General features: G+C 31.8%; 1 protein-coding gene and 3 long non-coding RNA genes across 4 annotated transcripts in view; 3 read left to right on the top strand and 1 right to left on the bottom strand.

Annotated features, from left to right (window-relative positions):
* Positions 1–3808: 3808 nt before the first annotated feature.
* LOC143063300 (uncharacterized) lies at positions 3809–6945 on the top strand. Its single transcript, XR_012974989.1, has 4 exons — positions 3809–3958; positions 4350–5208; positions 5957–6019; positions 6761–6945. It is a non-coding gene; the product is annotated as an uncharacterized LOC143063300 (long non-coding RNA).
* Positions 6946–28626: 21681 nt separating this feature from the next.
* LOC143062192 (uncharacterized) lies at positions 28627–34281 on the top strand. Its single transcript, XR_012974599.1, has 4 exons — positions 28627–28673; positions 32902–33067; positions 33478–33549; positions 34189–34281. It is a non-coding gene; the product is annotated as an uncharacterized LOC143062192 (long non-coding RNA).
* A 1474-nt stretch (positions 34282–35755) lies between these two features.
* On the bottom strand, positions 35756–43638 carry LOC143063299 (uncharacterized). The gene is made up of 6 exons (XM_076235359.1): positions 43532–43638; positions 39384–39581; positions 39005–39056; positions 37768–38166; positions 36959–37060; positions 35756–36068 (listed from the first exon to the last, which is right to left on the bottom strand). The coding sequence occupies exons 1-6, from the start codon at positions 43631–43633 to the stop codon at positions 35872–35874; spliced, it is 1050 nt and encodes a 349-aa protein (XP_076091474.1). The 5' UTR covers positions 43634–43638; the 3' UTR covers positions 35756–35871.
* A 27439-nt stretch (positions 43639–71077) lies between these two features.
* The window catches only part of LOC143063298 (uncharacterized), a 10283-nt gene continuing 9271 nt past the window's right edge, over positions 71078–72089 (top strand). The window contains exon 1 of the long non-coding RNA XR_012974988.1: positions 71078–71205. This is a non-coding gene — a long non-coding RNA (uncharacterized LOC143063298). The remainder of the gene's footprint in view (positions 71206–72089) is intronic.

The following is a 72089-nucleotide window of genomic DNA, read 5'->3' as shown; positions in this document are numbered from 1 at the left end:
TGAAGGGTAAATTCAAAAAGGGGAAGTCCATATATAAATGAGAAAATCACATTGTATCGAACAACGGAACGAGTAGAAATCAATCATATTTCTGACTTAGTTGGGCATTTTCTAAAGACCATTGAGGCCATCTATTTTTGTTGCGGGGTTTCACATATTTAAATCGGAATTATAGAAAAAATGGAATGTTGTTAGCAGAATAAAAACAGAAAATAATGAACACTTGATTATTTTCAGCAATACATAAATTGGATTGAGGGGATATGTATTAACATTATTTGTAAAACTCTACTTATTCCTGTGAAGCGTGTGCTTTACATCGAGGCTTGCTATGCTTTACATCGACGCCACAGTACTTCAACCAATCAGGGAATGTTTATTTGGGGCATTCGACCTATTTTAACTCAGATTTTGGCACATTTTAATCGAAATTATAGAAAAATGGAATATTGTTAGTACATATAAAATAGAAAAAGATGAATACTTTTAGCTAAAGAAAATTTGGATGGGGTTTTGTGTATTCACATTATTTGTACAACTCTCCTTACTGATGCCATATTTTGGAATTTCCGTGACCTAAATGGTTCGCGAAAATTAATATGTTTATATATAGTATAGTAATAATCAAGAATTTTCTAAATATACTGGCGAAATTCACCAAAACGGAACACTTAAATTAATCAAATGTAAATGGTAACAACTATTCTTTCTTAAATCTAGATATTTCAGTTTTACACAGGAAACTCCAAACTAAAATTTACGACAAAAGAACATCGTTTCCTATTGTAAATTTTCCTTTTTTGGAAGTTGATGTTTCTTTGACATCATCTTACGTTGTTTATATTTTGCAAGTCGCTCGCTATACCCGTGTCTGTTGTGCCGTTTTAGATTTTTACGAACATAATCTATTTGTTACGGGTAAGTTATTAAGTCAGAGAGATCGTTACCACAAATTACTAAAATCTTTTACTATATTCTTCCATAGATATAAAGATTTGTGTTTGAAGTTTGGTTTTACCTGTAGAAAACTCATTTCCAGTTCTTAATTTTGGTGTTTAAAATTTCACCATTTATTGCCACTAAATCGTGTGTTGATCACCGCAACCTTCGCAACATTCTGTTGATAAGATCATATTACAGTTCAAACGGTTTGTGTGCATTTTTGACAAGTTACACTTGCTTTGAATGTAATGATAGAACATCAAGCATGCAAAATGGTCATATGGATATTACATAATACATATATGTATATAACTACATCTTTCGATTAACACTCTCTCTCAATGTCTTGGAATTAACACGCTAATTGATACTTTTAAAAGTTGTATTAAATTTTAAATAGAAATAGACAAACTAGCTTCATCAGGCGTGTGCATCTCTCAAGGTGAAATCTGATGGATGACAAAAAAATATATTGTAGCTTAAACTAAACAAAAACTAAGTTGAATTATAACATATTTAAAAATTTTAACATATTTATTAAAATATACGTTTGAAGCTAAAACTTTATAAAAGTTTAACATATTTATAAATGTTCGATCAATTATATGATTTTTTATAAATTGTATGGTTCAGAATTATTGTATGATTTCAAGATTATTATTTTGATTTGTTTTTAAATCTTTTTTCGTCTCTCTCATTGATTCCTTCAAGTGAAGAGTTCTTAAACAGTAATCAAAAGTACCAGGATTATGATTTAATACGACAGACGCGCGTTTCGTCTACATAAGACTCATCAGCGACGCTCAGATCAAAATATATATAAAGCCAAATAAGAACAAAGTTAAAGAGCATTGAGGACCAAAATTCCCAAAAAATGTGCCAAATACGGTTAATGTAATCCATGCCTGGGATAAGAAAATCCTTAGTATTTCGAAAAATTCAAAGTTTGTTAAACAGGTAATTTATAATTATGACCATATAATTGGTATTCATGTCAACATCAAAGTGCTGTTTACTGGGCTGGTGCATCCAACATCTTTCTCTCTCTCTCTTTTGTCTTCCTTGTGTATCCAAATTTTGGTTTTTCTCAATGGTTTTGAAATGTGACGTTTTAAAAATCATGTCCTTCTCTTAAAATATGTCTTATGATTGGGCAGTTTCTGTCTCATGTAAAAAATGACCGATGGTTATTTAGTCGGATGTTAAATGGTGTTTCTGTTTCACCAACATATTGCAACTTGCACGTTAAAATATAAATACAATTTTGCGTTTTGCAATTGGATGTTATAAATATCTTGATTTTTTTCTTGATGACTCTTCTGACGAATTGAGTGTCAATGTTGGTGACTTTGAAGCCCTTACCATTGCCCCTTCCGCGTGGTTTATAACCTCCTATTGTAGATATCTCCTGTTTATATACTTTGGATGTTACTAGAATATCTTTGAGGTTTTGGGGTCTGTGGTAAGCTATGACGGGAGGTGATGGAAAAATCTCTTCTAAGGAAGAATAATTTTCAATAAGGCACCAGTGTTTGTGGACAATAGATGAACGATTTGTGAGGTCAGGATGAAAACTGACAACAAACGGAATTTTATTTGTCTATGCCGTCTTTACTTTGTATTCAAATAGGTTTATTCGGTCTTTTTCTTCTGCCTTAACGAAAGCTTCTTATAACATCTTGAATAAATGTTCTGTCTGAGTTGTCCCAAACGGTGGTTTGTTTTTTATTCCGGAAGACAAGAGAGAGAGAGAGGGAGATATTTTGAATGCACCAGTCACGAACTCTTGAACCTGATGGACTTAATGAGAGAGACGGAAAAAGATCAAATGAAGAATCATGAAACCATACAATTTATAAAAAATCATATAATTGATCGCACATCAATAAATATGTTAAACGTTTACTCCAACTTCATGTAGTTTAAGCTACACACGTATATATTTTTTTCTACATTTTTGGAAATGAACATCAAGAAATATGTTAAACTTTTACTCCAAATTTATTTAGTTAAAGCTACAAATGTATATTTTTTTTATCTTTATCTTTTCAAATGAACATCAATAAACATGTCTAACTTTTACTGAAACTTTATGTAGTTTAAGCTACAAACGTATATTTTTATCTATGTTTTTTTAAATGAACATCATTCCATATTTTAAACTTTTACGTAATTTAATTTTAATCTACAATTTTGTTTTGGACATCCTATTTCACCCTGAGATATGCACTCGCCTGATAAAGCTAGTTTGTTTAGAGAAATTGTGCGTTTTTCACAAATTGATTCATGCCTAATTGATTGGGTATTGATTACTGCTATTTTTAGAAATCATATAGCCCATACTGAATACATAATTTTTAAATCTTACAAAAGAATAAATATAATCAGAAAAATGAAAAAAAAAAATGTTCTTGATAGGTTAACATATCATTTGTTAGTCCAATTGTCGAATATGCAATTTCAATATACATGTAAGTAAACTATATCTATTACAGAGCATGTTAGTAATTATATTTATGTATTGGTCAATAAGTACTAAGATATGATAGGAGACATTTGTAAAAGCAAATTTTCTTGTTTCTGAATTCTTAATAATTATAATTATTTCAAATATATATGATATCGCTATGTGATGATTTATCTGAATAAATATTTTGTAAACTAAGCCCATCTTCGAATATGACTGGATCCAAAAAATAATCGGTGTTTTTTTTTATAGAAAAGTCGGAAGTTTCGTTCGACGTCGGTATGATCATAAATTCAGGTAATCCAAGGTCAATGAAGATGTAACTTGTCAAATATCTTGTCCTAAAATAGTTTTGACAACTTATCAACCAATACATGGAAAATATTGTATTACTCACACCTACCCGCATTAAACCAGAGGAAACAGAAGAATGACGCATTTATTTACGTGTGTATTTCGGGAAATGACTAACAAACAGAATGGAACTTATAAAAGCTAGTTTCACTCTTCATAGTAAAATAACAACTTTGACTTTCGATAGAAACACAAGTAAGTCTTTAGGATTTTGATTTTGCATCTATACATAATATTTTTATTCCTTCGTTCACAAACTTCAAGTTGGATCAAGTACATTACGCGATGGTTTTGCTACCCGATTGAATATTGTAACAGCTACTATATTTAAAGACATATTAAAGCATTGAATCTTATTTTTGTTGAGTTTTTTGTGAACATCTTACATTTCATCATCACATAGTATTTCTTGAAGGCAATTACATTCCTTATTCTAAGTAGATTTCAAAAGGCACTGAAAAGAATGTTAAAAAAAAACCCGTACTTCAACTGATTTGCTTTCCCCCTAATAAAACAATATTGTTGAACATCAAACAAATATATATTTATACAAATTACTTACATATCAATTTTTTTATTATTGTAGATTCAAATTATGCAGAATTCACTACAGCTGATTTGGTTTTTATATGTATTGCTAATCATAAACATTTCCAGTGTGATTTCTTATACTGGTAACGTAGGCTATAACAGCAATTCTAACTACGGATCGAACATAAATAGCTACAATAGCGGATTCAACTTAAATAACTATAACAGCGGATCGAAATTGAATACCTATAATAGCGGGTATGGATCAAACTTACATAACTATAATAGCGGGTATGGATCAAACTTAAATAACTATAATAGCGGGTATGGATCAAACTTAAAAAGCTATAATAGCGGGTATGGATCAAACTACAATTCTGGATATGGAACAAGTTACAACTCGAAATATGGCACCAATTATAATTCTGGGTACGGCACCAATTATAATTCTGGATATGGAACTAACTACAATTCGGGATATGGAACAAATTACAATAAAGGATATGGAACAAATTATGGATATACGAAAGGGTACGGAAGCGGTTATGGTTCTAATTATGCGAAGAACTTCTACAACACATTTCCATTCTTCTTTATGAATCCATTCGGTTCCGGCTACAGTGGATTTCAATCAGGATTGCCATGGTCCCCTTTCAGTTCATTTCCATGGTCTTATGGTCAGCAATCAGGATTTAATCCATATGGACATAATATGTATGGAGTTCATCCATTGTTTCGATACACTGGTAATTATGGTGTGTACCAAAATTATGGTTACGGAAACCGCCACTTTCCCCAAAGGAATCACATGATGTTACCAGTACCAGTTGGGTTGCCATTTGGAGGCCAGTCAAATCAATTTATATTTCAACGAAGACCTTCATTAGGCGAAAGAATCATGAACAGTCCACTTTGTAAGTACATCTACCTCAATCACACCCAGATATGTTTTTTTCTTACTTGCTTATTATTTTGATACATAATGATTGAATACCCTCTGTCTTTATATATATATATACGTACATATATAAGCTTGGTCCAGTAACACTTTTTTTAACGAATACCTTTCTTGGCCTCTCTTTGACATCGTCTGCGGTGGCCTGATAATCATCCCGTGATTGTAGCAAAACAAACATTTTCTCGCTTTCGTTGTTCATACTCCTCATTTTGTATTTGGCACTTTCTTTTTGTTTTTATATACATAAATAATTTTTTCACAGGCAAGTTGTCTGTGTACATTTAAGCCATTCTTTTTATAAACCCTTGTATATCACTAATTATCGTGTATTTTTTTTACTTTCTAAGTATTTTTGGACTGAGACTGCTTCAATTGATTTTGCAATTCCTTGAAGACTTTTTGTCTCAAAGATTTACTGGGTCGAAACCACATGTATTGGCTTGATAGACTATACGTCCTCTTTGTTTCTCCGATTGAAGCCATATCTTGATTTTAGGGGAAAATTCTTGCGTCCGAATTAGGTGAAAACTATCTTAATTGGGCATCCCTTGAACAGGATTAGTGAAACCCAGTTTTATTTATCAAACTACGAAAGAACTCATGATAAAAAGCGCATACCTCTCATTGTATACTTTTGTTAACGCACCTTTGAACAATAATGTTGATTTAAATTAAATTATATGTTCTTAACCTTATTTTGACAGTGCCTGCAGCCTTAATAGCAGCTCCTCTTATATTACTTGCCAAAGGAAAAAAATAAAGGAAAGGTAAGTACTGTATAACAATAATGATAATGTATAGTACATGTATTAATAATTAAAGGAATAGATAAAATGAAGTGGAAAAGAATATTTTTAAGTACTGTGGTAATGTTTAAATTCTAGTATTGCAATTTTTTTTTATTAAATCTTTATAATTTTGACCAGGAACATATTGATTATACTGTTCCCAGTTTTGACGCAATATTTATTTAGTGATTGATGCTTGTCAAGTTTTGAAGTATGATATTTATATTAGATACTTCGATCCGATTTGTTTATTTCAATCACTCATATTTAAACTAGGATCGATATAGAGCTTTCTGTATTAAAGCAGACGTATAATGTTTAGGTGCATTAGTAAATTTGTTGGCGTCTACATTTAGTATGAATCAATGTGACATCAACCCAACCAAAACAATTACCGAAGACATCTCAATGGCAACATACAGTCCTCACAAATTATAGATAGCGTCAATACAACATGAAACCAAAGGGGAATATCTAATACAGAAAGAACAAACGATCTCCCATCAACACCCGATTCTCCAAATACCAAAAAAAAAAACGAACTTTAGGATACAGCATAAAACAACTATTAATGAGCTATCTGACTCTTGACAGTCACATGTATAAAATGTATCTTTTATCTCAATCCGCCTCTAAATTTTGCCAAGAAATAACACGAAGGGATAATTTTGATCTATCATTTGACCTCTTTTCAATCTAATCGATAGTCTTATCTTTCAGATGATAAACAGCATTACCAAAGCCAAGATGTCTCCAAATCACTCGTTCTGGAAACCAACATGTATCATTTTTATAAGAATTTCTGTCATTATATTGTCATTTGATTTATATTGTTTTAATTTATTTAGTCTTTTGTCGAATGGTGCAATAAAATGTAATATATAAGAAGTCTTTAAAAAATAATACTCTTATCAATTGCATATTTTGTACTGATATGAAATAAATGTTTTAGATATAAAATGACTTTTTATTCTTATTGAAGAAAAGTACTTTTCCATCAAACAAAAAATATGAAGGAAAGAAGAAAGCAGGCACAGCTTTCAAATTTATTTGAATTGTTTGTATTGATATATGTCATTACCTGTGAGTTAATAGCAGGAAGATTGAACCAAGATACAACATTGTAAAACCTCTTTTTACAAAAGGACTAGCGCTGTTTGACACGTTCTAAAAATATTGTACAATCTTCTGTAGTCATAACAAACAGAATAGTTTATGAATGCAGGGAGATGTAAGGTATACTTCAGTGAGATTAAACAGCACAAAAAAAATAGAGACTTTATTCGGTCGATGATAAACGGCTTAAAAAATGTAGATATTCATAGGATAGGAAAACTATACACGTAAATTAAAAATGTGATCTTAAAAGAAGGGAAACCCAGCTATATTCAGTTACAGAAAAAAATCCCATACAAAATGCAGTGTTCTGTAAGAATGGATAATTTACAGAATGTTATTTGGTTAATTTCCGACTTGTTCTGTGCATTTGAAGTTGTATAATTTGATCTTCTGAGTACATAGATATAAGAAGATGTGGTATGAATTCTAATAAGACAACTTTCAATCCAAGTCACAATTTGTAAACGCAAATCATTATAGGTAACACGTTCTCATCTAAAATTAGAAATTCTCATATGCCACTTAACTCATTTTTGTGTGAAAAGGCTACACCATTTGGGATGATTGATATATTTCGCGTTAAAAAGTCACTGTATAGCATTAATAATATTTGTTTGTCATCTTTTTGCAAGATTTGTGATCTTTCTTTGTAAATGCGAATTCAAAATTTCATTATTTTATCATAAACCTTTTTCATAGGATGCTAGAATGAACTATTTTAACACCAAGGAAATAGTTCAAGTAAATAAACCTTAAAAAGGTACTCATTTTGCATTTTTGTTAAACTTTTATGTAATTTTTTAAATATATACATAACATAGCATTTACCCATCTTTATTTCAGATGTTTCAATGAAAAGTATGCTAAACTAAGTCTTTTTTCTCTTACTTGTATTTGTCAGGTCTGTATGCCTGCATACCAACCTGGTGTATGCTAAAACCTCACTCTATGTGTATACTAGAATTTGTCAGGTCTGTATGCCAGCATACCGACCTGGTTAATGCTAAACTCTCACTCTATGCATATACTAGTATTTGTCAGGTCTGTATGCCTGCATACCGACCTGGTTAATGCTAAACTCTCACTCTATGCATATACTAGTATTTGTCAGGTCTGTATGCTAGCATACCGACCTGGTTAATGCTAAACTCTCACTCTATGCATATACTAGTATTTGTCAGGTCTGTATGCTAGCATACCGACCTGGTTAATGCTAAATTCTCACTCTATGTACATCTTAGTATTTGTCATGTCTGTATCATGGCCTAGCATACCGACCTGGTGTTTGTTAAACTCTCAATCGATGCATATACTAGTATTTGTCAGGTCTGTATGCTAGCATACCGACCTGGTGTATGTTAAACTTTCACTTTCTGCGTATATATTTGTCAGGTCTGTATTCCTGCATACACATCTGGTGTATTTAGAACCTTCAATATAATTATTTTGGCATAGTTAAGGTATGTATGCCTGTATACGAACCTGGGATATGTAGACCGAAATTGTTATTTATTTTGGCTTTTTTCTGCTAGGTACTTGTATGCCTGCATGGATTCTAAAATTTTATTCTGGATTCATGTTTGTATTGGCAAGTCTGTATGCCTGAATGCTAAGCATTCACTGAGTAGTAACATTTCTTATTTACTTATGTTTGCATACCTCCCTTAAAAAATAAGGAGATGTGTATGATGTGAAAGAAATGCATCTCCATCAAAGGTCGAATTACATGGATGTAAGGAATTACTTATGTATAGCCTTCAACTTCATTTGAATTTGTAAGAAAGCTCTTAATTCTTAACTGCAACACTCAGTGGTTTATTCCTGTATACCAACCTGCATTTCAATAAACTCTTGTAAAACAATGGAAATTATGGGTTTGATTGTCGGCATACCAACATATAATCCTATACACATTAGAACATAAAAGTTTGCATATTTGACATTTTCAGTTCACCACTGGTGTACGGTGAAAACTTATTTTTCTTACATGGATACATACAAGCTTTAATTGCTTGTATACCAATCTATGTTTTATTGAATTGCAGTTTTACATACATTCTAGTATTGTCAAACCAAGCTGGTGTTCAGTAAGCTTGTGTAATTGTGTATGGTTTGCCTCCAGTCTTAAATGTCTGCATATTTGGTGGCACTTTTTAGATATTAAGCAAGCTGAATGGTTCGCATTCTAACCAGCCTTATATTGTATTCATATTTTAAATTGCAAAACTATCATTTTTCATCATTCTCTAAGTTATAGACTTCAAGAGGGGCGAAATACACTAGAGGAACAGTCAAACTCAAAAATCGAAAAATAAACTGACAACACCATGGCATGAAATACACAAGAAACAGCATAGAAAACAAAGAAAGTCTGAGCAACACGAACCCTAACCAAAAACTTGGGATGATCTAAGGTGCTCCAGAAGGGTAAGCAGATACTGCCCCACATGTCCAACAGTGGCACCGTCGGGTTGCTCATGTTTTTACAAACCCGGTAACTAGCTTTATTCGGTAAGTCACATTCATAAAAAGGGAAGGGGATTGTAGTTACGACGTAAGAAACATATCCGATATCATCTGTGAAACGGTTATTCCATAACGGTCAACCAACTATATACTATGGTAACAATTGTGTATACACTGGAGTTGTAAAAACAAACCCTTCAATCAGGAAAGCCAAAGAATTGATGCCTTTTCTAGTGAAGCCATGACATGATACATTATTAGCAGGAACAGCAAAAAGTCTGGTGTTGTTCATTGGTGTCATAGTTTTCTAGGAAGGCATTGGTTTAACCTATCCAGTCACTAAGAAGTGTTACAATTTAAAAGTTCATAAGCAACACATAAATAGTTACATGAAAGGTATAGCCAATGTTTGAAAAATGCTGAAACGAGAAATGGAAACTACATATTATATACATATATATGCGAGTGAATATTATACACTTCACAAATTTAACATAGATGTGGCGTGGTCAACTACATCAAAGATTTGATGATCAATTATACTTAATCTGTTGAATGATCTTTCATCTTGATTATTAAATGTGACAATTTATACGGTACATGAGTCGCACAGTAGAAATGCAATAACATTTGGACGTTTATCAAAGCAAGGTTTAATCTAATTTAAGGACAGTGGTTCATAGCACGATTTTGTAAGAAACTTTTTGCATTGGTCACTTATATTGGTGTACTGAGTAGCTTGAAGTAACAATTAAGTTGCGATATAGATTATAATGAAGTAACATGTTGTTTTATAGAGTTGGAACTAAGTAACGTTTTGTATTGGAATTTGTAACTGTGAACCTGGGCTGTGAACCTTTTAAATATATCATATATACATGTACTTTTATATGATTAAACATGTGAACATTAAACATACTTCGTTAGTACATGTAGTAGTATATAGACGGTAGTGAGCTTATATATATATATATATATATATATATATATATATGGTGAAACATTTAATAGCTATTTCCTTATGTAAACGGACAAGAAGGATTAGATCCCAGATACATATATCCAAAATAATGACTGTCCAAAATATACAGAACAAAGACCCGTTTAGCGTTACATTATCACAATTACTGATTTTAAAGTTTATATAAACTAAGGGTTCTTTATACTAAGTGGTTGAATTGAACTCGTTCCCTTGAAAAACAAACTATCGCCATGCATGTGATTGATTGAAGATCAATGAAATATGTCATTTCCTTAGTAACATTCATTTTTCCAATTTGAACACTCTTGAAATGTGCTGTTCTAATCCTTTTGCAATAAATTTATGTATAATTTGGTTGAATTACTTCTTTTCTAAAAAAAACTAAAAAACTAAACAAAAGACGGTCAAAGCTACGTTTTCTTTTTAAATGTATACATGCTAGTAGTCAGCTAATAAAATTGTAACTAACATGTAATAATATGTAGATTTATAAAAAGTTTGCCAAGGAAATCCCTTGTTTTATCTATTGGTAATTAACAATACAGGGATGAACCTTAGTGCCATTGTTGTACTAAACATAAAGGGGCTTTGTAACAACTATTAGTGAAATAACGTATCTGAAGTATCTTAAAAAAAAAGATCTTCATAAATTACCCTGTTACAGTATTGATTTAAACAGCTTCTTACATACACATATCTCAGACTGCTGCAGTGGTCATGTGACAAATGTACTGTACAGTTTTTCCATGAGAAAAACCAATACCGTTAAGTAAGATGATAAAAGGACAGTCCAGTGGCGGATCAAGAACTTTTCATAAAGCGGGAGGGGGGTCCAGCCAAGCTTCAGTGATTCCCTATACAATGCATAATCTACCAAATGTTTCCCACAAATTGAAAAAGGGGAAGGGGGCAGGCACCTCTTGGATCCGCCTATGGGACCTAACATGAAAAATAAGAAATAAAAATGTATAGCAAAACAATTTACGAAAAAGAAATACTGGAAATATATAAACCAATGACAACTTCAACAGTCAGGCTCCTGACTTGGTACAGGCATATAAAGACTATATAGTGTGGCCGGTTTTAACATGTGAGCACTCAGCTTCCCCCCTTTTTTTTAACCTGGGACAGTTGTTTCCCTAAAAGTTGTAAGAATAAGACATGAATATCCAGAAGTTTCATAAGGGGGATGAGATAGGGAGGGCACTGCATGACTTCCTTAGAGATGGACGCTTCAGTACTGTTTCCCTCAATAAATCAACTAAAGTGTTCCCACAAAGCACTGGCATAGCACCCTCTTAGATTCTACCTCTGTAACTAATGCAAGGAGACATCACTATGGATGCACAGTAACACATAATCGTATTTCCCATTCATTTTTTTGTCTAAATACTTTAAAGAGGGATTAGTCAAAATAGCTTATGACGTCTTGCAAGGGTTTTTTTTAGGGGGGCGGGGGCATTTGATTTAAGACAGCAGTAAATTTCGCCACCACAACGTCTAGCATGAAATTGATTGAAGTGGACTAACCTCTTGAGAAAACAAGAAAAACGTATAATCAATAATCTTACATGTGGCCCTACATGTTCAAGCCGACTTCTAAAAATGAGGGTGTTAAATGAAATCGTGAAAAATGTACAAAAGCAGCTAGGTTTACTTACCATAAATATATCCGACATTCTGTTTTGCTTCTGGTTTATTCAAATCAAGATAATACAGCGTATTTTTCAATGAATTGTCCATTTTCTTCTCCGACCGTGAGGGGAACTCCTTCATTGATCATTCAAATTGTTTACATTTATAAATGACGTCATCTAGATGGAGTGCGTGACTCCGCAGATAAATAGTCCTTTTATTCTTTGACTTTTTAATAATTACCAATACCAAGTATAAACAAAACAGGTTGTTTTGTAATCAATTGTTATTATTTTAATTACGTGTACTGGTAAAGTAACTTGTGTAAGTCAAGGCTATCCGTCGATATCCCTCCGCCTTACGTCAGAAGGTCCCTGACGTCATTTAAAATTTTGTCAACAACTTGAACTTCTTGGAACCTTGTACATCTAGTTGGAAAGCAGGTCACGGTTTGACCCCAACTTTATCAGCAACAATAGAGTCACGTGACCGTGAAAATTTAGTAAAAAAACGGATGAGACAAGCAGTGGCGGATCCAGAGGGGGGTTCCGCACCCCCCCCTTTATTTTGGCCGATCAATGCATTTGAATCGGGACATATGTTTGCAACCCCCCTGCACCCCCCTTTGCCCTGGGCTAGCACCCCCCCTTTCGAAAATACCTGCATCCGCCACTGACAAACCTCATTTTAACTCACTGAATACTATTGTCGTAATAAAAACTTATTGACCTAACTAATCTTGAGTATCCATAGTTTATTCTCGTCAAAGCTCACACATCAAATCAAAGTCCTTTATTCTTTATTTTATCTGCAAACTTGGAGTTTGGGTGAAAATTGTCAAGTCTCCTGAACGAAAAATCCAAATATTTACGAGGAAACTAAAAATGATGGGCTGAATTTAAATTTAATAAAGCATCTCAATAAGACAAACACTCGATATGAATATCTCGGCAATAGAATGTTGGATACGCAAACGTCAAATTGATTTCAAACCGAAGCGGTGGTTTTTATGCCGATTTGTGCAAGTGGTTATCTCCCCTTAATATCACCAGTCAAAAAGTAAAAACCCAGCAAAATGCATAAAAATTAAAAAAGGAGTTTACTTTACAAAAATTAGAAAGAAAATAAACGAAACTCGATTTATAACTATGTTAATATGATAATATAAAGAAGAGATACTTCCCCCTATTTTTCAGAGAAGGACTAAATGTAAATATTAAAAGACAAAATATTACTGCAGTAAAAAAAAAAAAAACAATTCAGAAATGTGGATAATGACACCTATACATGTAAAATTAAAAACCTTGCTATATTGAAAGAAATTAGATCTGGCGGATGAAATATACTACATGTAATTTTTATATGTGGGATCATTCCTAGCAGATTTTTTTTACAAACACTTCTGATTATATTTTTATGCAATAAAACATAGTTTATACAATTTCAATAATCTTTCTGAAAATTGATATAATTATTAAATAAATAGTACTGATCATATATATTTTATATTCTATAAAGTGTGACCAAGAGTCACAACAAATTTCTTCAAATTAAGAGAGCAATAAACCCAAACCTATGTTTCTTAGTTGAAGAGTAAAATACAAAAAAGGGATTTATAAGTTTTATACCAAAAATATTGACAGAAATTCTGTAAAAAAATATGCTTTAAATTATAAGTGAAAGTGACTCAATTTTGAATTTCAGAATCATTATTATTGTAAAATTAAACTATTAGATTAGCTTGCACAGTAGCCCTGGTGTATGCTAAACTGAATTGTAATAAATCAACTTGCATTTCTCAGGCCTGTATGCCAGCATTCGTACCTGGTGTATGCTAATGTCTACATTTAATTAATACATTGTATTTCTCAGGTATGTATGCTAGCATACGAACCTGGTGTATGCAGAACAGCAAATATTGAATTAGATGTTGTATTTCACAGGTCTGTATGATAGTATACGAACCTGGGTGTTTAAAAAAATCCTTTACGTCAGTATAGTTGTGGTTTTACTTTATTACCGATTTCGAGTTTTTTTAAAAACTAAAAGCCTACCACTGACCTCTATATTGTCTCCCGATAGGTAAACAGAAAAGCGTTAATTTGTAAAGCGTTTACTGCTGTAAATCTATAAATGAAAACCAATTCTCAAGTTCCATGACTATGATCGCTGTATTGTCATGACAGTTATCTGTTTTGTTTGCAAATTAAAATTACGGAAAAGTGAGGCGATGCCAGATTCACGATTTCCAAGTGCTTGATAAAAGAAAAATGTGTTTTTTCTTTTATTTTTCTCTTTTTTTGCATAAGTTTGTCTAATGAGCAATAATTCGACCTATTTGAGTACGAATTATGACAAATTACCGTTAATGAGAATTTCTAATTTTAGATGAGAACGTGTTAGGTCAAAGTATGGTCTTCAACACGGAGCCTTGGCTCACACCGAACATGAAGCTAAAAAAAAGCATGTTAAATACAGAAGCAGCAGATTGGTAAATTTATCAAGATTTTCAACTGACTAAATACTGCAAATACATGATATTCATTTGAGAGCAAGAGGAAGCTTTAAACAATACACACTTTAACCCTATATCTTGACTTATATAGTATCAGAGGATAAACCAATCTTCTACTTGGAAAGCGAAATTAAGCGGTCTGTGTTTGATGTATAGTTGTTTCATTTGTAATCATATCTCCTTATTCTTACTTAAGGAAACTCATTCAAAGTTTTAAGTTTTCTTACATAAATATTGTAAAATAGAATTAAAAGAATTTGCTATAAGTATTTGTCATAACGTCGTCTAATCTTTTAATTACCGAACGTGACTTATTCCCGATTGTGACTGTTTTGCAGAGTGTGAATTCGCATTACTATAAGACGTGTTACGGTACTTATCTATATCCCAAATTCATGTATTTGTAATTTTTCATCGGATTTTGTCAAATTGGTTGACGTCTTTTCTATTAAATTCATGTGTTATGGTGAAGAAAATTAATCACCGCCTTCATTTATTAGTTTTGATTTTGTTCAACGTAATCTGTACGATTTTTATGAAGTTAGATTCAAAACAAACCGGACATATATATAATATAGTTAATTGCTATTTATTAGTGTTGCAATGTGCATTGTGTTTAAATGTAATATCAGTATTTAGTTCTATTATAATCTTAAATCAATCCTATTTCTATCTTATTTTTTAGACATAATTTTTCAAATATGACGTCATATTTGTGCTGTTTCAGAAATTTAAATGTCTGCATGACGTAATATTGTGCCTTTTCACCACTTCGTATGTGACGTCATGGTAATGACTTTTTGCGTTCTGGCCTGGTTTGTCACTGAGTCGGGTGTGTCTATTTTCCGTGTTGGTCTTCAATGTATTATGTATTCGGGTTTTGTTTTCTGTATAAATTAGTTAAGACGTCAGTTTTATCATGTAAATCTTTTATATTCATTAGATAAAATTTACTGTTTGCAATAGCATAAATTGTTCTATATAATAAGGATGTTCTTATCACAAGCAAAAAAACCTAGCCGTATTTGGCACAACCTTTTTCAACTTTTGATCCTCAGAGCTGTACATCTTTGTACCCTTTTTTTGACTTTCGAACTTTTATATCTGGGCGTCACTGGTAAGTCTTGTTTGGACGAGGCGCGTTTTTGACGTAATGAATTTTAAACCTGATGCCTTTTGTTATCTTTTATTCATGTGTTTCTTTGCCTAATACGTTCTGCTATTTATTTGTATTGTAGTTCTGTATTATTATGTTGTCATTTTAATGTTATATTTAACAATGCCATCAAAATGCGAGGTTTGGCATGCCACAAAACCAGGTTCAACCCACCATTTTGTTTTCTTTCAAAATGTCCTGTACCAAGTCAGGAAAATGGCCATTGTTATGTCATAGTTCGTTTCTGTGTGTGTAACATTTTTACGTTGTGTTTCCGTTGTGTCGTTTGTTTTCTCCTATTTTTGAGTGTGAATTCACATTACTATAAGACGTGTCATGGTACTTTTCTATCCCAAATTCATGTATTTGGTTTTGATGTTATATTGGTTATTCTCGTCGGATTTTGTCTGATGCTTAGTCCGTTGCTGTGTGTGTTACATTTTAATGTTGTGTCGTTGTTCTCTAATATTTAATGCGTTTCCCTCAGTTTTAGTTTGTTACCCCGATTTTGTTTTTTGTCCACAGATTTATGAGTTTTGAACAGCGGTATACTACTGTTGCCTTTATCTATAAGCAAAGTATCATTTACAATATACTAGAAAGGCGAATGATACCAAAGGGATTTCAAACTCGTAAGTCGAAAACAAACTGACAATGCCATGGTAAAAAAAAATAAAAACTACCAATAGATACCAACACGACAATTGTAAAACGATTCAGACTTAAAACAAATTGCATTTAAGCCAAATTTACATGTGTGTCTGTTTTACCGGTATCTTAGCGAAAACCCAGTCGCATATATGAATCATTTCTTGATACTTTAATCAGTTTATACCTTGATTAATTCCTTTTACCAAATAAAAAAAAACCTGAAAGAGATACTTCATGTCTGTATAATTGGCAAGGGTATAACTTTGTGTGCTAAATAGACAACTCTCCATTTAAGTCACATTGTATAAAAAGTTGATAATAATAGGTCAAATTGCATGCCTTCAACGTGTAGCCTTGGCTAACATCGAACATGCAGCAAGCTATAAAAGAGAGACGAATGATACCAGAGGACAGTCAAACTCATAGATAGAAAATAAACTGACAACGCCATGGATAAAAATAAAAAGACAAACAGACAAGTAATAGCACAGAAGACACAACATAGAAAACTTAAGACTAAGCAACACGAACCCCACCAAGAACTGGGGGTGATCTCAGGTGCTCCGGAAGGGTAAGCAGACCCTGCTCCACTTGTGGCACCCGTCATGTTGCTTATGTTATTACAAATCTGGTAAATAGTCTTAATTGATTTAATTTACGTTTTTTGATTGAGTTGAGCCTGCCAATTGATATTTTATCGTGTGGTTTTCTATGTTGTGATGTTATGCTATTTTTTCAGGAAAAAGGGAGAAGGTTTGGTACCATTAAAACGTTTAATTCCGCTGCAAATGTTTGCACCTGTCCTTAGTCAGAAATATGATGTACAGCAGTTGTCGTTTGTTTATGTTATTTATACGTGTTTCTCGTTTCTCGTGTTTTATATAGATTAGACCGTTGGTTTCCCCGTTTGAATGGTTTTACACTAGTAATTTTGGGGCCTTTTGTAGCATTTTGTTTGGTGTGAACCTAGGCTCCGTCTTGAAGGCCGCACATTGACCTATAATGGTTTACTTTTATAAATTGTTATTTGGATGGAGAGTTGTCTCATTGGCACTCACACCACATCTTCCTATATCTAATTAATTCGGTAGGTCACATTCGTGAAAAGGGAAAGGGTATTGTGATTACGACGTAAGAAGCATATCCGATATCATCTGTGAAACGGTTATTCTATAATGGTCAACCAACTCGTAATGGCCTCCATAAAATTTACGAAGGGATGATTTCAACTTCACCATTTAGAACTCTTTGTTTAATAGCTTCCTTGTGAGTAGCAATAATCCTCTATCAAGGGAGTCATGATAGGAAATACAAGCATGGGAATATCGTATCAATTGGGAGATATATACTCCGTATGCAGGCGCTGCTGGTAGGAAGCTGAAATCACCTCTTTTATCGTAAAGTTTTGTTTTCAACCGAACCTCATTGTCAATTTCTAAATGTAAGTCAAGATATGAAGCTGACTTAGCTGTATCTGTACTATCCTTTATCTTCAGTTCGATGGGATAGATTCGTTCAACATAGTCACCAAATTTTGTATTGTTTAGTGAGAACACATCATCTATATAGAGGAACGTAAAGTTAAAGGATATTGCTTACTTCTTATTTTTCTTCCTAAGAAGTTCCTGTATGAAGTCAGCCTCAAACAAAAAAGAAACAAGTTGGCAAGAAGAGAGCGCAATTGGTTCCCACTGGAATTCCAACAGTCTGTTTAAAAACTATAAAGTGCACCAAAATAAATATTGTAAATCAATTTAAACAGGAAAACCAATGGTATAATCTGTTATATAACGAAAAACGAAAAGCACATAAGAACCACACTAACAAACGACAACCACTGAACTATGCAACAATGTAACACGAAAATAGACACCATGAAGGAAGTTTGGGTTTCAAATGGATGAGGTATCGGTATGAGATGTAAGGCTGCGTTTCTATATCAAGGTTCCATACCATCTCCTGGTAACGTTTCCAGAATTTGTGTTTTGATTGCAAAATACATTTGATGACATGTAGAACTATACAATGTTCGAATTTGTCCTAGAACTAACACTGACATTACAAAATTCAAACTCTTTGACATCTTCCATATTACATTATAAAGTCGCAAAGGACTAAATAAGACATGAATTTACGACACCGCCGACTTATTAGATATTTATAGTTATATGATATATGTTAGGGTAACTTTAATATCTTAAAAACAATTTTCTATAATGACAATAGGATATATATATCGCTATGGTATTGAATACAAAATAGTGAAAAAGAAGATGAAACATATACCGCATCTGTGATTTTTTTAAAATCATTTTATTATGGTTATTATTTTATCAATCTTCATCATGAACGCTTAATAAACCAAAAATCTAAAGATGTATTCCAACACATAGAAAATGAAACCAACACAAAGGAAGGCCAACGAAATATTCAAATCGTACGACGCAAACTATGATTAAAGAATGTGAAAAATTATACCTTGGATTAGTGTATCAATAAAGTTATTTGTTCATGATTATGCCAATTACACACAGCACAGTAAGGGTGTAAAAGGGTGGTAATTAAAATCCGCATAAACAAAAGAAATAAACAATACGCGTAGGCAATCATATATTTCATCGCATCTCTTTTTTTATGCTAAATTAATAGGGAGTCTGTATCGGAATACATACAAAGAGGAGATATGAGATATTGAGTAACTAGTTTAGCGCCACTGTGTGTCCATGTGCCTGTCAATAGTTTTGAAGATCAGTGATTATACTGTGTCAAAAAATATAAACTAATAACGAGTGTTAATCTGATCATCACGAATTTAATGCCTGTTTAGGGTAATGGTTACTTCTTCTTATAATAAAATAAAACATGCATGCATGTCATGTTTGATAGCTGTTATGCAGTATGGTTTTTGTTCATTGTTGAAGACGAATGCAGGCCGTACGGTGACCTTTAGTTGTTATCTTTTATGTCGTTTGGTCTGGGATAAATAGTTGTCTTATTGTCAATCATATCACATCTCCCTTTTTACATATAAACACTTGTCACGGGCGATTTTTATATAAAAAAAACATATCAAATCTCCTTTTCAATTTCGTTCAACACAAAATATTTTATCAGATAGAAAGTTAAGTAAACATTAAGAAATATAAAATTGGGAATGTGTCAAAGAGACAACAACTCGACAAAAGAGCTGAAAACAGCACTAGACCACCAATGGGTCTTCAACACGGCGAGATTTTTTTTAACCGGAGGCGAGCTTCAGTTGACTCATAAACAAAAATGGCACTCGCTACGGTTACATGGAAAAGTAATAATAATAAAAATATTGTTACATTGGAGACTAATTGCCGGAAAACAGTGTTGGGTAAGGATCCGATTAATTACGAATGTAACAATAATAGTCGAGTCCACGGTTACATTGCGTTATTGTTACATTATTGCAATTCAATGTACGCTAGAGTACTAGTAATTCAACTTAAACCTTCTATAGTTGTGTTGCTTAATTTTTTTCGCCAATAAGAATGCAATTAAGATCACAAAATATCTGGACTAAGAAATGAAAACACTTATTCCACCAGTTTCATCATGTCGACAAATGTTAACATCAATTGCCTTCACAATTGACTTGTATTTTTATGTTTCATTTCGAGTTTTAAGCTATGCTAAGTTGGATATGGAAACCATGGTGAACATAAAATCAGTAATGGACGGTAATGAAACCATATTACAACCTCACATGTGCTTTCGACAAAACAATTGGACGAAAATATAACCATCGCAACAGGAATTTTTATATACAAATCCATGATCGCAAGAGTAAAAAAATATTTTTTCAGCTAAGGCATGACAGACATTGAAATTTTATTTAACTTCAAAAAGGTATAGTACAGAATGGAATTGTACAGTATGAAATACAGGTAATCCAGAGTCAATAAAGATGTAACTTGTCAAATATCTTGTCCTATAATAGTTTTGACAACTTGTCAACCAATACATGGAAAATACTGTATTACTCATACCTACCCGCATTAAACCACAGGAAACAGAAGTATGACGAAACTTATTTGCGTGTGTATTTCGGGAAATTACTAGCAACAGAATGGAACCTATAAATGATTGTTTCACTCTTCATAGTAAAATAACAACTTTGACTTTCGAAAGAAACACAAGTAAGTAAGGATTTTGATTTTTTATCAATATATAATAAGGTTTATTCCTTCGTTCACAAACTTCAAGTTGGATCAAGTACAATAACGCGATGATTTTGCTATCCGATTAGAAATTGTAAAAGTTATTATATTTAAGTACATAAGTATATAATCTTAAGTCTTATCTTATGTTTATACTTTTATGAACACCCTACATTTCTTCATCACAAAGTATATACTAGTATATAGTTTGAAGGCAATGCATTCTTAATTCGCCGTAGATTTCTTTTTACGATACAACATGCACTTAAAAAAGAACGTTTCAGAAAAGTAAACTATTCTTAAATTCATATGTATTTTTTCTTACAAGAACTTTTAGTATTATTTAAACACTTTTGTTGCACATCAAACCAAAAGTTATTTACACATATTCATTATTTTATATTGTAGATTCAAATTATGCAGAATTCACTACAGCTGATTTGGTTTTTAAATGTATTGCTTATCATAAACATATCAAGTGTTGTTTCATATACTGGTAACGTGGGCTATAGCAGCAATTCTAACTTAAAAAACTACAATAGCGGATCGAACTTTAATACCTATAATAGTGGACCAAACTTAAATACCTATAATAACGGATATGGATCGAATTTGAATAGCTATAACAGCGGGTATGGATCAAACTTAAATAGCTATAATAGCGGGTATGGATCAAACTTCAATTCTGGATATGGAACAAATTACAACTCGAAATATGGCACCAATTATAATTCTGGATATGGTACCAATTATAATTCTGGATATGGAAGTAACTACAATTCGGGATATGGAACAAATTACAATAAAGGGTATGGAACAAATTATAATCAAGGATATACAAAAGGTTACGGGAGCGGATATGGTTCTAATTATGCAAAAAACTTCTACAACACATTTCCATTCTTCTTTATGAATCCATTTGGTTCTGGTTACAGTGGATTTCAATCAGGATTACCATGGTCCCCTTTCAGTTCATTTCCAATGTCTTATGATCATCAATTTAATCCATACGGACATAATATGTATGGAGTTCATCCTTTGTTTCGATACACTGGTAATTATGGTGTGTACCAAAAGTATGGTTACGGAAACCGCCATTTTCCCCAGAGGAATCACGTGATGTTACCGGTACCAGTTGGAATGCCATTTGAAGGCCAATCAAATCAATTCCTATTTCAACGAAGACCTTCATTAGGCGAAAGAATCATGAATAGTCCACTTTGTAAGTACATCTACCTAAATCACGCCCAAATATGTGCTTGTTTCTTATTTTTTTTTTTTATCCTTTTGATACATACTGATTGAAAACCCATCTCTCTATATATTTATATACATTTATAAGCTTGGTCCAATAACAAACACTTTTTAACGATTAGTTTGCTGGGCCCACCTTCTGCATCGACTACGGGGGGCCTGATCAAGCACTTATAAAGTGTCCCTTAATTGTTGTATATTTTACGTTTTCTCGCTATCGTTGTCCATACTTCTCATTTTGTAAAAATAGCTCTCAAAGTTAGTCAATGTGTTTTGTACTTTCTTTCGTTTTTATTTACAGTTGATCAATTTTACACAAAAGGGAAGTTGTCCGTGTACATGTAAGGCATTCTTTTTATGACCCTTTGTATATTATTAGTTCTTGTGTTCTTCTTGGTGAGAAGTATTTCAAAAAAATACTCACGCTGCTTCTCATTATTTTGCAATTTCTTGCAGGGTATTTGTCCCAAACTTTTAATAGGTTGAAACCATGGCTTTTTAGACTGTTGGTCCTCTTTGTTTTTCGATGCCATATCTTGATTTTTTTTTGGGGTGGGGGCATTATTGCTTCCATATAAAGGGAAAATTATCTTAATTGAGCATCCTTTGAACAGGAGAAGTGAAAGCCAACTTTGTTTCTTTATTTATTAAACCGCAAAAGCCCTATCGATAAAGAGGGCATACGTTTGCCTTTATACATTGTACTTTTGTTTCGCACATGTAAACATTAATGACTAAATTATATCTTTGTTTTCTTATTTTAACAGTGCCTGCAGCCCTGATAGCAGCTCCTCTTTTATTGCTTGCCAAAGGAAAAAAATAAATAAAAGGTGAGTAATGATAATTTACAGTACTGATAATAACATGAATGAATAAGATGAACAGCACATTTTTAAATGCTGTATAGTTTTACACATTTTTTAAAAAGTACAACAAATACTTTTCTTATATATATGAAATTCATGTAATTTTCACTATTCATTTTATGATAAATGTTTTTGAATTTTCTAAGTAATATATTGATGGTAGAATGGATTCGACCAATTACTATTATTTAGAGGTTGATCGATTTAGAGCTTTCTGTATAATACTTTTTTAGAATTTAAAGTTCACCAGTAACTTTTTGGCGTTCACATTCAGTATGTGACATCAACCCAACGACAACAATTAACATAAGACATCTTAAGGGCAACACACAGTCCTCAACAATAAACATGTGCCGAAACAATATGTCAAGCTCTTAATCGTCCAAAGTCTTTAAAAGAAAGAACTGCGATCAACAACAATTTCTTCAAATAACAAAACACAAAGAACAAGGTATTTCATAAGATAGCTACTGGCAAGGTTCCTAACTTGAGACGGACACATAGTTATATTCTTGAAATGACACCAAATTTTGCAAATAACTAAAATAAAGGGTAAACTATTAATGTATCATTTGACTTTAACACATTAAACACGTCACATGGTATCTTTGAAAAATTATCTAATCGATAATCTTATCTTTCAGATCATGAACAGCATTACCAAAGCCAAGATGTCTCCAAATCACGCCTACTAGATTTGCAGTGTTTGTAAAAAACCAACATGTATCATTTTTATAAGAATTTCTATCATTATATTGTCATCTATTTTTATTGTTTTAATTTATATTGTCTTTTCGAAATGTGCAATAAAATGTAAATACGTGTTAAAGTAGTCTTTTAAAATAATACTCTTATTATTATGAATATTTTGTACTAAAATAAAAAATTTAAATGTCTTTTTATTCTTATTTATGAAATGTACTTTTCCAAATAAAAAATATGAGGGAAAGCAGAGAGCAGACACAACATATATTCAATTGTATTCAGTTATTTCCATTGATATCTGTCATTACCTGTTAGTAAATAGTAATAAGAGTGAACCAATCAATTGTATATAGTTATTTCCATTGATATCTGTCATTACCTGTTAGTAAATAGTAATAAGAGTGAACCAATCAATTTTATTTAGTTATTTCCATTGATATCTGTCATTACCTGTTAGTAAATAGTAATAAGAGTGAACCAATCAATTGTATTCAGTTATTTCCATTGATATCTGTCACTACCTGTTAGTAAATAGTAATAAGAGTGAACCAATCAATTTTATTTAGTTATTTCCATTGATATCTGTCATTACCTGTTAGTGAATAGTAATAAGAGTGAACCAATCAATTGTATTCAGTTATTTCCATTGATATCTGTCACTACCTGTTAGTAAATAGTAATAAGAGTGAACCAATCAATTTTATTTAGTTATTTCCATTGATATCTGTCACTACCTGTTAGTAAATAGTTATAAGAGTGAACCAATCAATTTTATTTAGTTATTTCCATTGATATCTGTCATTACCTGTTAGTAAATAGTTATAAGAGTAAACCAAGATACGCACTTATTATAAAAGGACAAACATTGTGTGACGCGTTTAAAAAAAGCGGTGCCAAAAGTATTTGATTACGAAAGATTTGTCATCTACAATAGTTTTGAGATAAAACCGAATAGTTAATGAATACAGAAAGATGTAAGGTATACTTCAATGAGATACAACAACATAACAGACCAAATGACTTTTGTTTTTCTATCATACTTTTAAACATTTCGGGTTTGGGTTTTCGAAAATACCTCAATGCAGTTATCTATAAAAGAATGTAACATATGAAGTATCTGTTAACGTATTTATAGGACAGGAAAACATTACATGTAATTTAAAAACGGCATCTTGAAAAAAGAAGGAAAAACTCTGCTATGTTCAGCTACAGATAAAAGTCCAACTTCAAATGCAGTGTGCTGCAAGATTGAATTAGTTTACAGAATGTTTTGAAATTGCTTAATTCCCGACTTATTGTATTTTGGAGTTATACATCTGAGTAAAGCATATCTTCTTATTCTTACTAGAAGAAACTTATTCAGGAAATGAATGGAGTTAAATTGGCAACACCCCTCCTCCCAAAAAAAAAATTGAATAAATCGAAAATAATATAACATGAAAATAAGATCAGATAAATAAATTCAACATAAGAATATCTTATTCTCTGTTTTGTTCATTCATTTTTGATAATGTTGAGTATTTTGATCAAGCAATCAATACATTTTAAAAAGTTTTTTCTACGTAAGCATGGCAAATTATTATAATTAAAAGAATTTCATCTAAGCACAATATCATTAACAATTTTTATAAACAGGCTAAAGATACCAGAGGGATATTCAAACTCATAAGTCGACAACAAACAGACTACGCCATGACAACAAACAGACTACGCCATGACAAAAACGAAAAATGACTAAAAGACCAACAATAGTATACAACACACAAAATAGAAAACTATTTCAAAGATTGAACATCACGAAACACACCAAAATCCGAAATTTCATACAATCTCGTGGTTATTTTAAAAAGATTGTATGCAATTTCGGATTTTAGTGTGTTTCGTGATGTTCAATCTTTGAAAAGTTATGAAATAAAGAGCAATGTAACATGATTGTCAATAAGACACCAAATGACATACAAAAATTGAATAAGCACTTAAAAAATCCATGTGTCAGAAGCGCTTTTCTGGATTTGCCTATACTAGGAGCGCTCAAAATCGAATATCTTGTAATAAGAAGTTAACAACCGACGATCACAATATGACTTTCAACAAAAAAGCATACTAGTAAGCTATAATAGATACCAACATGACAAATATAAAACAATTCAGACTTTTGCACCAAATCTGCTTGTGGGTCTGTTTTATATGTATATCCAAAACAGAATTACTGTCGCATACCTCCAAAATGATTGTTTGGTACTTGTTCTGTTCAAACCTTGATTAACATTGATTTTATCAACTTTTAAACAATATCCTTAATCAGACGAACAGTTAAAGGCTGAACTAGATACTTCATGTCTGTATGATTGCAAGTGTAAACATAAGGAAATATGGTACGAGTAACAATGAGACAACTCTCCTTCCAAGTCACCGTGTATAAAAAAAAATGACATTATAGGTCAAAGTATAACCTTCAACGCGGAGCCTTGTCTCATATCGAACAGCAAAGTTATAAAGGAACAAAAAATACTAATGGAAAACAATTAAAACAGGAAAGTCTACGGTCATATATATAACGAAAAACAACAGGCTCCTGACTTAATTAGGACATGTGAATATAGATGTAGAGGGTCGAAACGTATCAACAGGCGCAAACTTTCATCTAACCTGAGACAGTAGTGCAACATTACGTAACACGAACCACACCAACAAACGACAATTAATGCAACTATGTAGTTCATGCAAACAGAAATCATGAAGTTTGGTTTCAAATGGATGAGATATAATTAGTTACAATGGCTGCATTTCTATATTTAGATTCCTTTCCATCTCCAGTTTTTCTGACCTTTGGTCGGGTTGTTGTCTCTTTGACACATTCCCTATTTCCCTCCTTGATTTTATTTGAAAAATGTAGAACTATAAAATTATAAAACGTGTTGAATGTGTCCTAGAGAATTGAAAATATATATTTAAATACATTTCAAAATTCAAACTCGTTTGTTTACAGTAAAAAAAAGTCGCAAATGGCTGAATATCACCGCCGACTGATCTGATATTTGCTTATATGACATATGATTGGGGTATTCACATTAAAAGAATAATTTTCTATATCAAAATGACAATATATTCTATTTATTACAATGATACTGAGTACAAAATAGTGAAAATAAATATAAACATAAACAGTGTCTGTATTTTTTTAATCATTATGTTTTATAGTATTAGGATAGTTATTGTAAAAACCTTTTTTCTGGAACACTTATAGTCAATATTCTAAATATCTTGAGATGTACTAATATACAAGAAAAACCTAAGAGAGTATTCAAATCGTCTTAAGTCGACGTTGCTTAAAGAATGTGACAATAAAAAATCCGCATACAAAATAACAAACAGAATATATATGTTCGCATTGGTAATCATACACTGAACCACATTTTCTGCCATCATGTAAATAAGGAGACTGTAAACGGCATATATATTTGAGGACGGGGATGAGATATAGAAATACTGGTTTGGCTCTTCGACATGTTCATGTGCCTGTGTGTACTGGAAAATCTAATTGGTTATCGTATGTCACATATAGACCAACAACGTATCTTTGTCTGATAGTAACATAACTCATATTTACGGCCTTCAAAAATGAGAAAAAAAAAACTTCCGTATAGTCGGCTATAAAGGCCCCGACATAAAAAAAAATGATGAAAACAATTGAAATGAGAGAAATAATGGCCTATTTATGAAAAAAAAACCCCATTATGACACACAGTAACCAACGACAACCTTTGAACTACAGGCTCGTAGATGAAGAATGTGACGGGGTTCAAAATATTTGTAAGCGTATATAAGACTGAAATAGCAACATCCGATGGATTTAGTATGAAGACGTCATAGAAAAACATGACCGTGTGAAATAGGTATCGACATATTGTGATACCGTGAAAGTGCATTATGTTAGTTGAAAAATAATAAGTCATATGTTTATAATTTTCTGATAACAAAATCAGTATTCATACCAATAAAAGAATACTCATAGATCTGATTACACAGTGTTGAATGTGTAACCTTTTAGAGTAAATTCCTTTTTGGGGTACTTTTTACTTCTTGTAATAATAAAAAAGCATGCACACATGGACAATTGTCAAATAAGATTTTTCTATATGTTTTTTTCGTATAAAAAAAAAAATTAATTAAGAAGTACTTCTCGTCGAAGTTTTGACAATTTGCTATCTTAATTCAACTCGTCGCAGATATTTTATTTTATTCCTCATACTGTTTGAAGCCGTTAAACACAAAATATTTTACTGGATTGAAAGTTAAGTGAAAAGCAAGATACATCAGTTTCGATACTCGTTTTAAGCATAGTGATACTGTAAAGTATTAGCTTTTTGTAAGTTACTATTTGAATATCATGAAATGTAATAAAATATTCATTAGAGAAGACTGTATGTGTTTTTCTCAGTTAGAAACACTATTTCTTCCAAGTTATTAAGACTGAAACAAGCATATTTGCTGTCACAAAGCAGTGGTATGTATAGCTCAGCAGGGGAAACAAGCACAGAGGAGAAAGGCAAAGCATGTTATTGTCATAAATCTACATGTAATATTTGTCACTTGAGGCAAAGTTCACATTAATCAACTAGTATTCCTGTCCTTGTGATTTATATTTTACACTTACTTTTGAAACAAAAATAGTGATAATGCTTGAATCTTTAAGTCTTACTTGTTAATTAATACGGTTAAATGACTAAAACTTGCTACACTAATAAGATAATAAAATCTAAACCTGCAATATGGAATCAATGACGGAACACATTCAAAATACAATTAACGTGTGAGTCCATCCTTTGCAATGTTTCAAGTGAACTGCAAACCATAAAACTGATGACGCCATACAAAAAATGAAATTCCAAATATTAAAAGAACTTGTATCGGAAATTGATGAGTCAAATTAGGAAATACAAAAGTCATCATGTACAAGTTTGTACCCAGAATAACCACGAATATATCCGTCATATTTTGTATATAAACGTAAATAACCGTGTACGCTAGATCATATTATCCTTAATCCATTACAACTACACTAGTGTACTACAAGGAAAACATATATCTATAAATGTAAGTTAAAAACTAAATGATATCATATTAAGATGTTCGTATATTTCATTTTTAACGAAACAGAAACAATTATTTTGTTCCTAGTTTACCTTTAAACTGTACAGGCACTTGTCTCAGAATATATATATATTTATAAATATATTTATGATTATAATCATATCATTTCTAAGATCTTAAATCACAGCCATACACATAAGTAAAAAAGCATAACAGTTATATTAGGCGAGTGACATTTTCAGAAAAGACGCTTAGTTAGTGACTTTAATGCACCCACCTAACACACAACTGAATTTTTTATATGTTATAGAATAATATCTGAACTTCCTTTTTTGGTCGGTCGTAAAAAAATCGTACGAACTAAAATTGAGAAATAATTCCAAATTGAAAAATGACAAACAGTGTTGAAGCGTGAAAAATTAACATGTAGCTTCATCTTTCTGTTGTCACAATGCAAAAATTATGTACGTTTAACATGTCAATGTATAAAAAAATACTTTTCAAAAATAATAAAAGTAATTTTTGCGAATAAAAAAAGATTTTTGTAACATTTTTGGATTTTTTTATAAAAATGTTGCCAATTTTCATAATTTTTTTTTCATTTCTGAGATATTTTTGGCTTGAAACCCAAATTAATGGTGTTCGTAGTATTCAAAAGTTCATTACTTTTTTGATACATATCGTTATCACTGTATTATCCTGGATTTTATACACTTTTACACACTCCCCCTTTTCAATCAAATTTCGGAAATCGCTTTCTCTGTTAATTTCCCTCAAGTTAAAGTACCTAAACGCTTCGAAAAAGAGTATGAATAACAATGAAGGCAATTTTTGCGGATTTTTTTTGTACAAATATAACGCAAAATATAATAAGATTTAAAAGGACCATAGAAGCTGAGATGTCAACGTTTTTTCTTGTTAGAAAACCAATATCTTATTGTTCTTAGTCAATTTGCACTAACAAAAGGCAGAGATAATGAATAACTTGAAAAATACTTCTTTCTCAATTGGATCAATGCACATTTTAGTTTTGTAACTAAAAGTACGCAAAAATGTGTCAAATCTGATATTTTCCCAATGAACTTGAACGTGAGATATGTCAACCTTTTAAATTTCCTACCGTTTAACCATCGCATACGGTAGACTTATTAGTGGTGCAAATTTGGTCAGTATTTTAGAGGAAGGATATTGTATGTGCTAGGGCCACGTCAAGAGCCTGTACACTGTATGTTGACATGCTATAAATACTTTAATATATGGGGATATCTATTCATTCAGTTGACAAATTTTGAATTCTTCGTAGATATTTGAAATACAATAAATGTTCTACCTCAGGCGTATATATAACCTAAGCCGTATTTTAAATAGGATTACGTGTTTTTTTAAATATTCTCCGAAGTTTTACTTGGTTCGAGCGTCACTGGTGAGTCCTATGTAGACGAAACGCGTGTTTAACGTAACATTTTCAATCGATCATATGCCTGATATCTTTCAAATTGATTTGTTATTCATTATGGTTGTCGTTATTTGCTTTTTATGATTTTTGCTTTTGTTTGTAGTTTTGAGCATGAATCAAGCTTTTGGGTATCTAATTAAAATTGTTTTAGAACGTTTATGGCTTATTATACAGTGTTGGCTATTGCTTCTTTTTTTAGGCCATACGATAAGCTATAGTTGTTTATCTCAAAGCATTTAGTCTCTGGTATACATATATCATAGTGTCCTTTTAATCATACTTATCAAAGGTACCGGGCTTATAATATGATATCATCAGGCTTCTTATTCTAAGTACGGATTGACAATTTAAGAGGAGTAATGTCAGATGGCCAACGATGACATGACACTTCGTTGTATTCTAGACATGGAACAACTGTGTGCTGTTTATGAGTTCTATAACCAGTGGGAATTATGGTTGGCGATGCACCATGTGTATTGTGCATGTATAGTTTCTTTTATTTAATATAGATCTATGTCAGTAACAGCGAAGTATCAGGAATTGTTCCAGTAAAGCAAAAGCTTAACAGGCTCAGTTTTAAAATATGAATTTCGACTTTCTTATATTGTTAAAAATCACAAATAGAAAATTGCATTATTTGTAATAAATTAGATTTATTTCTTTTCTTTTAAAGAAATAGATTATTCACAGAAACTCCTTCAGAATGACGAAAAAAAAAACTATATATAGGTTTAGCAGAACTATATCCCGCAAATTCATATTAGTTGTTAAATATCTATATATATATCTAAGCTTTGAATACTGGTAAATCATTATTGCTTGCATTTTTAACTGCAATCCTTTTGACTGCACAAATGTGAGTGAAAATAAATGCAGTCGTAATAAAAAAAATATGTTAAGAAATTAAAGTGTTTGTAAAGTATATACTCCCAAATGTCAAAATAAAGGTCACTTAAGTTTGTAAATCACCGCATTCTAATTTTGCATCTGAGGTCAGTTTAACAACAAATCTTACGACTAAAGTTGGTCGTTAGTCATGAAAAGTTCAGTTTACTTAAGATTAATATTTTCTTAAGTTTTTTTGTGAAACCGACTTCTGTATCAAAGTTTGGTAAACCTTAGTTTTGCAGCTATATATTATATGTCGCGGATTGCATCCATATCATAGTGACATGATTTTAGTTTATGACAATCCCCTATCGTATGATGTATATGCATACTTAGTTTGAAAACCCAGGTTCAACGGTTCAAAAGATATGGACCGGACACAAACCAGACAAGCACGAATCAAACAATTTTTGAAAACTTAAAATGTCAATGTCAATGTCAAAATGAATTTATGAAGAACCACGTGCCATCCCATAATACATCTCTGAACTAAGTGTGTCTTATATCAGTTCTATAGTTCAAAGCAATGCATTTTATATTTGAAATCATTGGTTTTTGGATGAACTCTATAAGGGAGCTACCATTTGATTTTTATGGGGGGGGGGGGGGGGGGGGGGCTAGGATGAAATTTGAAAAAAATAGGCAGGACAGGAGTTTTGAGTTAAAAAAAAAGGCAGGATGAGCAACTTGGCAAAAAAAAAAAGGCAGGATGACAATTTGTGTAAAAAAAGTCAGGATAACTAGTAAAAAAAAAAAGGCAGGACCGAATAGAGTAAAAAATAAAAAGGCAGGACAGAGATTACAACTAAAAAAAAAAAGCAGGACAAAATTTTTCATCCTAGCCCCCCCATAAAAATCAAATGGTAGCTCCCTAACTGTTTACATTCATAAGTTACCTGATTTAATTCGACACGGGCCACAAACAAGTGGGGGACTGACGGACGGACAGACTTAAAAATGGGATTCATATATCCTCTTTAACTTTGCTTGTGGTTGTATTAAACATGTAAGATAGTGATTTCCGATCTCGACATTGTTTTAGGCTGGTAACAAACAGGAGACTATTGTCACTGTTGATGTGACAAAAAAAGTCTATTTTTTACTGTCTTTACTGCGTTGATTTCTCTCCCTTTTACTCGTCCAACTTACAAATATTTCATCATATTTATTTTGCATGGCACACCATCAATTATATTTAATATTAACACATAAAAGGTCATATATTTGTTATTATACGTCGTTTTTGTAGAAATTACCGTTTTACCTTTAGCATAGCGAAAACGTCAAAATGACGTCAATTATCGCCAAACCATGAACGATATGCAACTAAGAATCAGAGAGACGTTATCATAGTATCGTGTAAAGTAAAATTTGAATTAATTATATTACCAGCTGCTTCAAATAAGATAATAATACTACAAAAGTGTTATTCTTTCAATTTTTTATGAATGACCTTTGACCCCAATTTAAAAAAAATTGCACCATATTTCACTTTTACGACCGGGAAAAATGGAATCTACACATGTTTTCCTTTCGAATGATATATAATATAGCTGTGTGTTAGATAGCTGTGTGTTAGATAGCTGTGTGTTAGATAGCTGTGTGTTAGATAGGTGCATTAAAAATATTTTTAGGTCTGAATGTCACTCGCCTATTTTTAATAGTATAAGATAAAGACATAAGAAATGGGAATCAGAATATTTCTAAATGACGAAATTAAAAACCGAATGAAATGATGCAAATCCAAATTTTAATAGCTTGATCTAATGCCCAACTTTATGCTAGTGATTGTATGCATCTCTACCACATACTATAACTGCACATGATATTCACGTTTTCTGCGACTGAGAAACTACATCTTATAAATTATTCATTTCTGTATTTCAGATGACAAACTTTTTGAACAGTTGTATCTTATTTTTCATCATTGTTGCGGTTTGTACAGTCCCTGTACATGGATATAACTTACCATATTCGTCTTATTATCCCGTACAACAAGATTATTCTACAGGAGGAGTATTTAACGTGTTCGGACAACTCGGTGGACTATTCCGTAAGTAAACTGTCCTATATCAAAAAGCCTTTGTGTAAAAGTATATACACACATTGATAACACACATGGTAAATTGGCTAAAAGCATCAGATTTTTGCGAAGACCTTAATAAATAATAATAAAAAAATCTTTTGAAAGTATCAAACTGACAGATTTTATTTTATTTGGAGGAGCTGCTGTCTTAGCTTTAAAAGTTTAAAGCGATTAATTTCATTGAATTTCGAGACAGATGGAAAGAAATCATTTTGTCAAGACATACATTTTCTAAACTATTCCTTCCAATTCCACACGACGTGCACAATTCGTATTTGATTGTAGTTTGTAAGTGTTTGAAAACAGATCAATGACAAATACACAGAACAACAACATATTGTCAAAATTAATTTCAATATTGTTCTTTTATTTTAAAGTGATATACGTTTTGCTGCTGTCAGTTCTGAAGAATTTTGGAAATAGAACAACAAAATAAGTACACCTGGCAGGTAATATAAATTTACATGTTCACATGTGTTATGTACATACAGTTATAAAAAGTATCAAACATTGAGTTCCATATTCATTAATGTATTGGTAATATCCGGTAACATGTCATACCTTAAGTGAACGGACGCATTAGGTGGCTATGTCTCAATTTATTTTCCAACATTCAATGTGTTGAGTGATATTAATTTTTGGTTACTTTCTGTGGGAAATATTATATTGCTATACAATAATATAAATTACACTGTGGACGAAACATGTAGTCAACTCGTGAAAACAACCATTACACTTTCTCAAAAAAATAATATTTGTCTAAAATCGAACTGACCAAGTAGCTTCTGATGCAGTAAATTCGTTGTCAGTAAAGTCAGTATATGCTGCACAGTTTTGATGGCAAATACAGTGTAAGTTTCGAATGTTTAATTATGTACTAGCTTAAACTAGCATTGTTTTCTAGCATGCCGTAACAAATTATGCTTTAAACTTAATATACTCAAGTCATAGTACTCGCGTGATTAAATATGCTGCGAATATTGACAATTAGGAAATACAAGTAATAAGTGAATTTTATAATTACTGTGCTTCACTTTCAATATATTGTTAACAATAACCTGATTTAATTTTGAAACTTATTCTTGCAGGTAGTGTACCAGAAGATTCGAAACACCAAAGAAACCTCACTCACCATGGCTTTCAGAATGTTTATTAAATATTTAAATAAATGTTATTTAGTATGAACGTAGTATCTTAATTTAATGAAATATCAAAATAACAAAATAATGTGATACGACACGATTGCAAATTAGACAGCTTTTCATTACAAAAGGACAACTGTGGAACCATAGCTCTTAGGTCCTTATGATATTTATTTGATTATTGCGAACCATAGATGTCCGCAAATAGCCAAACAATATCATAAGGAAATAAGAGTTGCGGTTCAGTAGCTAAGGAAAACAATGCAAACTATTGCATGCCAACGTAAGGCCTTCAACAATAAAAACAAACCATACGTACAATAAGCTACAAAAGACCATGGAATAATAAAATTTGAAATAATGCAAAAGAGTAAACCAATGGCCTCGTTAAAGCGTAACACATTAAATGAAAAAGAATTGATTTTACTCGTAAATTGTGATAGACAGCAACCACGAAGTGTCTACTTTAAGATTTTGCGAAACGTCAGATATTTCTTTGAGGGTTGTCTAGTTATTATTAACGATTAATAAGAAATTGAGTATTAATGTTAGCTTCTCCATAGTTTGTTTCATAAATGATATATTTCAATACAGAGTTCATGTCATTTTTAGACTTCGACGACTATCGAATGTGACTTTTATTGGTTTTGATCGCTGAACAACTGTTAAATTTTTAGGGCGAATTTAATGCTAAGCTACATGTTTATCTCTAGTGCTTGTATTTAAACCTCAATTATGTGTTTTGTTTGCTGTGTTGTTGCCTTATACAGCTTTACCCACACGGCCTATTTGTAATAGATAACATTAACGAAAAAGAACAGCTATGAACATATATAAACGTCGAATTGTGGTAGCAAGACATTGCATATAAAAATAATGTGGTATGATTGCCAATGAGACAAATCTTAGCAAGAGACCAAATCACACAGAAATAATCAGCTTTAGACCACCAACTACCTTCTACAAACAGCATAGCCTATAGTCGCAATAAAAGGCTCCAAAATTACAAATGTAAAACAATTCAAACGACAAAAATAACCGCCTAAATATAATTTATGTACAGAATAATGAACGAAAAACAAATATGTAACACAGCAACAAACGACAACCAATTGATTACAGGCTACTGACTTGGGACATGATCATACACATGGACTTTTTGTAAGGGGAGGCCCACTGACTGACCTAAAAAAGGGATAAGGCTTCTGTCATACTTCAGTGATTTCCTGTATAATCAACCAAGTTTTTCCCACAAAAGTGGTACCAGGGCTCCCAGCCCCCTGGATCCGCCTATGATACAGGATGATGTGGGGTTTAACATGCTAGTTGGTTCCCAACTCTCCCCTAACCTAAGATAGTGGTGTAACAGTACAACAATACAACAAACTATGATCATCAGTCAACAGAGTCTTAACTGGTCAGATTTGTACGAATAGAAATACATCTAACAAAACCACAAAGTCGACGTGGGCGGGTACTTGTACACCCTAACAACAAAAATACACTAAGTACATTTATGAGAGTACCTACAGTTATATTTATTTATTGAAGCAGAGCTATACAATTCATTATATGTCTCTTGTTGGAGTTATTGGTGTCGATCCTAATTTTTTCAAAACATCATTTTATTTAGTAATGTGGAAGTTTTTCGATTTGACTATACAATGCATCGCCAAACCCTGTTCCAATAACATCACGCTCAGTCCGTAAAACGTAGTATGCGGCTAACAATCTTTCATGTACTGCGCATGCCAAAAACTTCTTGAGTGAATCAATGGCAACCTGAGTAGGTGGTACTGATGAAAAATCACCAATAAAAGCAATTCCTAAAAATAAATGGTGTATGTCATGAGTATTTTGAAATTTAGTAATATATTGATACGATTATGAAGACAATTGACATCCGATTCGGACTAAAACACAGACCCCTTTGTCCAATTGCTACGCATATCACTAGAATCTCTCATAGACTGGTTACATGTTCTTTATATGTTTGGCTCTGTCATATTGCAAAGGAGAAGACCAGCTTAGAATATACCATTGCTTAATTTTTTGTATGGCTGTTACATATATAAGCCACATAATGTTGTAAGGGAGAGGACTAGCCTAGGATCTGCCAGTGCTTCGTTATATTTGTTTGTTATAAAGACCTTTCGGGATTCTCTAGTTTGTTGTAATAATAGACTCATTAAACGATTTCATTGGCTGATGCTATAATCACCACAACTGAAACAAGAACGGACAATTGTAAGCAACGCATTGTAGTTTAATAAGACTGTTTGACAACTTGTGTAAACCTTAGTGATAGGAATAACGAAAATAGAATAATTAAAAAAGAAAACAGAAAAAGAAAAAGAAAAAAGAAAATATAATAATGAAAAAAAAAAAAATAATCACACATCATGCTGTCGCATGTGATATTTTTGAACACAAGGTTTGAACGTTCCTGGTGAAGGTATATCTGGCATAGAGCTTCAGACGGACTTTCACTGGGTTGCTACCGCTGCTTGAAGTCTGCTAGTCTCTAAAGTGAACCTTTAGAATCCTGTTGTCTCGTAGTCAGTTCCATGATTTTTAATAACATGCATCTTATAAAACTATCCAACGATAGAATTAGAAATTATCACTAGTTTTCAAATTTTTGTTTAAAGCGATGATATTGAAAATACATCCAGAAATATGGAACGCCGACACTGTCTTATTATTATATACATACCTAATGATATGTTGTCATAGAAATTGGCATGTTTTGCAACACTATCAAAACCATTTAATTCGTAGATTGTTCCATCACCACCGATGGCAAAATTGAATTGTCCTGTAATTACAATTTGTACCATCATGTAAACGATAATATACAAACAACAGAACTGATGAATAAACTTGTCTTCTTCGTATCAGTTTAAGTTTCTACGGTAACAGCAATTGAATGTATCAGGAAGTCGTAAATACAGTTAACAAAATATAAGGAATGTTTGGGGTTAATTTTGCCCTGTAATTTCACAAAATATCCAAAAATGTAATGACACCATACAAAATGATGTTTTTTAAACTTTAAAATAAAACCATTTTCAAAAAATATTGATTTAAACTTAACATCTATGACACAAGTTTGCTAATCAAAACATTACGCCAAAAGCGAGATTTTTCGTAATTTTATCAAAACTAGGAAACTTTCAAGAACATTTTCCACCAAATAAAACAAAAAGTTTATAGAATGTTAATCTACAAAATGCTTCGACGAATTGATCGCGTCATGGAAATTACTTCGACTTTTTTTTGGAAGATAAAATAAAACAAATTATGGGCAACTTTTCTTAGTATCTTTACCACCAATTTTTTTTTATTCCTGTACAGCTATGTAGGTCACTGTATAGATGTTACTTATACAATGTGTGTCAACAAATTTCGGCGTGATGATAAGTTTGTTTAAAATGAACGTATACTATCCCAGTGCCGTGCACAATCAAGTGACAGTGAAAATTTACAAGCAGGTAACTACATAACATAAGTAACACTACTTACTATGCTGCCAGTTTTGAATATCAGTTCTAATCCTTTGTTCACAATCAGCTAGAGTGACACATCGATCCCCTAAAGTGTGATGAACAACAACAAAATCTACACTGCATGAAAACTGTCTGGTTAAGTCGTTTATACTTTCATACTGCGAAGAGGCTCCCCAACTACTCCTGGATAGAATTTTAACACCAGTACAATTTGAATTATCATGCGACGGTTTTCCACTAGTAGGAGGGCAAAATGGAGCTGTTGGAGGTGTTGTTCCGTGGTGTAGTGTTGTTGTTAAAGGCATTGCCGTGGTTTGTGGCATTGGAGTTGTGGGCTGAGTTGTTGATTGTGTTGTTTGTCTTGTTGTCTGTCTTGTTGTTGATGCAACCGTTGTTGTGATAGGAACATTGTTATCTAAAAACGCCACAGTTTGAATTTATGTTGTAATCGATCAAACTATTGGCAGAGTTGCTTAACTTCAACTCTTAATTGTGTAAGAACACAAGTTTAGAATCTATGACTGTTTTACCACTAAAATATTTACTACTTGAACCTGTTCTGTCTCTTATGACATTTCAGAAAAAGCTACCACACAACTTTGTTCGGAATTGAGTTGATAGTCAAGTCTAGCACCATCACTTTTAAGTATGTGCCTGTCGCAAGTCAGGTTCCTGTAATTCAGTGCCGTTTGATGCTGCACATAAATTATATTTCGTTTATAGTTTTGCACATAAATCAGGCCTGTGCCTTGTATAGCTGATGATTATTCCGTTACCGACAACGCTGAAACCCAAACATTTGAGACCAAGGACTTAGAAACATTGGAATATATATGATAAAAAAAAACAAAAACAAAACAAATAAAAACTTGAAGAATCTCTTCAACTTTGCCTGAGGGGACTCCAAACCTGGACTTCTAAGTACTTTTTAAATTCATTAAATTTGAAAATATGTTGCACATCTTGTCAATAACGAAGCACTGACTACCTTGCAGATGGTACCTTCGGTGTTTATTATTAGTCAAACAGTTGTAATTTATGCCTCTAGAAGAATGATTCGTTAATAAAAGTCGGATCTTGAAATTCTGTTTTTTACTTCAAAAATAGAATAAAAAAAGAATAGAAAGGAAATAAAAGGCAGTATATTTACTTACTTTGTTTGTTAGAAGGTTAGCTTCTTTTATGAACAAGTTCTAGCACAAAGATTTATCACAACTCACAAAGTTATAGGTGCAGCAATAAAATCAACTTACCATCACACTTTACTTTATCGAATGCTGTGTTAACTTTTTTTACAAAAGCATGCTGTAAAAATAAATAATATTTTATAAATGTTCGCCTTTCTGACAACATGTTTGAAATAAACATTTCATGATCAGTGAAAGTTAAATGTAGGTTGATGACGAAACCAAATGCTCTGGAAACAAGTGCATTTAAGTAGAATATGTATATATGTATAGTTTTTGACCATTTATAGATTACTGTTCGGTATGAGCCAAGGCTCCGTGTTGAAGACCGTTCTTTGACCTATAATGATTACACATTGTGACTTGGATGGAGAGTTGTCTCATTGGCACTCATCATTTAAATTAGATTTATTTATATGGAAAACATTTTATACCAATCACTTACATGACCTTGATACATAATATGTGTCCAGTTTGCATTCTTGAAATGGACATGTTCCTTCAATATTTCTACACATGTTCCGCCAGGGAGTTCCGTCACAGTAATATGTTGGTCTACAGGGAGGACGGTTCCCTTATGTACACACAGACAATCACGAGCAGAGGAATAGTCAGCTTCTAGAAGGAAACAAACAGCTAAAACCTACAATTTCAATATAAAACATCAATTCGGATTGTTCAGTCTTAATATAAAAACTAGAGGCTCTAAAGAGCCTGTGTCGCTCACCTTGGTCTATGTGAATATTAAACAAAGGAAGCAGATGGATTCATGACAAAATTGTGTTTTGGTGATTGTGATGTGTTTGTACATCTTACTTAACTAAACAGTCTTGCTGCTTACAATTATCTCTATCTATAATGAACTTGGCCCAGTAGCTTCAGTGGAAAATGTTAGTATGAAAATTGTTAAAAATTGACTATAAAGGACAATAACTCCTTAGGGGGTCTATTGACCATTTCAATCATGTTGACTTATTTGTAAATTTTACTTTCTGAACATTATTGCTGTTTGCAGTTTATCTCTATATAATTTAATTTTGGATGTAACGCGTCTTCTGATTGGCTGACGTTATTTTGTTATGAGCCCATAGACATAATTTAGTCATGTGACCGTGACGTCATCAACGTTTTTTCATGGTTTCTACGGTTTAAAATGGAATTTATAATTAAATTATAAGAAATGACTGTAATATTTTTTCTGTCTATTCGAAATAACATAAAAAATGTGGTGCACACTGTAAATAACCCGCTACGCGCGCTATTCAGTGTGCACCAAATTTTTTATGTTATTTCTTCATAGACAGAAAACATATTACAGTCATTCCTTAACTATCATAATACTTAAGATAATAACCAAAAACAGCAAAATTTCCTTAAAATTACCAATTCAGGGCAGCAACCCAACAACGGGTTGTCCGATTCATCTGAAAATTTCAGGGCTGATAGATCTTGACCTGACAAACAATTTTACCCATGTCAGATTTGCTCTAAATGCTTTGGATTTTGAGTTATAAGCCAAAAACTGCATTTTACCCCTATGTTCTATTTTTAGCCATTGCGGCCATCTTGGTTGGTTGGTCGGGTCATCGGACACATTTATTAAACTAGATACCCCAATGATGATTGTGGCCAAGTTTGGTTAAATTTAGCCAAGTAGTTTCAGAGGAGAAGATTTTTGTAAAAGTTAACACAGGACGACGACGGACGCCGGACGCCAAGTGATGAGAAAAGCTCACTTGACCCTTTGGGCCAGGTGAGCTAATAAGAAGAAGTGGTATAATTGCAAAGTGAGGGAAAAGCCAGGTGAGCTAAAATAATAATGCTGATGTATATGAAAAATTTTGGACCCCATTACAATATATATTTCCACTAAAGAGTATGATTTTAATCTGTGAGCAAATTTTTTGATTAGATTTTGTTTATACTTTGATGAATATAATTATAAACAATAATTATGTACATAAGTAAGTTTATAAGTAAGTAATGTATGTGTGTATTTAAGTAAGAATTGTATATGTGTGTATAAGAAACTGAGAGAAAGTGAAAGTGAATGCAAGTGGTTCTCATTTCTTTTTTCTATTTACCTCTTTACATTGGTATTTTCTGATATTTATTTATCATGTTTAACCTTTCCTTTTTTTGTGTTACTTAATTACTTTCAGTGTGTTTTAAAGTTTATATTAGTTATTTAACTTTATTTTATTTATTTAATTTTTTTTTCTTCGGGGGGAGGAGGAGTTAATAAAATCATTTAAACATTAATTGCATTAAAAAAGGGAGGGAAGAGAGAAGAAAAAGAACTAGAGGCTCTAAAGAGCCTGTGTCGCTCACCTTGGTCTATGTGAATATTAAACAATGGACACAGATGGATTCATGACAAAATTGTGTTTTGGTGATGGTTATGTGTTTGTAGATCTTACTTTACTAAACATTCTTGCTGCTTACAATTATCTCTATCTAAACAGTACTTTCTGTGGAAAATGTTAATGAAAATCTTCAAATTTTAAGAAAATTGTTAAAAATTGACTATGAAGGGCAATTGACTATTTTGGTCATACTGACTTATTTTTAGTTCTTACTTTGCTGTACATTATTGCTGTTTACAGTTTATCTCTATCTATAATAATATTCAAGATAATAACAAAAAAACAGCAAAATTTCCTCAAAATTACCAATTCAGGGGCAGCAACCTAACAACCGATTATCCGATTCATCTGAAAATTCCAGGGCAGATAGATCGTGACCTGATCAACAATTTTACTTCCTGGCAGATTTGTCCTTAATGCTTTGGTTTTTGAGTTATAAGCCAAAAACTGCATTTTACCCCCATGTTCTATTTTTAGCCATGGTGGCCATCTTGGTTTGTTGGCCGAGTTACCGGACACATTTTTTAACTAGATATCCCAATGATGATTATGGCTAAGTTTGGTTAAATTTGGCCCTGTAGTTTCAGAGGAGAAGATTTTTCTAAAAGATTACTAAGATTTACGAAAAATAGTTAAAAATTTACTATAAAGGGCAATACCTCCTAAACTGGTCGACTGACCATTTTGGTCATGTTGACTTATTTGTAGATCTTCCTTTGCTGAACATTATTGCTGTTTACAGTTTATCTCTATCTATAATAATATTCAGGATAATAACCAAAAACAGCAAAATTTCCTTAAAATTACCATTTCAGGGGCAGCAACCCAACAACGGAATGTCCGATTCATCTGAAAATTTCAGGGCAGATAGATCTTGACCTGATGTCAGATTTGCTCTAAATGCTTTGGTTTTTGAGTTATAAGCCAAAAACTGCATTTAACCCCTATGTTCTATTTTTAGCCATGGCGGCCATCTTGGTTGGTTGGCCGGGTCACCGGACACATTTTTTAAACTAGATACCCCAATGATGATTGTGGCCAAGTTTGGTTACATTCGTCCCAGTAGTTTCAGAGGAGAAGATTTTTGTAAAAGTTAACGCAGGACGACGACGGACGACGACGGACGCCGGGCGCCAAGTGATGAGAAAAGCTCACTTGGCCCTTTGGGCCAGGTGAGCTAATAAGAAGAAGTGGTATAATTGCATTACTGACACACGAAATTATAGGTGACCGTACGGCCAACAATGAGCAAAATCGAAACCCTTTAGTCAGCTATAAAAGGCCCCGAAATGACCAATGTAGAACAAATCACAACAAAAAAGGAGCGGTTACAAATGATTGACAAAATAAAAAAACAAATATGTTACACAGCAACAAACAGCAACCGCTACACCTCACTGGCTCCTGACTCGAAAAAGACACACACATAATGTGGCGGGGTTTAACTTTACCTTCCCCAAACATGGGACTGGTGCAGGAGCACAAAACAAGAACACATTATTCAATAACAATAAACGAAGAACAAATGTTTAATTTTTGGAAAGTGGTTTGTAAACTATAGTTTGTCTTTTTGTTTTTTTTGCGACAATTTTGCCGGTCTCTCTTCTATTTGAGTATTTTGATTCTCCAAGATTCTAACCAAAACTATTTTACTCTGATCAGTTTAAAGTGATCAGTTTGCTACGTTTACATCAAAACTTATATTCACTAACACATATGCTTCAAAATCTTCGTTCAAGTGTAATATATTGTAGTTATTTGTATGCCTAAATTGATATCGGTTGAGGTATTGAGTTATGACTTTTCTAGACTAGTTATGCATCAAATGTCAACAGCGGATAATTGTCATACAATTGAACAAGTGTTTTGTTTATCGTTTGAAAGGCTTTAATCGATCTTTTTATGATTTCATTATTGAACTTAGTGGTCTAGGAAAATATATCAAAAGAGATACGAGACAGACAGCATCTTAACAACAAACGTTGACCTAAATATACTTTATGTGACCTTCAACAATGAGAAAGTGTTCTCTCTGTATATCGAACATTAAGCAGCTGAAAGATCAGACAAGTTATAAAAGTAACATAGGCAAAGACGGCATAATTATCTGACAGGATTCACATATTTAAATAAGATAAAACATTTATATTGAAAAGGTTAAAATTTAGGATATTTCTCATATCTTTTACTATAATATTCACATAAAAAGGAAGGTTTTATTACTGACCTGGAGACAAAGTGAGAACTTCATGGTTTCTAGTAAGGTGCCATATCTTATCAGACCCAGTGCATATAACCTAGTAACGTGTTCTAGTGTAAGTAAGTACATATCGAACAACGTATTGTATATGTACATTTAAATTCAAACATTTCGCCCACTTTCACTTCTCTATACCATACTTGTTTTGATACTTGAAAAGATTCAAACTAAACATTTATAAATATATATATATATACACAGCAATAAAAAAGGGGTATATAAAAGTATAACGTAAGTTAGGCATGATGTTCCAAAGCTATGAATGAACAAGATTATAGATCATTGAAAAGCTTAGTCAAGGGCACCTTATCAATCACTCATCATAGTTAAACCCATTGTGGGGTGACGTCAGCCTGTTCATTTACCGTGATTCTTTTTCTAGAATCAACGCTTCCTAAATCCGTCGCTGAAATGGACTCACCAGAATATATTCTATTGTTTTATTTGAGTGCCTTAAGTTTCAATTGACTACTTTACTGATTTATGTTAACTATTGGAATTATTTTAAAACTTACCTTTATTTTTTTCCCCTGCAATTGGGTGTCCTACATACAGATACAGCCCTACAGATATCGCTATGCTGTATCTGTATACTATACAGATATCGCTTTATGCTCCGCCCACTGCCGGACTGAGTATTGTTTGAACCTGTGTGACCTCAGAATGTGTATTCCAGTTGCATTCCAATGACGATGACAATTGTTGATTTCAAAACTTGAATGTGTATGATTGTTTTACAAAATCAACCATGTCAATTTCAGCATGCATATTTAGTGAATGCGTCAAGTCTGAAGCGTTGGACAACTCGTACACTTCTGTTTCAAATTTGACAATGTTTTGTTATTTGTTTTTACTGTTGAAATTAGTTGTTATGTTAAAATAGATAATTATTCACCTTGAGCGATGTATTATTGTTGACCATTCGAGATTCTTTTTTTGCGAACCCGTCTTCAGAGTAATGTGTGATTTTGATATTACTACGCGGGCCTCAAGGGATAACAAATTGAAAATAAATGTTAAATATGTTAGTTTTTGTGTCTTTCAAAACACTAACAATATACAGAATTAATTGCAGGATAAAGACAATAACTGTTTAGTGTCTTTAAATATCAGCTGTATTTGTACTCGGCTCGAAACAGGTGTAGTAGCTCGTTAAAAGCTCGCATACACCTTGTTTCCTAGCCTCGTACAAATACAGCTGATATTTAAAGACACTAAACAGTTATTCTCTATGTAATTTCTATATACCTTTCCTGGGAATCGAACCCGTTCATGAATTCTGTTACGTGTTTCTGACATCAACATATCGACGAATTCTCTGGGGTACCAATCGGTTACGATTTAAATGTCTATTTTATATATATAAATGAATAAATGATGTACATAGGTACAACGGAAACACCGGTATCTACCTTTACATAATAGGCAAACGTATAGTATGAGTTGGCAGCCACGAGGTTTCATGGTTAAGATAAATGAGTTAAAGGTAAGAACTTATCTGTTTAGGTTCGAATCCCTGAATTCTCATTGTTGTCCCTATTCTCTAGTTTTCCAGTTGTGTTCTTGTTTTGTATATCATCGTGGATATTTTGTGTAATAAAAGCGTGTTTGGTCGTTTATTATCGGATTATTGTTGGCTATTCCACATATTTGTCCATTTTTGTTTTATAAAAAAAAATTTAAAAATTAAATTAATATAATATGATTTCATCTGTTTTACTACATAATTTTACAAATGTTTATTCTCAAATTCCTATGCTAGAAAATCATGATGTGCATATAATTAGGATTCTTGTTAGAAATTTCGGAAACTTACTTATTATATGCACTATACATATGTTCTGTGTTGGGTTGTTGTGCATTTGACACATTCTTCATTTTCATTTTCAATTTTAATAGAAATAAGTTCGATTATATCTTATTTTGTAAAAACAGATAATATTCAGATGCATGATAATATGTGGTCTTAAAGGGCAAACGTGTTGTGTTATAATATATTTTTATTTTTTAACCAATTGTGATATTTAATTTATTGTAATGGATCGTTTGACACGATAAGATGGCTATTTAAACTCACTTACAATACCTCCTTATTCAGAATAAACGTTAATTTTGAAAAGAAATTAACGCAATGGTTTAAGTTATAGATACAATGGATAAGCGTTGATTCATGAAAAAAAACCAAACCATTCGCCCTCCGTGCTCATGGTTTCTTTTTCAAGAATCAACGCTTATCCATTGTATCTATATCACATAATCTCAACAAGGACTCGAGGAAAATCTAAAATCACAGTCCTTCGTATGGTTTTGTTAAATAGAAGCCCTTCTTTTAGCCATTATTTGAAATAAATAAACGATCATAAAAAAACAGCGGGATACAAAAAGAAGTTTAAATCAATAAACTATACCTATTTGATATTCCTTATTCATAAATTAAAAAAAACATAACATAAAAAAAAACCAGGTAAGGTTCCAACAAAGATGAATTTTGATATTCTGTGTAGATCTTTTTTGTCATATAGCGCCTAATGCTGTAGCGTTTACCGTAAATATGGCTTTCAAATGTTTCGATTTAAGCGCCCTGATGAAATAAATTTCATAAAAGCACTTCGGACGAACACAATTTATGATTTTTTGTGTTACATTTATTAGCACTGGATAGATACTTCGTTGTAAACTGTTAGTCCCCGACATCATCATCAGCTCAGAAGTCTGTGCTTCGACATCGTTCTTATTCAAAATTTCCTGTTTATTAATTAAAGAATTATAAATAAATCAGGTCCAAACTACCTATGGCGACCGCTAGTGAAATAAATAGCTTTTCTGTTAAGCACCTGCTCCTAATATTGTAGCGTATTTATACATCACTGCAATTACAATGTTTAGGTTTAAGCGTTCCTGATGAAGATAAATCCAGTAAGGAATTTTTAATGTAGAAAAAAAAAACCCTTTAACATACACACTTTTAAACCTAGCATTTTAATTAGATGTATATATCGTTGTTACATCTTCACATATATTTGGAAAGAAATATCCATTGATTAAGTAGAGTTATCTTCCATTGTTCTTTCTTCAAACTGAAAAAAAAGAATAATGTTAGCAGCTTTGTCTGAAAAATACAACATTAAAAAATCATGAATATTATGCAACAAATGTGTTGCGTGATAGGTAAGCTGTTTGTTTTCGATTTGTGAAGTATATGACAGCAAATCATATGATAATACTCTAAACAATAACGACAAATACACGAATAAAAAACCGAAAATTTAGCAAAACATTTAGATAAATATTATCGTGTTTGAAAGTGCACATATGTTAATCTACATTTGATAATGAATACTTTCATATTCATCAACGAGAAATGAACATGGCATTTCAATAAGTTTGAAACATAATTTCAGCTTTGAAGAAAAATTAACGTATGTAAAATGGATATACCAATAGCATAAACAAGGTAAAGCTATATCACCGGTTACGATTTGGGACAAAAAACCTGATTGGTCACAAATTTTAAAACAAAATGCCTACCTTTGCGCCGAGTACCCTATTTGCCCTTGGTTTTTGGTGGGGTTCGTTTTTCTAAATAATATATTTAGTTTTTTTACATAGTGGTATTTACTTTTGAATAATGACTTTTGATCCTCCCTTGATATCTTTTCTCTTTGTTATCAAGGATAAACGTACCGTTTGATTATTTTGAATGGCTGTTCTTGAGTTGTGGCTACCAAAAAAATGCAAACAGTTAAATTAATCACAGGACTGTAAGAATGTAGGAACTATATGCAACATTACAATATAATATCAAGATTCTTAAAAAAAAAACAAAAAAACAACAGAACACTAAGTGTTGTAAATTACAAATTTATTTATAATTTACAATTTATCAAATGTAAAATAAAATCAGGTTAGAAATATAGTTGTTTTCATTGATGATATAACTGTTTCAGACCATATGAGTATTTGGACCGTACGCGTATACGTATATTCGTACGGTCGGACCGTATGGGTATACGCGTATGGTCCAGTACGAGCTGGTATCAAGATTTTTGAAAAGCATTTCTGGTACATAAAAGTAAAATCACAAAAATTCTGAACTCCGAGGAAAATTCAAAACGTAAACTCTCTAATCAAATGTCAAAATCAAATGATAAAACACATCAAACGCATCAAAGGAATGGACACCAACTGTCATATTCCTGACTTGATACAGGCATTTTCTAATGAAGAAAATGGTGGATTGAAACTGGTTTTATAGCGCTAATCCTCTCACATGAATGCCAGTCGCATCAAATTCCATTATATTTACAATCAAAAAAAGGTACCGTTTATGAAAGTAATATAATGGGTTTATACCGCTGCTGCTGGACTGTTATTCCCCAAGTGTATCACCAGCAACTAGTTCTTCGGTACTGGCATGATACAATGTATAAGAATTTTGTATTACTAAAATTTGATGTTACACAATTGGTACCGTGAAAAGTGTTATTACAGAGAGCTCAATTCATTCACATTTTGTGCTTCTTTAGTTTTCTGTGCGATGTGTTTTGCCTCTGCATGTTTTTTTCTTAGCTTATGGATTTGTTTGTCTTTATTCCAGTTCAGAATTTGATTGCCCATGGTGTACTCGACATTTTTGTTGAATTGCCACAATAATTAGACATTGATATAGAGCTATTGTGACGTCAAATAAGACATCAATTCTAGAATACTACTGAGAACTAAGAATTTATCAAATGTAAAATAAAATTACGTTCAAAATTATAATTGTTTTTAACGATAGATATAATAATGATAAAGTCAAAATGTGTGCTTCTATGGTGTGATTTATGGGTTTATTAAATTCTCATCCCACAATATATTTTCGAATGCAATATGATATGATAATCTGCATTTTCTCGGGTGGACTTGACAATAATATTCAAAAGGAAAATAAATCAATTATGTGATAATTATATTGGAGAATTTATCACCTGTAAATAATCATCTTTTTTATGAGTACGTAGATTGATATAATCTCTTTAAAATATATAATTCGAAATCATTTATTTTGTTAAAATATGCTTTTTATAGTGTATAAAAAGCATATTTATATATTTATGTAGAATATATGTGACTTTAAATTAGACATTAATTCGGGAAATTTGACTCGAATACGAGAATTTCATACTTAGACGATATATCAGACGAGCGAATTTACCGTTCTTGACTGTAAATTTGTACAGCTTTTGAAATAGTATTCTTGTAAAAAAATCCACAAATTACTTCAACATATTATAAAAATATTTATGCTTGTCTGTCAAGTAGAAAATATGTGAACAATAGCTATCAATTTATATTACAAAACATTTCTTCAAATTCATTGTATATTTACCATTGCAAACTTTACGAAAACAATAATTTTTAATTGCTGAACAAATCTGACCTTATATCAATATATGTTTATATCTTATGCCCGTTTTGCCAATATTTCACCCTATAATGAAGTAAAACTTCCCTTTCATCAATGTATTTATAGCCAATATAATTAATTAAACAAATGAGGACAAACAGTAATATTCTCATTTCTCGGAGTTAAATGAATTTTTCAGGATAAATATGGCTGGAATAACTAATTATAGGTATGCAGGTGTTATTGAAATGTAAAGTTTATGTCTTTAGAGAGTAAGTCAGAGGTCAAACATAGATCTAGCAGCGTACAGACTCATTTTTAGTTCTTTTGTCATACTCAATTGCAATAATAATAAATAATAAAAACATAGTAAAAACGTTTCAGAGATTTTTTAACAGTATATTATCAATAAGTTTTTTTATGTATCTGATGACGAAAACGTTATCCCAATTTGACAGTGAATTTCTATTTATTATTCTCTTCACCATCAATCCCGAAAATGTTATCAGATACTCCCATTTCTTTCTTTTCGTAGTCATTTGTGGACATATTTTAAAAGAAGCAGATGTGGACAGTATTTATATGCACCAACGTAACTTCTGAAAACCGATTTTTCGTATAATTATGCAAACAAACAAATAAATTAAGAAGGAATTTAATCATGTGACGGGATATTTATATAACCATAACCGAGTTAATGGAAGTCATGTGATTTGCAATGAACAACTCAAAGTGCGATTTTTCAGACGATCCTTGTAAATAAGATAAATATTAATTTAACTCTACTGTAATGTTATTTTTCGTCAGACTTTACATCTTCATGTCTTGTTTTAATATAACACAAAGTAAGAGGCGACACTATCAACCAGATGCTGAATTATTATAGGTGTAATACCACCAAATCATGGTACGTCACATCCGGTTGTATACGAAAATAGGTCGAAAAAAAAAAAATTCCCTTGAATTTGGCATTTGTAGGTAATTAATCCTACATTTCATTGCAGTAAAACATTTCTGTGTCATAAACATATGTCTAGGTATTTCAAAGCACCATTATTTTTTATTTGGGATTTCTAAAGAATATTGTGTAATCTTGAGGTTACATGGTTACTAAACCTTGTACACAGATAGAATAAGGGGAGACATTTGATTGGTTAACTTTCAGTGATGGTTATTTTCTTATATGCAATGAAATGTTATGTGGATTTTTTTCTGTAGTACTGGACAGGATGAAACTTTACTGATGCAAAGTATTTCTTTATTTGAAACAAACATAAATTCTGCACATTTTTTTGAAAAGTGCAAATTTAACAAAGACTAAAAGGGGAAAATCAATGGTGGTATTACACCTCAACCAGATTTTAATGGATGTGAATGTAGCAAACGGTTCGTTTTTCGATATTAACTACTAGTATCCAACCGGTTGCCTGCTTTCTCGGATTAATGTTAACCTTTCAACTCTGTACTAATAAGAATTAATATTGGATGTAACGCGTCTTCTGATTAGTTGACAATTTTGTCATGTGACCGTGCCGTCATCAACGTTTTTCACGATTTCCTCCAGCTTAAAATAAATTTTAGCTTAGAATTAAATTAATTTCAATTTTAATGATTATATCCATAGTAACGCGGGTTATTCAGTGGGCACCACATTTTTCTGTTATTTTTTTTTAGAAAGAACAAATATTACAGCCATTCCTTTTTTCCATAAATTCCTCTAGTTATAATGACCTGTAATGTGTATTCACATAAACGAACAGTTTAGAAAAAAATTGTTAAATCATGTCAGTACCGAAGTACTGACTACTGAGCTGATGATAACCTCGGGGACTGATAGTCCACCAGCAGAGGTATCGATCCAGGGATGTAGAAAAATCGAAAACAACACGTTCAATAATTTCAAAGCGCTTTTCTTTAAATTACTGAGTGCTTGATTTAATACCGTTTGAAAAATCTGCAAGGTGATTCAACGAATCTGGTCTATCTCTGTTTATTTTCTTTGATTGATTTATTTAAAATGTTTTGATAGTAGTTAAGCGACTTTTAAAGTTCCCCCGGACATAATGAGAATAACAATGTCTAGAAATATCCTTTTGATAGTCATGTTATGAATGTCTAGACATTGAAAGTTTAGTAAGGTCTCGCTGTTATTTCAGCAGTCAACGATTGTCTTTTCCAATAATTTTGAATATAAAAATGCATTGAAAATGACCTTTTATGGCTTTATAAGATATGTTAAAACGTTAATAAACTGTTCGTGTCTTCATCTATGCATTAAGACGTGATTATGTTATAAAAACGACATTGTGATACATTTTGATCGTTTAAGATTAATAAACTATAAAGACAGAATCGTATTATATTTAAGGGAATCTATTTTTGAGTAAGAATTGTACGATTATCTGTAGGAGATGCACAAAGACATCCAATTTTTGTTGTTTTATAGTACTTAACACTGCATTTAGTTTTCTTGATATTCAGTCATTTGTTTTTTTCCATTTATATTTGCACTTGTTGCATACAAAGCAGTATGTCCTTATCATTCCAGAGTACCTGATATTACTTCCTGTTTTATTGGATGATACTTAAACCTGTCCATAGGTTTTTAATGTTCTTTTGACATGGATGTATGTTGTTGTTGGCTAATCTCGTTGGTCGTTCGCAATGATTTATTATCATTAAAAAAAAACAAACAAAAAAAAAAACACCAGACATAACCATATACGACGAAAAGACAAACAGTCCACAAAACACATATTAGAAAGGAATAGACTTAATTTCAAGCACCACACCAACATTTAGGGTGAACAAAGATACCCCCAAAGGTACTAAGTTGTTCTACTCCTCTTACATAGTAAGTCATAACGAGACAAAAGATACCAAAGAGACATTCAAACTCATAATTAAAGGCAACAGTAGTTTACCGGTGTGTAATTATTAAAAAAAAAAAAAAAAAAAAAAAAAAATGACAACGGCATGGGTAATAAAAAGAAAAGAAAACAGACAGACTAAAGTAAACACAACAATACATATAAATCTAAGAAATGAGCGACACAAACCTCACAAAATTGAGGTGATCTCGGGTGCTCCATAGTCGTAATAAGTAGATCCTGCTTCACGTGTGGCACCCGTCGTGTTGCTCATATCTGTACAAATAATTTAAAGTCTTTTTCAGCAGGTCATATTCGAGGAAAAGCGGACGGAATTGTTGTTACGACATTTGGAACATATCTACTATCATCTGTAAAACAGATATTCTATAACGGTCAACCAACTCGTGATGGCGTCCGTAAAATTTACGCACCACTTGGGTACTTAAATATCTTTCACATTACCTAAAAGAGGGACGAAAGATACCAAAGGGACAATCAGACTCATAAGTCTAAAACAAACTGACAACGCCATGGCTAAAAATGAAAAAGACAACAAAAACACAGCACACATGACTCAACATAGAAAACACACGAACCCCCCAAAAACTAGGGGTGATCTCAGGTGCTCCGGCAGGGTAAGAAGATCCTGCGCCACATGGCACCCGTTGTGTTGCGTATGTGATAACAAATCCGGTAAATAGTCTAATACGGTAGGTCACATTCATGAAAAGGAAGGGGATTGTAGCTACGACGTAAGGAACATATCCGATATCATTTGTGAAACGGTTATTCCATAACGGTCAACCAACTCGTGATGGCGTCCGTAAAATTTACGAAGGGATGATTTCAACTTCACCATGTGGAACTAGCTTAGCTATAAAAAATGAAAGTTCACTGTTAAAACAAATTTGGTTGCCATTTTTATGGACGTGCAGAATGTACTGCCCTTATCATAAATCCACTCTAAATTAATGTAATTACCTTCAAGAAATCGGTTATCAGTACAGCTTAAAACGTATTTGCATAACACAGTTATAGTGCATTTTTGAATACATCACCCATTTATAATTGTACTACATAGCTGTGTTAATCTATATGTTGCAAATGGCCGTCTCAGACATAAAAACTAAATGTACATGTAAGTTTCTATATTTTTATCATATTTTTATCAACCTAGGTTCGGAGCAATACAGTCATTTTGATACAAAACATAAGTTTTAGCATCTTTTTTCATTATTATTTCTTTAATTTTGATAACCTTAAATAGAGTTGTCGACATTTACAATGCAATAAGTACAGGGATTAAAAATATTATGCCAAGCTATCTTAAAATTAGTACAGATAAATTTTACTATTGCATAAGAACATTTTTGCTCAAAACGTGTTTCTAGAAAATCTTCCATCCGTTACGCCTAGGAAACATAAAAGAGCACACAAGCATCGATACAGAACAAGCAAAACTATCAGATATAACCTGTGAGAAGTGTAACCTTGTCTAAAGTACAATAACATGAGTTTATGGACTGGGAATATTCTGTGAAAAATGTTCATGTTTTGACGAGAGATTGCATTTTCATGGAAATTCGATTGTGATGTCTTAACAAATTCTGAGTATATCACTTTTAATAGCGATCTTGCATTTTTAAGACGACCGACGACATTTATACTCGTAGCATAGTTCAATCTTGTCTTGTCTTGAATTTATCAATAGCAATGACAATCGATTGTTTAATATCAAGTGTTTAACACCATGGTTTTACGGGTTATTTAACAACAAGTTTTCTGTTGAATTAATGTACAGTTTGATACTTCACGGTATAAATTGTTGATTAGGGATACAACTTTAATTACTCATTGATTAAATACATTTTACAATTCATTATAAATTTAATTTTTTTATAAAAATGAATCAGACCTTAGCCGTTCTTCTTCTCAAGAGTTTAACTAAAACCTTTCAAAATGATTTTGAATCGGTTAAAACGTACTTGTTTGTATGGAAATGTCATTATGTATTACTGCGCTACAATGAAACTATGAAGCCTTTATCCTTTCATGATATTTATCACTAAACCAGTTTTACCAGATTGAAGTTTGAAATACCTCTTCAAACTCATCAACTTGTGAAAAATTGTTTTTTTTTCAGTGAACGGTTGTTTCATTTGACCAATATTTATTGCTTTCTGTGTGTTTTACATTTCGGTGTTGTGTCTCTGTTGTGTCGTAGTTCTCTTATATTTGATACGTTTCCCTCAGTTTTAATTTGTAACCCGGATTTGTTTTTTTCTCTATCGATTAAGGAATTTTGAACAGCGGTATACTACTGTTGCCTTTATTGCTTTGTTTTAGAACAAAAAAAAAATAGTATAATTTTTAAGGTCTTTCCTTTTTCTATAAGGAATGAACTTACTGTATTTCTTCTGATTATTATTATTATTCTTTCCGCCAAACTTTAACGACATTTCCCCAAAAAGTACGCGACATGTTAAAATGATATTAGGTATCTAGTATCGGTTGACCAAAAGCTATCTTGTGGTGAGGGCACGACCCCGTTACAATTCCTTTATAGGAGTTATCTCCCCTAACACCGAAAACCTTGTTATCATTCTAACTCCGTAACCATAATAGGTAGAAAAAAAACAAAGGGTGGAATTTGTTCAGGAACAGACCCTAGTTCTTCGTCACATATGGATTGAAAAGATTTAACGACTCATTGGTAGGGTTATGCTCCTTCGAAAATTAACCGATGTCCGTTGGGCACTAAAACTTAGAAACCGTAAGTTGTAGCCACTTAGGATCTTCACAAATGATCATCAATTTACGTGACTAAGAAAACTGATCTAAGGTCAAAGGTCAAGGTCGTCACCTAAATTTGACCTTAGCTTGTTATCAGAGTAACTCAATAACCGTAAAAGATGGCTGATAAAATATAACGGTGAAAATGTGTGTCTTGTCCAGATCAACATTTGTTATGTTGGGTTCAAAATTATTGGACCAACTATAATGGACCTAGGGCACGAAAACTGTTTTTCGGGTCCGTAATGATGATTTTTCGCTTATAACTCAAACAAGGTTGGAGATAGAAAAAACTTTAAATTGCAAAAATGTTCAGCATAATAAGATCTATAAAATTAGGTCAGATCAGAGGTCAAGGTCCATAGCAACGACATAAAACACTGTAGCAATCATATATTTTTGAACTTAGAAGGCTATGAATAATATAAATATGATTTTTTTAATACTGGAAATGACATTTTTGTCCCTAACAACGACATTTAAGTCCTTAGCAATCACTTTTTTTTTTAACTTTAAATACTATGAATAGTACATATGACATTTTTAATACTGGTAGTAATATTTTTATCTTTAGGAATGATTTTTGTCCTTAGCAACCACTTGTTATGAACATAAAAGTCCTTAGAAACCATATATTTTTTTAACTAAGAAGGAAAGACCTTTCAATTGTTCATGAACAATTGACTTTTTAATTATTTTCCTACTTTTTTATAGCAACATATTATCATTATTTATATTGCTCTGCAAGTACTTCATTCTAATAACCTGTCAGCGAAGCAATGAGTAAAAATGTTTGTACCGTTGTTTAAAGCAAACAGTATTATAACAGGATAAAGCCTTTTGAATATGCATAGTAATTTAATTCAGTTAAATATAAAGGCAACAATAGTATACCAATGTTCAATAGCCGTAATTCGATTAACGAAAACATTCTGGTTCACCAACCAAAACCTATGGGAACACATCAACTATAATGAAAACAACGGAACAACAGAAACACTGAACTGCTAAAAAAAAAACAAAAAAAAAAAAAAACCCGTTAACATACATAGAAACAAGCGACAACATACATAGAAATCGAGACGTCACTGCATAAATGTGCATACATTATAAACTTAAAAAGTACGAATTATAAAGAGCATAGGAACCTCACCATCAGAAAAAGGTTGTGTATGTTTGCCGTTGAAACTCATGAAATTCAAAACAGTGTGGCTGTGGCCATGATTGACACATTAAATTCATCCATTGACTTGGTCAATTTAGATGAACGTTTGTATGTAACAACCACTGCTCACTATGTACTTTTTAAAGACACTTAAACTATGGGGTCACCAAAGGTTCTCAACACCTTAATAAAGTAATTCGAAAAACTAATCAGAAATAACACGATGTTTTGATTTATATCAATTATATAAATCAAAACATAAAGGTTATTCCTGATTATTTTTTTGAATTATTTTATAATTAAAGGCGTAAAGAAACCTTTGGTGACCCCACAGTTTAAATGTCTATCGTAGGTACGTCGTGAACCGTGGTCGTTACAGACAAACGTTCATGTAAATTGTCCCAGTCAATGGATGATTTTAATGTGTCAATCAATGGCCACAGCCACACTGTTTTGAATTTCATTCTAATAGAAATGGATCTTTTTATTTTATTACTATATTTCAATTTTTGATCAGCAGATAATAACTTGAAACGCCACTAATGTTTCTGACCGAAGTCTCAACTTTACTTATGCTGTGAATCTAAGAGTCTCGCCTCCAAATAAAACGCAAACATACCAAAAGAGACCCCCCCCCCAAAAAAAAAAACCCCACCAATGAGTAAAAACGCTGAGAATTCGATTTTCATTACAATTCTTTAGGTAAGGTGAAGGTGAATTGCCATCTTGTAAATTAGAGGATGTTTCTTTATCTCTTCATTAAAGCTATCAGCTACACGTTCCCCAATAACCCATACCCAGTTTAGTTAATTCAACAAAATATAACGACATCTGACCTATTCTGACATAGCAACAGTACTTCTTAATATACCATATCTTGTATTCAATTTATTGTTGCTTACATTGTACTTAAACGAATCTCGTTTGTCAGAAGTTAAATATCGATGCTATTTATTGCAAGTTAGATTAAACTATTAAGTATCAGTGGTATGTATTCAGGAGTTAGACAGGCTGGACAATCTTAAACTGTTGTTTACAGTTGTAAAGGAATCTGGTCATGACAAATATAGAGATGTAATTAAAATTATTTTTTTTATATACGATTATAGGTCGAACATAAAGATATATCGGGGTAGAGTTGATTGAACGAATACAATTACAAATACAAATACGAATATGAATAATTATCGCTATTTTGTGCATCTTTCTTTTGATCTTTTTTTGTGATAATTTTCATATCATGCTTCTCGCTTGAGATGGAAAAATTATCGCTAGAAACTAAGGAGGCAACGTGGCGTTGCTAACGAAATTGACATGAAATTGACAACGTCGTCATAGGTAAAATAGCGATAAACAGATTATCATTGGTCATCTCAACTCGATTGCTTTTCTCACTTTCGCTGTACCAGCTCAAGCGAGAAAATCAATCTCGTTGATATGATCAACGATAATCTATAAACATCAACCAATAATAGTACTTCCAATTCGAAATCAACCACCAATATATCTAATTCATACATTTTTAGTAATATGAAAAATAAGAAACATTTGGAATAAAGTATTATTTTGTAGATGCATTATTTTTGTTCTGTCGTATCTTACTATTTTCCTTTTTCTGTCATGAAAGGAATGGAATACTTAAAAATACTTGAAAAGAAAACTATCTTTTTATCTCCATTATCATTAAAATTCACTAGATTTTCTGGCATTAAACATTCATTGTTCGAAACTAGAGTTTTAAAAATAAATAACGACGTTGAAGTCTAGGGTGTACAAGGTCTACTTTTGTTGAGTACAGTGTTTCTGATTGTTCTGTTGTTTTCATCGTATAGTTGATGTGTTTCTCTCGGTTTTGGTTTAGCTTGAGTATTCGATTATTGACGTTTGAACAGTCAGCGGTATATTACTTTTGTTTCTATTTAATATTTTTTTCTGGGGAATACTGATGATAAAAGCGGATGCATCATATGGACGAAGACAGAGAAAACAAATGACTATTGATACTAGGCTTATAACTTTCCGTTTTAAAGGAGTAGGTCCGGTAAGGACCCATTTCGGCCCCAAATTTCAGGTTCATCTGATGAAAGATGTGGTACACTTTTTAAACAATTAAGTGTCTTCTTCAGTCGATTCAATTAGTTTGTGTGAAAAATTTGACTTGAGTTAGTCATTTCAGACGCTCATATATAAGCTTAAATATGAAAAATATATCAAATATGCCATAATTTGTCACTTTTCAGATGGTTGTTGTCAGAAATGACAGTGGCCGCATCCATGTTCATCCTCAACCTTTATATATGTTATGTATTAGAATGAAATTCAAAACAGTGTGGCTGTGGCCATTGATTGACACATTAAAATCATCCATTGACTCCTTAGTGGTGCTCGAATAAAAAAAAAAAAAATAGAACCAAATCAAGTAATAAGCTGAGGGGCATTGATAACCAAGGACTACGAAAAGGTTCGTCAAATAGTTCTTAGTTAACCAATTCCTTTGTATATCGAAGAATTATTAATATTGTTATATCAATGATAACTTAATACAATGGCAATACACGATGTAAAATAATATAAGATATTAAAATAAAGATTCAGCAATACGAATCCCACCAAAACACGGAGGGGGATTTCAGTTAAACGGAAGGGTGAGCAAATTGCTCATGCAAGTACAAAATCGGTGACGTCACAATCGGATAAAAAAGACGGGATAGGAATCATATTCATCGTTATCGGTGAAACACATATTCTTAAACGATAAACCAACTGATGATGGCGTATGTAAAATATTCGGAGAGATGTCTTCAAATTCCTTTTATGGAACCAGCCCAGTAGTCAGCACTTCTTTGTTGACTTGAGTTATCATTGATTTGTTCATAATTATAAATTAACTGAATTTTTGAAATACTAATACTAAGGCTTTTCTACCTCAGGAATAAATTACCGTAGCTGTATTTGGCAAAACGTTTACGAATATTTGGTCCACAATGCTCTTCAACTTCGTACTTTGGCCTTTTAAACAATTTTTGATTCGATCGTCACTGATGAGTCTTTTGTAGACGAAACGCTTGTCTGGCATAAATTTAAAATTTTAATCCTGGTATCTATGATGAGTTTATTTAATCAGGAAAATCATGATAAGAAATGCTTCATCAGGAATATCGGTTCAACTGCAAGATATATATTCTATATATATGCAGACGCTGCTGGAGCGTTGGTACATGTAAATGGAAAGCTGATAATTAGGCAAGGTGAAATCATCACTTTTGTACTAAAGTTTTGTTCCAAACCGACCTCTATGGTCAATTTCTGGATGAATATCATGCAAACTTATCTGTATATGTATCATTTATTTGATACATTTAGTTGAACGAGGAATACTGCTTTCTCAAAAGTTGCTAAGACAGGGCTATGAATCAATCAAATAAAGGTCATCACTCAAGATATTTTATGGTCGCCATCATGAGCTGATTGGCCATTATGACAAAAGTGTGTCAGAAATCATATCTGATATTCTTCCTCAGTCATAATAACCTTTCATCATTACCAAACTGAACAAAGAAATGACACGCCGGGTGCCGTATACGGTGCAGGAAATGCTTACCCTTCCGGAGCACATGATTTCACTCCCTGTTTATAGTAGAGTTCGTGTTGTTTCTTATTATTTATTATTTATAACTGTTGATGGAAATGTCCTTTGGTTTTGCGAGTCTTTGTTTAATCCTTGGTTTTGAATGTTATTGTCTTATTTCTAGTTCAATGGGACAGATGCGTTCAACATGGTCATCTCACCAAATTATAAATTATTAATTGAGAGGGCATTATAGTTGCAATAGATATCAAAAGCTTCTGTCGATTCTTCCTTAGATGTTCCTATATGAAATTTTCCTCGTACAATAAAGGGAAAAGTCAAAAAGAAGAGAAGCACAGCTTTTTCTCATGGAATAATGATTCTTTGTCCTGCAAACTTAACAAATATATTATCAATCAAGAATTCAAGTAACTTGATCTTTTTAGCTTCAGAGAGTATTTTATGAATCGAAGTTTAATTTGTAATGTATGATTTCCCCCTTCTTATATCAATATATATATCTTTACATATCTACAGCTATGTAGAGTGATTATTTGTAGCTGGGTTTTATTTTCAAACAAAGAAAAATGTTTGAAGTTTTCCATGAAGTAACTGTGTGAAGATTCAATTCAAAAACTAGTTGTTCCTGACTATGTTAGAGAATAGTAAAACATTGAAGTATTAAGCTTTTTACAAAATCGAAAATGTTCTTCTGCTATTAGAATAGTCTTTAATGTAATTTACCCCCCCCCCCCCCCATAGCATACTGGACATGCTGCATGCTTAATCTTTCGCAATGAATTTGGCATGTGTCGTCACAATAAGCAAAGTTAACTGTATTTCAATCTTTTTTAACCACTTGATAAACATACGTATACTTATAAAAAGAGAACGTGTGAATTTTGGTTATTAATGATAATATGCATCATTCATCAAACAATGAAAAATGCTTAGAAGGGGACAATACTAAATAAATTAAATAAAAAGAAAAGATCAATGAAAATAATCAATCGAAATATGGTTGCACGTATTTCAATTTTCCCAAAAAAAAAAAAAAAAAAAAAACAGAGGCAAAAGATTCTATTTAAAAAAAATTACGGAGAAATGGGATAGTTGTCAATGAGACAACTCTGCACTAGATACCAAATGACATAGAAGTTATGAACAAATTCTGATATGAACAGATATAGATAGTAAATAAAACTGACCGATTTTCCGTAAGATATGTGCAAAGGGAATACAAAGTACAAGGTCTCAGTTTGACCTAAAAATAACTATGTAGGATAGATTAATCGAAAAATGCTGATAACATTTCTTTAGCACATAAGTTATTGACTATTACAAATTACAAGTTATTATCCTTTTGAGATTAGGAAACTTTTGTGCCCCGGTAACCTACAAACATTGTCAATAACCATGCTTTGAAGTTGAAAAATACGTGTATTGTAATATTATTTGTGCATCTGTCTTTTTCTTTTTTAGCAATGGCGTTATCAGTTTATTTCCAATCTATGAGTTTAAATGTCTCCTTTTATCTTAAGTCCCTCTTTTACTAACCAAATATCAGCAAGTTTTCAAAAGAAATATATATATAAGTCATATTTTCATATGGTATTCACATGCATTTCTTTACCAACATCTGTATATTTTGACCGCTAAATTTCGTTTGGTATTTTACTGCTCTTTTTTTCGTGTGAATTTTGTTTCGGATGATGTATGAATCATTTATACTAAAAAGTTATCCCTGTGCAATGTCAATATTGTTATGTCCCCACCTACAATTTTTTGTCCTTATTTCGGATTAAAACTCGTTCACAGACAAAGTATTTCAAATAACTAATTTGACCAGCTGTTGGTTTAAGTAAATACTACAATACCTATTTATCGTAATCATGTGACTTGCAATTATGGAATTCAGAGTTCATGGACGCTTATATAATATATAAATATAGAATCATTTTTTTTTAGCAATGGCGTTGTCAGTTTATTTCCGATCTTTAAGTTTGAATGTCTCCTTTTATCTTTAGTCCCTCTTTTACTAACCAAATATAGGCAAGTTTTCAAAAGAAATATATATAAGTCGTATTTTCATATGGTATTCACATGCATTTCTTTACCAACATCTGTATATTTTGACCGCTAAATTTCGTTTGGTATTTTACTGCTCGTTTTTTTCGTGTGAATTTTGTTTCGGATGATGTATGAATCATTTATACTAAAAATTTATCTCTGTGCAATGTCAATATTGTTGTGTCCTCACCTACAATCTTTTGTCCTTATTTCGGATCAAAACTCGTTCACAGACAAAGTATTTCAAATAACTAATTTGACCAGCTGTTGGATTAAGTAAATAATACCATACCCATTTATCGTAATCATGTGACTTGCACTTATGAAATTTACAGTTCATGGACGCTTATATAATATATAAATATAGTATCAATTCTTTATTTTTTAGCAATGACGTGGTCAGTTTATTTCCGATCTATGAGTTTGAATGTGTCCTTTTATCTTAAGTCCCTCTTTTACTAACCAAATATCAGCAAGTTTTCACAAGAAATATATATATAAGTCGTATTTTCATATGGTATTCACATGCATGTTTTTACCAACATCTGTATATTTTGACCGCTAATTTTCGTTTGGTATTTTACGGCATTAGTTTGCTGTCTCGTTTTTTTCGTGTGAATTTTGTTTCGGATGATGTGACAAAGTATTTCAAATAACTTATTTGACCAGCTGTTGGTTTAAGTAAATAATACCATACCCATTTATCGTAATCATGTGACTTGCAATTATGAAACTCAGAGTTCATGGACGCTTATATAATATATCAATATAGTATCATTTATCAAACAAATCTGCTCATGAGATATGCAAATGATTAAAAAAACGAACGGATCTTATCAATCATGATTTTTACGTATATTAGAAGTAACTCATAAAAAAGTAATATTTATTTTGTAAACAAATATAAAAGTTGACAAAAAAGTTATAGAATGACTTGTTGATGAATAAGACATATTATTTAGCAGGGGATATCATAATAATACGAAAAAAAAAAAATCACTGATCCGACACAGAAACAGGTAATTGTGATACGAAAATAGTGTAATGATACCATGAAAATAATAATTAGGTTCATTAAAGATTACTATAGTCTCTACCTTTGGTAGGCTTAAAACAATGAGGATTGTAATTCTAGGCAATTGGTTTGAATTCTAAGTTTAAAATAATTCGATGCCTCACATAGTTTTAAAGGGTTTCTACCGCAGATTACCTTAGCTGTATTTGACAAAACTTTAAGAATATTTGGTCCTCAATGCTCCTCAACTTCGTACTTTATCTAACCTGTTTTGATTTGAGCGTCACTGATGAGTCTTTTATAGACGAAACGCGCGTCTGGCGCATATAAAAAAACCCAATTCTGATGAGTTTATAATTTGTGTTCTTGGCCTTTTCCCTCCTTGTAAATCTTTACTTTTCTTTCAAGAGCAGCTGTTGTAACTGTTGTTCATATAGATATATATAGGAATGCAAAGTTTATTTTCAATCTGAAAGGAAATTAATTTGTTGCTGAGGAATTTAATTTGTTCATCTGCAGTGATCCCAAGCCTGTTAACTCCCGCGTTGTGAGTTCGAAGCCCGCTCGTCCCGATATGTACGACTATGATTTTAATACAATATTTCCCAGTTTTTCTACCAAAGTCAACAGACACCCAATCAATCTATCTTAATGCTTCCTGAATCATGTATAAATCGAAAACCAAAAAGTCCAAATTTACATGTGTAACCATTACAAGCAGTATCATAATGTTACAGTTAGTTTGTAGACATACTTACAGCATAATAAAATTGTTAAAAGATAGGTTATCTATATAACAGACAACTTATCAGTTCGTTTGTTTGAGAATATATTTGCATAGCACGTTGACATTTCAACATAAAAGAGACTTACCTTTGAATCGTATATTGATCTTTTGGTATTTCATGGCTCTTTTAGACCGCTCAAAAACTAGAATAACAAGTAAGTGTCCATATATGATTAAACAATGTAACCGAATTAATATTAATACAGTTACAATAAAAAAAATACAGCAATAATTAAAATACATTTATTAACAGATTTGAGAAAGCACAGAAACAAATTTGTAACTAAATTACTAAAATATGTTAATATTAAAGCAAACACTTCTTCTTTTTAAAATGATAGACGTAATAAAGGCTACTTCTTTTTTTGAAAGTTATATAATGTTATTTTCACAGCCAGTGAAAAGTGGTTATTTCAAAGTACGTAAAATCTGCATTCACCGTGTATTTCATTCACCTATAATGATAGTAATAATAATTATATTAATGATAATGAAAACAACATAAGAAAATAAAACATAATTAGTCCAACTGTCCGATCGACCTTTAAAGGAAATGACATTTATAAAAGTAGAAGAAAAAGGAAAAAATAAATAATAATATTCAAATTGTAAACAAGAAATTGTGTACACGGATAAGTGATGAAACATAATAAATATATATATGACAGTATAGACATGTACTTCTGCACTATATAGTCATTTATAGCCAATATTTTTTCCCCCTCTAAATATGAAGTCTAGATTATCGCCGATCAATCATCGTTTTTATACTAGGCGTTCTATGATACCATAGCTTTCATTTGGTACCAAAACTTCCCAATATTTCATCTATTGACATAAAAACAGCTATGCGTAGAAAATATTTTTTTGGAATATGCACTACTTTCGTGTTTGTTCTTTCCAACCAGACCCGAAAAAATGGTCCTTTGCCTTCAGAGGTCATCTTGATGGTTAACTAGACGAAATTTAGACATAAATAAAAACGAAATAGATATCGGAAGATGCGGTGTGAGTGCCAATGAGACAACTACCCATCCAAATAACAATTTAAAAAAAGTAAACCATTATAGGTCAATGTACGGCCTTCAACACGGAGCCTTGCCTCACACCGAACAACAAGCTATAAATATAGGGCCCCAAAATTACTAGTGTAAAACCATTCAAACGGGAAAACCAATGCTAAAACGGGGAAACGCTGATACATGTTATCGGATTTTGTTTGTTTTTTTGTTTGTATTTTATAACTTTTGTTTTCGTGTGTTATAGATTAATATGAGAATTTGAGTCTATTTATTTAACATGACCGCTTGTTCACCTTGAATAGTTCAATGGTAAACTGTAAATCAGTTTCTTGATTTTGCTAGCACTTGATAATCGTTGTATTTTATCAGCGACCCAGAAATGATTAAAATATGTTTTTGCTTAAAATGTTTTGCTTAAAATGGTGTTGTGACTTGGATGGAGTGTTGTCTCATTGGCACTCATACCAAATCTTCTTATATTAATATATTAGATGCTAAAAAGTTTAATTTCAATAAGGTTTGACCCTTAAGTTTCGAATAAAAAAAAGTCAATTATTTTTTTTAACATTTAGACATTATTATGTTGCTTTTAAATATATATAAATACACAAATATAGTGTTTGTCTGAAAAAATTCCAATGACAAAAATACACTTTTTAGGGTATAACCATTGACAATTGTTTTCTAAGTGTTTCTTAAAATGTACGCATGGTTACCAAATAAAGAACGAAGGAATGAAAAAGTTTAATCACACTTTTTTACTGAATTCCGAAGCCATTTTTCTCTTTCTAAAGATTGTCGATACGCACTTAAATTCGAAAAAAATGCTGACTTAACCTATACTAACCTTTACCATTATAATTATCTGTATCTTAATATGGTTTTATTACTTCGAACAGACAAAATGAAGATCTTAATGCTAATTTGATTTGTTTTAACGTCCTTCTTAATATCGTTGATTTATATAATATGCATTTATATAATGAAAAATGCTTGATGATGTTGTAGAAACTTATAAGACACGTTTTCTAATAAGTATATATGAAGTCACTGCAATTTCACTTTTTCATTTTTTGTTATGTTATTTCTGTGACGAAAAAGTGTAGTTGGTTAGTTGAACTCAAGTGTGTATTATTGTGGTTGTTTTGTGTTGTTGGGTGTCTTAGTTTCACTCGTACACGGACGACAAATGTCAAGTATACTCTTTAACAGGGTTACCCTTGAATCTACTGGTAGCGTGATTAATAGAATCCTGGTCACATAAATAAATAAATGTATCCTGGTGTAGTCTGAACGTAGTCTTGTAAGTGAACATAAACACGAAGTCGAATAAAAGTTCAATACTGTATTATCAAAATCACATTATACAAGTCTAATAAAATGTACATTTAACTTAAGGCTCAACAATAGGATTCTCCTTTCTATTATATACACGTTACTGTCCTCTCCTCTGGCACAGAAGAAGGCCATTTGTTGAGCCGAAATATTTGTCCACACGATTTATATATATAAACAAAAATGTACATGTACCCTGAGATAAATGAGAATAATAATAAAAAAACCAACAACTTATCATACCTTTTTGAAATATGAAAATAGCACTCCTGACTTGTTTTGAGTATTATGCGATTCGTAATAACACAACTAAAAGATATCATATTTTTTTTCATGGAACATAAAAAAATATTTTGGAATCCAAGACTTGATTCTTCAAAATGTTTAAACGTACGCTCAAAATTGGGCCAAGTTACACCAAGTGAATAACAAGGGTAACAGGGGTCCATATAAACAAAATTCATATCAACTTGAAAAATATGCCTGTTTTATAGAAAAATAATACTTATTTAAAATTCTTGACTAGATTAAGTATAATTCATGTACGTATAACAACGGAATGAATAAAAAAAAATGTAACAGTTAGATAAAATGCATGTTCCTTGAATAAACTTGAAATTAAAAATAGGACTTCGAGACACCATAAACTAAGAGTTTCGAGCTCCAAACGAAAGGTGTTTTTTTCATTGATTACTATTAAAAAATATATTTACAAACAAACAAACAAACAAAAATATTGTTAAAGGTTTATTCTGAATTTTACGCCTCTGCCTGTCTCCTATGTTGTTATTGAACATGAGCTGCAATTTCACCTTGGACTCCTTCAAAAAAAACTTTCCCAGTCTACGGCCCTATGGTCATGATGCAAAGAAGATGATAAAATTTGTTCCCTTCTTTCCGAAAGAAGATCCTCTCCCACATACCTCCTTGTTGTTTCCAAGGTGATGGAGACTGTTTTCATTTGTTTAATAGCTTCCTTGGTATTGCTCTATCAAGAAAATCATGATAAGAAATACTTCATCTTGAAGATCGTTTCAAATGCAAGATATATATTCCTTAATCAGGCGCTGCTGGAATGTTGGAGCATGAAATGGAAAGCTCACAATTTGGAAGGTGAAATCATCACTTTTGTAGTAAGGTTTTGTTCCCACCCCTGGCCAATTTCTGGATGATATCATGCAGACTTATCTGTATCTGTATCCTTTATTTCGATTTCTATGGAATAGATACATTCCAAATGTTCCCCTCGCCAAATTATTAATCATTAAGTGAGAGGGCATTATTCATGTAAAGGATATCAAAGTCTTCTGTTGAATTTTCCTAAGATGTTCCTATTTTAAATCTGCCTCGTACAATAAAGGGAAAAGTCAAAAAGAAGAGAAGCGCAGCTTTTTCTCATTGTAATAATGATTTTTTGTCCTGCAAACTTAACAAATATATCATCAATCTAGAACTCAAGTAACTTTATCTTTTCAGTATCAGAGAGTATTTCATGAATCGAAGTTTTATTTTGTAATATATAATTTTCCCTTTATATAACAGGATATTTATCTGTACATATCTACAGCTAGGTAGGGTGATTAATTGTAGCTGGGTTTTATTTACAAACAAAGAAAAATGTTTCAAGTTTTTCATGGTGTAACTTTGTGAAGATTCAATTCTTCAATTTATAACTGTTGATGTAAATGTCCTTTGGTTTTTGGAGTCTTTGTTTACTCCTTGGTTTTGATTGTTATTGTCTTGTTAAGCAAAAACTATTAGTTCCTGACTATTTTAGAGAATAATAAAAGATTGAAGTTTAAAGCTTTTAACGAAATTTCAAAACTTGTGCTATAAGAATACAAATAAAGAGTCCTTAACGGTATTAACCCCCATAACATACTGGAAATTATACATGCTTAATATTTCACAATGAGTTTGGAAAGTGTCGTCACAACAAGCAAACTGTATTTCAATCTTTTTAAAAACCTGATAAACATACGTATACTTTTAAAAAAAATAACGTTAACATGTGAATTTTGGTTATTCATGATAATATGCATCGTTCAACAAACAATAAAAAATGCTTAGACGGGAACAATACTAAATAAAAGAAAGAAAAAAAAAAGATCAATGTAAATAATTAATAGAAATATGGTTGCATTTATTTCACAAAAGTAGAGTCAAAAGATTCTATTTAAAAAAAAATGAAGAAATAGTATAATTGCAAATGAGACAATGCTGCATCAGAGACCAAATGACAAAGACGTTATGAAATATTTCTAACATTGTATGAATCAACAAATATATAGTTTGATTAGAATAGTAAATAAAACTGACCGATTACCATTAGCTATGTGCAGAGGGAATACAAAGTACAAGGTCCCAGTTTGACCTAAAATAACTATGTAGGATAGATGAGTCGAGAAGTGCTGATAACATTTCTTTAGCAAAGAAGTTATTTACTATTACCAATTAGAAGTTGTTATCCTTTTGAGATTAGGAAACTTTTATGCCCTAGTAACCTGCAAAACATGTCAATAACCTTGAAATGGAAAAATTACGATTCCATTTAAGAGTAAAGAGAATTCAAAACAAATCAAGATACACATTGACACAATCATAAAGCAATCAATTATATTGTACATATGTAAATGCAATTCCTGCAACCTATTGCATATCATTTGATTGTTTTTAAGTTCTATTTTTCCATTTCAATTTGCCAATAATATTCAAGAAGCAGCCAGAAATAAGTATTTAGATCTATATTTTTACTATCTTAATAATCAGCGAGTTTTCTGTAAAAAATATAAGTCGTATTGTCATGTGTTATTCAAATGAAAGTCTCGTGATAACATCTGTATATTTTGACCGCTAAATTTCTTTTTGTATTTTATTGCATTAGTGTGCTGTCTCGTTTTATACGTATGTATTTTGTTTCGGATTTATTTATACTAATTATTTATATCTGTGAAATGTCAATATTGTTGTGTCCTCACCTACTATCTATTGTCCTTATTTCGGATCAAAACTCATTCACATACCCAGTAATTCTCATGACTTATTTGACCATCTGTTGATTTAAGTAAATAATACCATACTCATTTATCTTAAGCATGTGACTTGCAATTATGATATTCAGAGTTCAAGGACGCTCATATCTATAATACTAAAATTACGAGGTCCAATTTGTCAGCCGTCATCCGGTAAAAACGACACAACAAAAAAATCAACTCTATATATAACTAATATAGGACAATGGTGTAGATTAAACATTACACCACTCCAGACCCTTTTGTTTTCCACATAATTAATATTGCCAATAATTAACAAGTTCCGGGTCTAATCCGATACCGATACCAATAGTATATTCACCTGTTAGCTATTACCTTATCTATACGTTCTGCATTTGACAGGCGCACCACCAAACGGTGTATTAAGGATTTTGCTATATACAACGGTCACAATCCAAGCGCTGACACTACTAAATTCAATCATTGTCAAATTGTTCCCTATTGTAGCTTTATTCAGCAATCAGCAAGACTTTCTAAGATAACTAATATAGGACAATGCTGTTGATTAAAAAATACCCCATTTCTGGATAGCCTGGACCTTTTGTTTTCCAAATAATTAATATTTCCAATAATTGATAAGTTCCAGGTCGACGGGTTCAAACAGAAAGATTTGAAAGCAGAGAAAACTGTGTATCTTATAATCGACATGACTTTATCAGATGACAATACCAATTACTAAAATAAGGCTTAGGCATAGTTATATACTTTAATTCAGTCACGGACCCGCGATATCACGGGTGTGAACTTGTATTATATAAATATAGCAACATTATCAAACAAATCTGCTCATGAGATATGCAAAATATAAAAAACGAACGTATCTTATTAGTCATGATAATAACGTTTATTAGTAGTAATTCATAAAAAGTAATATTTATTTTGTAAACAATTATAAAAGTTGACAAAAACTTTAAAGAATGACATGTTCATGAATACGACATATTATTTAGGAGAGGATATCATAATATTACGAAAGAAAGACCCCCACTGTCAATGACTGTTCTGACAAAAACAGGTAATTGTGATATGAAAAATGTGTATTGATACTATGAAGATAATAATTAGATTCATTTAAAATTAATATAGTCTCTATCTTTGATAGGCTCAAAACAATTAGGATGAACTAGTTCTGAAGCATTTTTACAATGACGAAAATATAATTACCTGAAAAATTAAAAAAATTGCACAAACCATTTTTTTTTTTACAAATTTTATAATTTTAGGCTAGTAGTTTGACTTCTAAGTTTAAAATAATTCGATTTTTGAAATCGATTTAAGGGTTTCTACCTCAGGAACAGATCACCTCAGCTGTTTTTGGCAAAACGTGTAGGAATTTGTGGTCCTCAATGTTCTTCAACTTGGTACTTTATTTGGCCTTTTTAACTTTTTAGGATTCAAGCGTCACTGATGAGTATTTTATAGACGAAACGCACATCTGTCGTAAAAACAAAATTTCAATCCTGGTATCTATGATGAGTTTATTTACAACCAATGGGTCGATGCCACGGCTGGTGTAGTTTTTATCCCCCCCCCCCCCCCCCGCGGCTATCACTAGCCCAGTAGTCAGCACTTCTGTTTTGTCATTTTGTCATTAATTAATATGGTCATAGGTATACAATAACTGTTTACAAACTTTAAATTTTTGAAATACTCAGGGTTTTCTACCTCAGGAACAGTTTACCTTGGCTGTATTTGGCAAAACTTTTAGGAATGGTTGGTTCTCAATTCTCTTCAACTTCGTACTATACTTGGCTTTTTTAACTTTTTTTTATTCAAACGTCACTGATTAGTCTTTTGAATACGAAATGCTAGTCTGGCGTTAATACAAAATTCCAATCCTGGTATCTATGACGAGTTTATTTATTGTGTTCTGGATCGTGTCCTTTCTTGTAAATCTTTGCTTTTTTTAAGGACAGTTGTTGTAACTGTTGTGTGTTCATATATAGGAATGCAAAGTTTATTTTCAATCTGAGAGGTGGCTGAGGAATTTAAGTAGTTCATCTGTAGTGATCCCAAGCCTGTTAACTCCAAGGTTGTGAGTTCGCAACCTACTCGTCGCTAGGGTCCAACTATGATCCAAAAACACAAAGTATTTTTTAGTTTTTCTACCGAAGGTTGGTGGTTGTATCCAAGTACTATGGCTTTCTCTATTAATGAAAATTAGCAGCTAGGATTTGATAAATAAACTCATCATAGATACCAGGACTAAATTTAGTAGTACATACGCCAGACGCGTGTTTCGTCTGCAAAATAAATGCGTTAAAGTTGTGTTAAACGTCAACAAACATAAAATCAATCAATCTGACTTCAACCTGTATCATGTTATTATCGTAAATAAAAAAGTTCAAATTTGCAAATGTAACCAGCAGTTTGTAAACATAATTACAGCATGATAAAACTGTTAAAAAGATAGGTTATCTATATAACAGACAAGTTATCAGTGCGTTTGTTTGAGAATATATTTGCATAGCACGTACACATTTCAATTTAAAAGATACTTACCTTTAAATCGTATACTGATCTTTTGGTATTACATGGCTCTATTATACCGCTCCAAAACTAGAAAAACAAGTAAGTTTCCATATATCATTAATCGAATTAATGTTAATACTGCTACAATCAAAGCGACTTTATTTATTTTTACAATCCTAGTGACAAAAATACATCAATAATTAAAGTACATATTATTTACAGATTTGAGAAAGTACAGAAACAAATTTATAACTAAATTACTAAAATATGTTAATATAAAAGCAAACACTTCTTCTTTAAAATGATAGACGTAATAAAGGCTACTTCTTTTTTTGAAAGCTATATAATGTTATTTCCACAGCCAGTAAAAACTGGTTATTTCGATGTGCGTAAAATTTTCATTCACCTTGTGTTCCATTCACCTATAATGATAGTAATAATAATTATATTATTGATAATGAAAATAGCATAAGAAAATAAAACAAAATTAGTCCAACTGTCCGATCGACCTTTAAAGGAAATGACATTTATAAAAGTAGAAGGAAAAGGAAAAAATAAATAAATAATATTTAAATTGTAAACAAGAAATTGTGTACACGGATAAGTGATAAAACATAACAAATATATATATGACAATATAGACATGTACATGCAATATAAAGTCATTTATAGCCATTAAAAAAATACTAAAATATGATAAAAGAAATCATATCAAATGTGTCTATATTGTCGCCGATCAATCATCGTTTTTATACTAGGCGTTCTATGATACCAAGGCACTCATTTTAGATTGTTTTACATTTGTACTAACTTATACAAATCAATACAAGTACTTTAGATTAAGAAAGAATGTGACATTTTCGACAGATGTTTAAATCAATTGATGTTTTAATTGAGTATCATTAGAAAATATACATAGAATGAACTGAAAATTTCTAATTAAAATAACAACTCTTTTCAGATTATTTGTTTGCTATATAATG

This window comes from Mytilus galloprovincialis, chromosome 2, assembly GCF_965363235.1.
Source record: "Mytilus galloprovincialis chromosome 2, xbMytGall1.hap1.1, whole genome shotgun sequence".
Lineage (NCBI taxonomy): Eukaryota > Metazoa > Mollusca > Bivalvia > Mytilida > Mytilidae > Mytilus > Mytilus galloprovincialis.
The sequence above is the reverse complement of the archived record's forward strand: the minus strand, read 5'-3'. Positions and strand labels throughout refer to the sequence as shown.

Bases quoted from the DNA above. Each gene is read 5' to 3' on its own strand.
- LOC143063299 (XM_076235359.1), bottom strand. From the start codon at position 43,633: ATGTACTTACTTACACTAGAACACGTTACTAGGTTATATGCACTGGGT. The intron at 39,582-43,531 runs GTCAGTAATAAA...TTGAAATTGTAG, and splicing joins AGTTCTCACTTTGTCTCCAG to GTTTTAGCTGTTTGTTTCCT. The intron at 39,057-39,383 runs GTAAGTGATTGG...TTATTTTTACAG, and splicing joins ATATTATGTATCAAGGTCAT to CATGCTTTTGTAAAAAAAGT.